The 72,089-nt window shown below is 43.0% G+C and overlaps 1 protein-coding gene across 1 annotated transcript; it reads right to left on the bottom strand.

Moving 5' to 3' along the window:
- Positions 1-26,548: 26,548 nt before the first annotated feature.
- Positions 26,549-58,809, bottom strand: SDHAF3 (succinate dehydrogenase complex assembly factor 3). Its single transcript, XM_079948208.1, has 3 exons — positions 58,672-58,809; positions 55,785-56,042; positions 26,549-26,878 (listed from the first exon to the last, which is right to left on the bottom strand). Exons 2-3 carry the CDS (start codon positions 55,965-55,967, stop codon positions 26,675-26,677), a joined length of 387 nt encoding a protein of 128 aa, XP_079804334.1. The 5' UTR covers positions 55,968-56,042; positions 58,672-58,809; the 3' UTR covers positions 26,549-26,674.
- Positions 58,810-72,089: the final 13,280 nt, after the last annotated feature.

Genomic DNA, 72,089 nt, shown 5'->3' with positions numbered 1-72,089 from the left:
TTTTTGACTTGCCTTAAAAACTTTGCTTGGAGTAATTAAAATACCTATTTGTATTTAAATGTTCAATTGGTTTATCATCATAGAGCAGACAGTCCTTTGTTCACCATTATTCTTAGTGGCAACTGTAAATAAGAACCGGGTTTAAAAGAATGCCTCAATATACAATATACTAGGGTTTTGCCATATTTCAAACAGTGAAAATCAGTGAGCTTTTCTTTTTTGGCCAAAGTTGTTGAGCTTTTTGGGCAAAATCGCAAAAAATGATGTTTTTGAGCTATTTTTTATGGGGAAATGGCACTGCCCACATGGGCTGCCATACATCCAGATTTTCCCTTATATTTTTACCGATTTCTACCCAGACACAGCTGCTGACTGCAGTATTCCGGATTTATCCGGGAAAATCCAGACGTATGGCAACTCTACAATATACACACTATGGGCTCAGGTGAGCCTCAGCCTCAGCCTCAGAATGCCCCCCTCCCCACTCCTCCAGCACAGCTATGAGGAGATTAGAATTTCAGTTAACTGCAATTAAGAGTTATGCTTCAATTCTGACAAACTGTTGTTAGTGTTAATCAGGGGTCAGCAAACTTTTTCAGCAGGGGGCTGGTCCACTGCCCCTCAGACCTTGTGGGGGGCTGGACTATATTTTTTTTTGGGGGGGGGGGAATGAACGAATTCCTATGCCCCATAAATAACCCAGAGATGCATTTTAAATAAAAGCACACATTCTACTCATGTAAAAACACCAGGCAGTCCCCACAAATAACCTAGAGATGCATTTTAAATAAAAGGACGCATTCTACTCATGTAAAAACACACTGATTCCCAGATCGTCCACGGGCCGGATTTAGAAGGCAATTGATCCGCATCCGGCCCCCGGGCCTTAGTTTGCCTACCCATGGTCTTAATGAAGGTATCCTGAAACAAACCTACTCCAGATCTTGGCTTATGAAGCTGGATTGTTTTAATAAACCATATATTGTTTTAATAAGCCACTATCTTAATCATTCTCTGCTGTTTATTGTTTGGATGTAATGCAATATTGGGATTAACTGAAAATGTTGAAAGCTTCTGATATGTATTTCATAGCTGTGCTTGAGGAGAAGTGGGGGGGGGGGTGCAGAAGCCTGAGACTTGGTTATGTAATGATAAACCATAGGTTATAGTGAAAGCCAAATACAGTGTAAAAGTGCAATCCTATATACATACATACATACATACATACATACATACATACCTGGGAATAAGTCCCACTGACTGCAGTGGAGTTTACAACAGTTTACAGGGTCTTTGAAAAGCCATCCTTTGTTGTATATGCTGCAAGAGACTTACCTAACGTACCCCTCTGGGAGTTATCATTACTTCAGAAATCGGATAAGGGAAGTATTTTAATATCTATCTGCTGCTCAAGACATAGGAATGAAATAATTTATTCTCTTCAACTTTATTAAATATGTCCCCAGTACTCCCATCCTGCAGGTTACTTAATTGTCTTCGTGCAATTAAGTTAAAACAAAATATGATCCAAGTATGCATTTTCAAGGATGCCAAAGTCATTGTAATTGTAGCATTTTAGAAGTGGCTTCACATAATCTCTTTTAACGGGGGGGGGGGGGAGTCGAAGAGCAACCTTATATATTCACAGAATTGGTTATATGAGTGGACCTGTAGCAGAATATTCCTTAGGCGTTCTTAAAGAAACCACCTAGTCTATGGGAACTAGCACTGGATTTTAAAATAAAATAGTAGGAGGTGCAATTTGAAAGTGCTGGATAGCAGCTTCTCCCTGGGAATAGTAGGAATAAAGTACACAAGCTGTTGGCTACATTAGGATTCCAGACAGGTCTGCAAAGCTTCCTTGACTTAACTGATAGATTGATCAGATATATAATCTAAACATTTTTCCCACTTTAAATTGCTTAGGATAGCAGAATGAAATCATTTTTAAAGAGGAGAGGTTCAGTGCCACTGGAATTTCTCTTTGCTTGAAATTTGTACCTTGCATTTTGCAGAAACATCTCAACATTTCACTATACGATAGAAGTTCCAATGCATCAGCCTGGCTATCAGTGATTTCCCATGTGTTTGTGTGTGGTTCGTACGTGGGTGTCTTTGTGTTCCTGCATTACACACACACACACACACACACACACACACACACAGCAGTCACAGATGTCTCCTACAGAGATTCTTCTGCGCTCCCTGTAACAATAAACTCATCTATACATATCAGCCAGCATGCCTCTATGCATTTTGCAATAGCTTCTCGTGTATTTTTCTATGCACTTAATCACAAAAAGTCATAAAAAGCAGGGAAGAAAACAAGGGAGATGGAAATGAAGGGGAGATATTCTATCAGCCAATTAACTAAATTTTAAAAATATCCAGTTTTGGAAACAGAAAGGGGGTTTAATTTTCCCAACTCATTTCTTATCAGACCAGAAAAAAGAGTCATTTCATTATAGGACTTATCCAAAGCTTATCAATGGCAGCCTTCCAGATTGACATGGTTTTTCACAAGATGAAAAACCACTGCTCACATTCTCTACCAGCTCATGATTTTCTCTACATTTAACATGCCTCTCATTTTCTTTTGTAAGGCTCTGTTTGCATTTACTTTGCTCCTTTGCTCCGCTGCACCCTAGCCTACAAAAACAGAAGCTCTTTCTTTTGAAGGCAACTTTTGTTTGGCTTAATCTCAGAAGTGAATTACTGACAATCCCATGCAGATCTGACAAGAAAAATGTCAGAGGTTTATAACAAGATATGTAGGTAGCCCGTCAGTTTTGCCATAGATAAGGATCAATAACAGAGATCCATAGCAACCTCTTCACTCTAGGATTTCCAGGTCACGAGCATCCCAGACCCTGAGATTTCAGGGCCCAAACTTGGGAAGGTCACCTGAGGCAGCCCCTGGAGATGGAGGTTAATTGGGAGAGAGGAGTGGATGGCGGCAGTCCCCACCACCTCAGAGTGCCTGTGCTATAATTTGCAGCCAGCTCTTCCTGGGCTGTAGCTTGCAAGCTACATGGGACTCAGCTACACAGCTGCAAATAAAACGTTTTAAATGTGCTGTAAAGTACAATATACAAATGTGACACTAGATGGCGAAAGTGAGTTATGCAAAATTCAATGCATTTTTCAAAACGTTTTAAAATAAAGCATTTTCACAGCTTTTTAAAATATGTGTGTAGATTCCAGCTATCATGCCCCCCCCATACACACACACACACCCCTGGAGATTCAAGCTCTCCACCTGCCACCTGGAGTCTTCAGGTCACATTTGGAGGTTTGCCACCCCTACTTCCCTCACGAGGTTGAAAATAACACGTCTTGAGGCAAATATCAAGAGGTTGTATTAATCAAGAGGTTGCATTAATGGCAGAGCTTTATTAAGTTGCCTTGCTCAGAGCAAAATGTGACGCATTTTGTTAACTTGATTTAGCTTTACCTTTGGAAGGACAATTGCAATATTGTCACACATACTTTGGGGAGATGTAAAGGAAAAAAGAGAAGTCTGACCTTATTTGTGTATCTTCTTCGTAATCATTCTGTGTTTAGATGTTTCAGTGAGTTGTGACTTGTAAACAGCACTGGGTTATACCCACCTCATATCTACTCAAGGTAGACTAATTGAAATTAATGAGGCCTCCTTTAACAGTCATGGTTTGCCCCCCAAAATTCTGGGGCCTATAGTTTGCCAAAGGTGCTGAGAGTTGTTAGAAGACCCCTATTCCGCTCACAGAACTAGTTTCTAGAGGTCCCTGGGAAAAGGGATTGTTTGTTAAACAGCTCTGAGAATTATAGCTTAATGTGAGGAACAGGGGCCTCCGAACAGCTCTCAACTGCCATAAAAAAACTACAGTTCTCGGGATTCTTTTTTTAAAAAAAATAATAATTTTTATTAAGTTTCATATTACCAAATTAAACACATCAAACCAATTAATCCAAATTATATCAATACATATCATGTAATCCAATTGTTTTCCAAATTGTAATTTTTTGTGGGGGGTACCCATGCTTCTTGATCGGCAGGAGTCCAATCCTCGAATATTTGTGCTGCTTTCATCTTAAGAATGATATTTCCAGTCCCCTCTTCTCAATCCTTGTCGTTACTCATCTTCCTTTTCATTCACCTCCGAGTTGCTCCGCAAGTGGGTTGGAAAAAAAACAGTCTTTTTTGTGTTTCTGTGTGGGCTTTGTACTGCTCTCTCGTAAATCACTCTCATCCAATAGTCCAGGCATTTCCAATCGAGCAAGCAATCGCCATTTTGTCGTTCCGATGAAATACAATCTAAAAGCTCGCTCTTTAACTTTCCCAACCTGTTTCATCGTAAATTAGTCTTTTTCCAGGAGGGCTGCCCCTTCCAGATCACAATCTCCTCGAAAATAATAAATCTTCGGCTCGCCCTCCCCAAAACCAAACCTCCTGCAACACAGGTCTCGTATCACATCTCCATTCTAACTGCGTCACAAAGAGAGCCCTTCTTTCCAAATCCTTCACAAAGTAAAACCTTTAAGTTCATATTATTCCCACACAATTCATTTTTAATCCCATTTGCAATTAGTTGCTGTGACGGATCTTCTAAGAGGGAGGGTTATTAGTTAATCACATAGAGCAAAAAAATAAAAAGCCATTTCCCCCCCCCCCTTTCAGTTCCGTTGCTTTCCATTCCACATACCATGTCTGTAGTACTTTGATGTAATCTTCCGTCTCAGTCTTCTTCATTTCAGTGGTAAAATTGTTAGCAGATAAAAACCTCCTGCCTCTCTTGAAGCATGTGCGTTATCTTTCACCAATTTTTTTTTCCTTTTAAGTAACGCAACTAGTTTCGCACCTGGAAGCAGCTTCGGAGGAGTTCCGAGGCCCGCCGAGGGTTGTGCACCCAGTGCCTCACCCCTTCCTTCTTCCAAACTCGGGGTTGATTTATGGCAACAGTGGGTGAAAACTGCATCTCTCCCCCCTGGAGAGATGAAGGGAGACTGATTTACTCCCCATAATCAGCCTCTAATTACCTCTTGCGGGCTGGATAGATGTTAATATCCGCTATCTTCCAAGGCGCCCCCTAGCGGCCCCTCCCCAGTTCTCGGGATTCTTTGTGGGTAAACTATGATCATTTAAAGTGATATAATATGCTTTGCATGCACAGTACAGATGAAGTCTTTTGTCATGTCCATCACTTTCAATGGGTCTACTCTGAGTATGAGTAACATTGGCTGCAACCCACTAACTAAAATGTGCATGCATATTTGATAAAGATGATGTTTGGGATGGTGGAAAAGTGTGTTTGGTCTGCATTTTGAAGCAAACCAACCTAATTAATGAGTCCCCTACTAGAACACACCTAACTGATTGAATTACACATTTCTCCAAATCTTGAGCTGAAATTCAGTTTTAGAAATGCACACAAAAATGCATTTCTTCAAATCAAAGAAAATCATACAATATTTTATGCATCGAAAATCATACAATATTTTAGAGGGGAAAGGTATACAATGTTTACAAATGCATGCAAGATCGTGCTTTTTGTTTTAAAACGTGCAACAACAACAACAAAAACAGCCCTGGATGGAACAAGTCTATGATTCAGTGCATCCCAAACTGGCATGGAACAGAAATAGGCTAATCTATCCATCATATATGCATGTGTATGTAAGAAAAAAGAATGAGATGAAAAAGGACTATTAGTTGCAAATGCAGAAGCTACTATAATTCCTTCTTGCCTGGGAGAGTAATTTGCTTGCAAATCAAAACTAGTGTGAAAGGTACCTGGCAACAAAGGTGGTTGATTAAATTAGATTAACCTAAGATTATTTTAGATACATTCCTGTTATTTGCATGCAAATCACTATGTACACCTGCTCAGTCATGCTGTGTTTAATTGCCTGTGAAATAGTTTTATATTGCTTCAGAGAAAAGCAATGAAATGAAAAGAAGATGGTGATTTTGAAAATACCGTTAAGCAGTGGAAGATTTGGGGAAAAGAGAGTATAACTGTAGTTTCTAGAATTAATTCCTGCATCAAACACAACATATCCTATTTGTTCCTGTCCAGTGAGCACTGATCAAAAGTTGATATCTTAACTCTTTTCCTGGGGGTAACAAATTAGAGCTTGTCTATCACCATTTGATTTTGTAGATTAAATCAGTACATTATGTGCAAGTTCTACAGTTCTTGGTCACTGTATGACTTGCACTAGAGAATTTCCCAGTAGATTGTGTCCACCTACTATCACCATTTAAGTTCCTCCATCTTCAGGTAGGCTTTGATGGGTTGAACACTGACATAAGTGCTATTGGGGGGAAAGTTGCCAATGTAGAGGTAGTTTATAGTTTAGAGACCTTCCCTGATATGGGATACTAGTCAACCCTTTCTTAGAAACTAATCATCTGTGGACATGCCCCATGGGTGGATCACCAACTTTATTTATTTACTTAGCCCTTCATCCAAAGGCCCAGGGCCCAGTTCAAAACAACTTACAATCACGGAAATAAGGTGGGTCCTATATATATGCCCCTCGGTTGTCAAAAGTCAGGGCAAAGAAATGTGTCTTCAGCAATTGATGGAAGCTCTTTGTTTAAGATGCCAAAAGTACCTCTGTGGGGAGGGAGTTCCACAAATTAGGGGCTGCCACAGAGAATGTCTTCTCCCATCCCTCCCCCCAAGCTCCTGAACTACCAAGAGGGCTCTCTATGCTGGACTCCCATTCAAACCTTGTGAATGTGTTTTCCAGTAGTCCAGGATAGCTAGATATGCATCAGTCTCTGCTTTTCTGGCTTTGGTCAAACCTTTTTGACGACTGATTCAATTTTCCCACTGCCCTGGGGATAGGCAGGTGAATCAAATTCCTGCTGCTTTTGGAATATTCTGAGACAAATTGTGGTCCATTATCATAGAATACAATGTCTGCTATTCCATAGCAGGCAAAATGCATCTCTAGCCTCTTTATGATCTCATATCTAGCAGTAGGTCTATCTTCCTAAAGTTGGAGTAGCAGTCTACTGTAATGAGATAAGCTTTCTCTTCTCATGTGAAAAAAATCTACCCCCACTTTCTTCCAGGGTCAGCTTGGCACCTCAGGTAGGTGGAAAGTCTCTTTTGTCTCCATGTGAGTCACATGGATGCTTTCAGCTGGGCATTCATTCCAGACCAGTATACACATTCCCTTCCTCTTCAGAGACAACTCTCAATTCCTGTCAAAACAAAAAAATTCCTTCCAGTAGCACCTTAAAGACCAACTAAGTCAGTTCTTGGTATGAGCTTTCGTGTGCATGCACACTTCTTCAGTTACACAGTGTATCTGAAGAAGTGTGCATGCACACGAAAGCTCATACCAAGAACTGACTTAGTTGGTCTTTAAGGTGCTACTGGAAGGAATTTTTTTGTTTTGACTATGGCAGACCAACACGGCTACCTATCTGTAACTGAATCTCAATTCCTGTGTGAGGAGTGTGCTCTTTTCATTATGTCTAAGTGCAATGCTGCAGAAATGATAGCTCTGTTGCCTCTGAAAATAACCCTGTCTTGTACACTGAGCTCCTCCCTCGTTGAAAAATAGGGGGCAGCTTCCACTCAGAGTCTGGCCAGCCTTCAGGGATAATACATTTGGCTCTCTGTAGACTCCTGCCCTGAGCTGTACTTTCCTGTGTTGTTTGTAGTCAGGGCCAAGAAGTTGGTGGCTACTGCCACATATTTATTGATTCTTTTCTACTGAGCTCTCTTCATGGGGTTTGGTGAAGTAAGCTCTGCTTAAGATAGACACCTTAAGCAGAGCTTACCTCACCAAACCTCATGAAGAGGGGAGTAGGAGATCTTTGCCAAACATCATGCTGTCTCCTGTAATAGGCCACAGCCACAATGTCTATGGTAAAAGGTAAAGGTAAAAGGTAAGGGACACCTGGAAGGTTAAGTCCAGTCAAAGGCGACTATGGGGTTGCAGCCCTCATCTCGCTTTCAGTCCAAGGGAGCCGGCGTTTGTCCACAGACAGCTTTCTGGGTCATGTGGCCAGCATGACTAAACCGCTTCCGGCACAACGAGACACCGTGTCGGAAACCAGAGCACATGGAAACACCGTTTACCTTACCGTCGCAGCAGGACCTATTTATCTACTTGCACTGGTGTGCTTTCAAACTACTAGGTTGGCAGGTGCTGGGACAGAGCGAGGGGAACTCACTCCGTCACAGGGATTCGAACCTCCAACCTTCTGACTGGCAAACCCAAGAGGCTCAGTGGTTTAGACCACAGTGCCACCCGCGTCACTGTAATGTCTGTGGTGAAGCAAGGGGGGCTGAAGTGAGAGGTAAACAGCCATGCTGCACAATGTAGGGGGCTGTGTTTGGTGGCTGGGGCAGCAGAGGTGTCACTGACATTGGGGGGGCTGGCTCATGGTGGTGCCAGACTGGGACCCATCTATAACCTCATGCCAAAAGTCTGGTGCCGGGGGTGTCAACTTGAATAAAATAGGAGGGGCAAGTAAGCCGCGCCCCACATAATCAATAACATGATGCTGCACACACACACCATATGAATGGCAATACCCACCAATTTTTTTTTGGGGGGGGAAGGGCTGGTCTGTTCAAATATTTTATTGGAGGAGCTGAAGGGACCTCAGCCCCTAGGAGTTGGCTCCTATGACCGCTGCTGACCCTGTTAATAAACTTTGTTCAGAGGCCTGCAATTTCATGAGAAGAAAAGGATGAAAACATGAGGGATGTGGAAAGATTAGTACCAGGAAAGAGGGAAGCAAAACTAAAATTTCATGAGAAGGAATGGCACCGGTGTGGACGCGTGTCCTTTGTGTGATCACACACTGAAACATTTTCTGTGTGAGGAAAGTCATTTTATGGTTCAGCTGTTACAACAAATGCAGCTCATTTGAATGGGTCTTGGGCTTAATTTGAAGGTCTTGGATAACAACAGTGGCTTCAGAAGTTGCTCCTTGTGGGGGCTATTTGAATGCTAATAGTTATTCTGTTGCACTCTCAAGTAATTCATAAGCATGGGCCTCACATTTCACAGATGAAAGTATGTATGGTAGCTTGTTAAGGCTGGGGATTCAGGAAAGAATAGGGTAACTAGCTGAATGATACCATCCACAGAGAATGTAGCCTTGGAATTCCAGAAGCAGTCTGCTCAAGAAAGAACTATCCCATCTTATTCGGAAACAACAATGGAATATTAACACTTCTCTTTTGTAGATAAATAGGATATGTGTGTGTTTATGTTGATTCAAGGATAATTGCTACTTCTGGGTGATTAATTCACATTCAGCAAGAGCGAGAAGCAATCCTGAGGTGCATTAATTGCAGCAAAGGGGCCCCAGTTGCTCTGGTGATGGGTCAGAATAAAAATATCTGCATGCTGGTGATTATTTTGTTTCCTTGACAGCTTTCAGCTCCCAATAGCACCATCCCTTCTTCTGTTTACTTCACTTCACATTTATAGGTAAGTCTATTAATTTTGCACCTTCCAGTACAATATGTGAACTGAAACATATTTCAAAATGTGTGTGTATCCAAATTTTGCAACCCAGTGTTTACCAAAATGCATGTATTAGTATAGGCATAAAAATGAGTATATCAGTGAAAATAACAAAAAAAAGAAAGAAAAACTGTTAGGGGGAAATGCTTGCAAAAATATGTACATTAGTTACTAAGTTACATAAGCATGTGTTTGGGAGAAGTTCACACTAAAATGCTGATGAATTATGGGGATTTTTAAAAAATGGCAAATTCATGTGTAAACACAGAAAACAGAATCTAAGACTGGAAAAATGAGAGAAACGAAATTGACCATTGACCATCAATTGACAATTGATCTTGTCTTCCATTGGGCCCACCTGACTGCTGCCACAAGAATGAAAATTCTGCTTTATTACAGCCCTACAGGATGTCCCCACCACCACCAAATTCCCTCAAAAAATCTTTTTATACACCATCATAGCCTGGATACTCAGAAATATGCACATATTAGAACAGACTGTTGGAAGGCACAGCCCTTGGATCGTTGGAATATATCAAATTTCATATTTTAATAGCATGCTTTTGTAGTGAGCATGATACTGCTGCACTTAAATACCTTTAAGTTCCATTTATTTCAGAGGGTGAGTGTTAGACATATGTTAAGAAGCATATGTTTGTTTGCCAGTGAATTATATATCTGCTACTAATTATAAACTGCCCTGGGAAGTCTGTCGTCTTGAAAGGCAGTGTGATGGGATGATGAGCTGCTTGTGCGTAAAAGCTTAGTCCCTCAGAGTTTGCTCAGCTCAGCAAGACTCTGTCTTTAGCGGAGCCCTTAAGCGTGGCTCCCTCAATCGCTGGCAGAATCCGACAGTGGGCGTTTGCGGAATCTACTCCAGCATAAAAGCTCCTTGACGGAAACGCGTCGTCTGGATTCTCGGCACGACAGTTTCCGGCGAGGAGTGGGTGTACCTATGGGAGGACCTGAGACTTCTCCGCTGTTATCGCTGGAAGACTCCCTGAGCCATTCCTTCATCTCTCTCTCTCTCTCTGATCTCCCACTCTCCCCCTGCTGGTGCCTTCCTCCGCTGCTGAGTCTCTCCTTGCTTCTGAGAGCCCCTCCACCTCCTGCCTTTCCGATGGCAGTTCCCTGACAGGCAGCTTAGAAATAACTGAAATATATACATTATTGAAGGAGCAACACAAGGATCTAATGGTGTTGCAGCAATGTATATTGAGTCCTGAAATTTGCAATAGGAGGCAATCCATCAGTGCTCTTGGGGTGTAATTTTAGCCCTCAGATACTGACGGCCAGTGGGGGACTTAGGGTGGCATACAGAACATTATCTGCCAGCTTCTGGGAAGGGTGCCCTCTGCCATGGCAGGCAGGAATCTATCACCAGTGGTTCTGCTGCCAGTAGTAGCCAGTGGGAAACCCCAAATTGGGGCAGTTTGGGGAGGATCACAAGAGATTCTTCAAGGGGCCCCAAACCCCCTCTTGTAAGGGACTGGGCAGAGGAGGAATGGTGGAGAGCTCCTCCCCAGCCTGACCCTTCCAGAGAAGAGGAAGACAGTTCAGAATTACAACAGGAGTTTGAGGGAGATCACAGCTCAGAGGCAGATGAGGGGGAAAGTTGGGAAATAATGGGAGGGGAGGCGGAGGAAGAAGAAGAAGCACCAGGAGGACGACAGCTGACGGACACAGTTTCTTTAAAAAGCATTCAAGACACACACACACCCCAAGAACCTGGCGAGCCTTGAAAGTAGGAGAGCAAAGAGCTTGGAGACAAATGGCCCTAAGCGGCAAATGTAGAGGGGGTGATGATGATGATGATGACGAATGAGGAAGTGGGAGAGAAGGAGGTGGAGATTCACTCCGGACAACGCCATTACCCAAGAGGCTGTTCCAAAGACTCTCTCTGTGAATATTGAATAAAAACAGGATGGTAAGAAACATTCCTTGTCTTTGTGCTTTCCTGGGCAACCGGCTGTGGGAGTTGCTGGCATCTGCCTGACACTTCTGTTTGCCCACCCAGGAGCTGGTGCAGCAAAAAAGGATAAACAACAGCCACCGTCTGCTGAATTTGCCAGGGCATCAGATGCAGCAGAGTATTCACCACCCTGTGCCATCCCCAACCCCTATTAGAATTGATACGTTGTTGTGTTTGCTTGTTTTTAAAAAAAGAATTTATGAGGCCACCATCTTTCTTTTTCATTCCTTTCTACTTCCTGTAGCATTCTGTTAAAAGGGAGAACAAGCAAAAATTGTCAGTGGTTTGTTTTGTGTGTGTGTGTTTTTAAGGCCAAGGACTTGCCCACCCCCACAAACTGCCATAAAAATAAAATAAAATAAAATGAGGTGACAGAGTTCGCTTGATCTAATTCCCAGCACAAGCACAGCGCCAGTCACAAATTGCTTTGGACAGCGAAACTGAAGAGAATAATGGAAAAGGGGTCAGACTCCTCTCACAGAAATGAGCACTGAATTCAAATCGGTTGCAGCAACTCAGCACACCTGGCTGCCGCAGCTGCTCTCTTTAAAGGGGAAGAATTAATGGTTTGCTAAAAAGTGGTCCAAAGTCTCTTTGATCCAACAGAGATTGGCGCTACCTCTGTGTGGGCCACAGGTGTCGAGGTCAAACACTGATTTGGTATGCCTGACACTCATACGGCCCTCTGTTTGGAAGAGCCTCCGAATTAAATGTCATAGATGTTCCATTTCACTTCCTTGGAGGTACACTCTGGGCATGAGCTCGTATTGTTCAGAATAGTTTTATTGTCCATCTGCGTTCATGGTGGTTAGTGCAAAAGTAGACAAATGACAAAACTCTTCTGAGCAGCAGAACTTGGTTTCCAGACTTCCCATAGATTCATATCTTCACTGGACTGCTGTTACTCAGTTATTTTAAGACGATCTAACCATGGCTTGAAGTAAAAAGTGTAAGGCAGGGGTAGCCAATCTGGTGCCCTCTGACTTGTTGTATTACAACTCCCATCATCCTTGACCATTGGCTGCCTGGGGCTGATGGGAGTTGTAGTCCAACAACATCTGGAAGGCACAAGGTTGACTCCCTGGAATTGGATATCAAAAGGATTTCCTAGAGAGTGGGCTTCTGTACAGCAGCTTGTTGCTCTGTCTTTGCGAATACGCACACACACAGAGAGAGAGAAGCTAAATATAGGCTGAAATCAGCTCAGGGCAGGGATTTATTCCCCCCCCCCCCCCTTACGCTGTGATAAGTGATAAGTAGACTGAGAAGCTATATAAATATAATAAATAACAACCATCATTCCCAATATCTATGCATTTTGCTTCACTCCAGGATGAGCCTTGCATTTAAGAACACAGCCAGAAGCTACTTTAAATGGCAGGAGCACTGAAATATTAAACTGGGGCATGAATTGTGAATGTCTGTGTGATATGCAAGGAGAGGGGGGTTCATTGTAGGAATGCCCAGCAGGGGCAACCTTAATCTGCAGATCACTCTCCTGTTAAAGTTACAGGATACGCGTGTGTGTGTATTTACTTTCACACTCATATATATACAGTGCTTTTGGTAAAGTCTCTCCTGGGGCATCACACCTAGTACAGTGGTACCTCTGGTTACGAACTTAATTCGTTCCAAAGGTCCATTCTTAACCTGAAACCGTTCTTAACCTGAGGTACCACTTTAGCTAATGGGGCCTCCCGCTGCCACTGCACCGTCGGCACATGATTTCTTTTCTCATCCTGAGGTAAAGTTCTTAACCCAGGGTACCACTTCTGGGTTAGCGGAGTCTGTAACCCGAAGTGTTTGTAACCTGAGGTGTTTGTAACCCAAGGTACCACTGTAATCTACCTTTATTTCAAGTTGAGCAGCAGCAAAAGGCACAAGTAACTCTCTGCTCTCAGATTGCTGCTGGCAACTGAATCATGCAGCTTGCCTAATAACAATATGCCCAAGAGTCACAAAGAAAATCAAAGCCTATTCTCCAGCATCGAGGAGGAACTCCCTGAGCATTAATATTTGTATAATCCCCACCCCACCCCAAACACACACTTCTGTTCTGACCTTTCTGAATAGTAGCTAATAGAGGATGCTTGAGGCATTCATTTTTTGTGAATTTCACTATTCTGTACATTACTTGCAGATGAATGTATTTTAGAATTGCTTAATTTTATGAATTTTCTGATGCAGTTCTTGGCTCATACTCCCACCACCACCAATTAAACATGGGTATTTTGAGCGAAAACACATTCAGCTGTACATATTTAAAACTGTATTTAAATGCAAATTTTCATTTACTTGTTTTTAAATGCAGCTCAACGGAGAAATGGGACAGAACAAATATGTGTGAATGAATGAGGCATGGACTGGAAAGAAACTGGTCCATTCATCCCTATTTTCTCCTAAGGATACAGTCCCTCTCATTTCATTGGCACATGCTCAGCCACATCTGATTTGATGGTAAGCAAATCTAGACAAGTATAATTTCAAATACCCCGGATACTGAAAGCAGATGGTTTTGTTATATAGTATTTTACTATGTGGGCCAGTGGTGAAGAATAGTGATGAATTTACTGCTTGAGTAAATGAAATGAAAGGCCAAAGGGGACATACGAAGTGGGAAATAGAGATGGAAATGAGAAAGTGCATGGGAGAATATCCTTTGGATCTAGCGTAGTATCATGTAATATTTGTATTTATGTTGATGTTTGCATGCGTGTGTGTTTTAATGCATTAATAGAATTCCACATTTGAGTGTAGCTTTATTATGTTTAATGAACTACCTAGAGCAGGCACAGGCAAACTCCGGCCCTCCAGATGTTTGGGACTACAATTCCCATCATCCCTAGCTAACAGGACCAGTGGTCAGGGATGATAGGAATTGTAGTCCCAAACATCTGGAGGGCTGGCGTTTGCCTATGCCTGACCTAGAGGACTCTGTTGAATGGACACAAATAAATAAATCCTAATTGTATGGGCCAGTGAATCTACTAGACTATATAGCATGGGTAGGCAAACTATGGACCGGGGGCCAGATCTGGCCCAATCAACTTCTAAATCCGGCCCACAGACGGTCTGTGAATCAGCATGTTTTTACATGAGTAGAATGTGTCCTTTTATTTAAAATGCATCTCTGGGTTATTTGTGGGGCATAGGAATTTGTGTGGTTTTTTTCTCTCTCCAAAATATAGTCCAGCCCCCCACAAGGTCTGAGGAACGGTGGACCGGCCTCCTGCTGAAAAAGTTTGCTGACCCCTGCTATATAGTGTATGTACATGTCTTCAGCATCAGGATGGGTAACTACATCAAGTTCATTTTTTTAATTTTTCCTATCTTAAATTCATTTTGCCAGATTGGCACATCCATTTGCATTTTTAAATAATAATAATAAATCCTTGTGAAAATTCACCAGCGTTTAATATTAATTTCTCCTAATATGCCGTTTGTATGCTTACACATTTTTTGAACCCCCCCCCCCAATATAACGCACTCCAATAATATGTGTGTTTATATGCCCATTTCACCCAATAATGTGCATTTCTGAACACATTACTTTGCTGGAGAACTTCATTGCAAAATTCAGAGAAATACAACTTGCAAAGGAGGACTGTATTTCGGGTTTGCATATTGTTTTGGAAAGAGCAAATTAGTTAAGTTCACAATTAACGTGAACGGAATCAGATCCTTCCCCCATCCCTATGCCAGCATGCCTACATAGGATGGAGAATGTCTCACCTCTCCAGCCATCTCTCAACGCTGATACTCCTGAGAAGAGATCTTTTGCCCCTCTTTAGCCCTCCTTGCATACAGTGCTTTCTTTCAGAGGAGCATCTCTGAATCATCCATGCAGATGGTTTCAGCTTCTCCAGGCAAGAAATTATGACTCAAGTCTAAACTTAGCAAAACTGGTGATTAACCAGTAAAACAATAACTCCAACACTGTTTTTAATACATTTTTGTCTTTCACCAGAGAGGCAAGTGAAACTTGCTATTATCAGATCACAGCAGAGAACAGAGATTGTTCAGAAGAGACAAATAATTTCATGTTACTTCTCCATAAAATGGCAAAATGAGCTGCCTCTGATCATTAACTGACTTTCTCGTCCATAAGAGTGCTCTGAATAATCATTACTTATCTTCATGTACGTACATTGAGTAATAAAATAATTGCAGGCTTTATGTGAGCGGATTTGAAAAGACTTCACTCCGTACAATCCTGAGTTTCTGATGAGAAGGTTGGCATGAATGCAGCATGACATTTCATCAGCATGTCACCTCCATGCTGAATTGATTGATTTTGGTACAGATGGTGAACAATACACATATATTATTGACTGCACTCAGAAATTAAACTCTGGAATTAGCGAAGACAGCTTTTCAATTCCCCCCACCCCAATGTTCTATGTGAAGAAGGAAGATGAAGCAGTGAATCTCCCCAATAATTTTTATCTCATCTTCTCTTATCTTGGTCTATATATTGTTGTTAGTTTGGGGCGGGGGTAGGCCGTATGCCTGAGTCCTTTTTAATTCCTGGCTCCAGCAAGGATTTGAGTGCTGGAATAGCCATGCAGGTTTCCTGGTTATAGCCTAAATGTGAATCATGTGAATCATTAAGTATGGGGCGGGGGTAGGCCGTATGCCTGAGTCCTTTTTAATTCCTGGCTCCAGCAAGGATTTGAGTGCTGGAATAGCCATGCAGGTTTCCTGGTTATAGCCTAAATGTGAATCATTAAGGTCGCTTTTTCTTGGGAGAAAAGCAATGGCAAACCTAGACAGCATCTTAAAAAGCAAAGACATCACCTTGCCAACAAAGGTCTGTATAGTTGGCAAGGTGTATGGTTTTCCCAGTAGTGATGTATGGAAATGAGAGCTGGACCATAAAGAAGGCCAATCGCCGAAGAATTGATACTTTTGAATTATGGTGCTGGAGGAGACTCTTGAGAGTCCCATGGACTGCAAGAAGATCAAACCTATCCATTCTGAAGGAAATCAGCCCTGAGTGCTCACTGGAAGGACAGATCCTGAAGCTGAGGCTCCAGTACTTTGGCCACCTCACGAAAAGAGAAGACTCCCTGGAAAAGACCCTGGTGTTGGGAAAGATGGAGGGCACAAGGAGAAGGGGACGAGAGAGGACGAGATGGTTGGACAGTGTTCTCGAAGCTACCAGCATGAGTTTGACCAAACTGCGGGAGGCAGTGGAAGACAGGAGTGCCTGGAGTGCTCTGGTCCATGGGGTCACAAAGACTTGGACACGACTAAATGACTAAACAACAAGGTAACAAAGGAAGTGGCTCTGTGAAAGAGAGAAAATGGGTGGAGCTAATGGGACCTCCCTCCTTCAACTGTCTGTTAGATAGAGAGACAAATTCTAGAGCAGAGTTGAGGTTTGTGTGAATTAGAAGGTAGAAGCAGGTTGGGCAGATGAGAGAGCCTCTCCGTTGCAAGTTCAACTTGTATACGTGTGTGAATGAATCACATATCATAAAGACTCTCTGCACCTTGGAACATCCATGTTTGTAAGGAAGTACTGGAGTTCAGCAAATGCACTTATGAGCTTATGAGCATTTCTGAATTTCACTGAATTGCAGCATGACCAAAAGTCCTTCAGGGAGGGAAAACACCATGTGATCTTTCATGTGATATGACAATATTTCTCTAACAATCCTATTTTACAGGGCAGATGGTTGCCCAGGGCAGATGGTTGCTCACAGATCCTGTGAGTTGAATGTACAGTGGTACCTCGGCTTACAGACGCTTCAGGTTACAGACTCCACTGACCCAGAAATACAGTGGTACCTCGGGTTACAGACTCTTCAGGTTACAGACCCTTCAGGTTACAGACTCCGCTAACCCCAAAATAGTACCTTGGGTTAAGAACTTTGCTTCAGGATGAGAACAGAAATCGTGTGGCAGCAGGGGGAGGCCCCATTAGCTAAAGTGATACCTCAGCTTAAGAACAGTTTCAGGTTAAGAACAGACCTCCAGAACGAATTAAGTTCTTAACCCGAGGCACCACTGTACATCTGAAACAGGGCCAACTTGTAGTAAAAATGTGTATTAGGTGTTTATGAGGAATGAATACTTTAATTGCTCTGTCTTGTCATCTTCAGTTGATTAGCTGGTGGAAGTCACTTTTAATTGGCTGTGTTGATTGTTAAAGGCGCTTGTAAACACTTGGAGGCTATTCTTGTTCTGGTATGTTGCTGTAATGTGGAATGCAAATGTGAAAGAGCATAACAAGTGTGGTATTTTTCGCTAAGAATGGGTGGTAGTTTTGTTTTATTAAAGTCTAAGTTATCTCATACGTTCTTCAGTACATCAGAAAAGGGGACTTGTATTACAATTGTGTTGTTTACTAGTTAAAAGGCCATTATTTAATCTATCAAAAGTCTTTAATCAGTTGAGAGTCTCTGTTATATCTCCATTTAGATATTTAGCCTGCAGCAATGCTAGTTGTGTTTCCTGGCCTTACACACAAAATATAAGTACAGTATACTTTGATTTGTCCCTTGGCTCTACTTTCAGACTAAAGTAGAAAAAAATGAAATAGAACAAGAGGTTATGTGGAAGATGTAACCTTATACTTTATGTTCTTTCCTCCACCAGAGTCCTTGGAACAGTTGATGGTCTTTATTACTCAGCAGTTCCTATTGACTCAATAGGAAAATTCAAAATGAGTGAACTTCAGCTGAGCTTCCTTTAATGGGCATCTGGATACTTCTGTACAATAGCAGGGCCAACCCAAGGCATTTTGTTCCCTGAAGCAAAATTGCAAATGGTGCCCCTCTCCCTCAAGATGGGTCAAGATATGATGGCATCCAAGACAGAAAATCTCATAAGCGTTACTCACTGAGAGTAAAACTACAGCAATAAAACTAGCTAACTAAACAAATTGCTGTTCTTTAATGGCACTCAATATTATCAGCCTGAGGCAGCCAGCTCACTCTGCCTAATAGTAGGAATGGCCCCCTTCCTGTAAGAAGGTATAGTCTGTCATATGCAAACTTTTATCTAATGCATCAAATGAGTTTAGAATCCAAATAAAGTGACGCAAACATCATCTTATTTGGGTGAATGAAGAGGAACTGTTTCCCCTCAGTATTACCTAGCAATTCCAGACAATTCAAAAACAAAATGACAATCGAATGGTAGCATATGAGATACTCATACTCAAAATGAGAGATACTCGTTTTGCCATGTGGTGAGCTGTGAAGCTAATTAGTTTACATAATTTCATTACAGTGTTGCCAAAGTAAATAACCTCTGGCCCACCAGAAAATGACTCAAGTTGATTAAAAAAAAAACCTTGGACCATGTGCAGATGCAGTCTTGATTTGTGGAAGGAGTGCGATAACGGCTATGAATTGAAATAGGTACTTTTGAATACTGGTTTCCTGTAAATAAAGAAAAATTGAGGGGGTCAGAATACTGCTTCAATAAAGTGATTTAATTTATAGCCCACAATCAAAGAATGGTTTTGCTTCCTCCATTAAAGCTAATGGAATGAAGTCTAGACAGAAGTCCAGTTATCTAAATGACGGTTTAAAAAGTGTTGTTGTTTTTTAACCTTAAACCATGGCTGTGGTCCTAAGGAGATTTTCTTAGATATAATGGCCGCTCCACATGGGACTGAATGTCCAAATGAAATCCAGACCGCGAAATCCTGAAAGAGCAAGTTGCCTTCCATTGCCACAGCTGACACCTATCCCTAGCAGCCCTTGTAGGCAGACAGGAGAAATTGAATTGAATTAATTCATTGTCTACCTCCTCTGTTTCGTCATCTGCCTCCTTCAGTTTTTATTTTTAATTTGCCTGTTATATTTATTAAGTGCTTATAAAATAATTTATATTCTGCCCTCACACAAAATGTCAGGGTGGTGTACAGTGATCTAAAAGACATTAAAAGCAATACAAAACTATAATCAAAATGGCTGGCTACTCAAGAAAATTATAAACAGCTACATGGGCCTGCCAGCATTAAAAATATGATTTTATTGTTGTTGGATTTTATACTAGGGTTGCTATGTATTGAAGAGCAAAAAAGAGCGCTGGCTGTGGCCGTGGTGTGGAAAGCAGCCCGAGCCCCCAAAATCCCCCCAAACCCAGACAATTCCTTTAAAATGAAAAAATCCGCCCAGACTGGCACGTTGGTCTGCCAAAAGAGGACATGTCCTAGTTTTCCGGGACATATGGCAACCGAATTTTATACTGTAATCCACCCTGGGAACATTACTTCGAAGAAAGACGGGTTTGAAATCAAAACGCACCCGCAGAAACCTGTTGATGTTTATTTCTGCTATTAAGATTTTGCCTGCTCACTTCTTAAAGGCAACAAATTAAACATGTGAAGACACTTTTTCAAATATTGATGCTCTGGAATCTTGGGGAAAGAGAAGGGAAAGAAACTGTAAATAAAATATGAGACATTTAAAACAAAACTCAGTAATAGGAAAGAATAAACCATAAATAAATCAACCATTGCAACAGGGCCTGTGTCACAGGCTTCATACCAAGGTTTTGGCAGAGTGGAGTTAGCACTCAAACCCAGAGGAGGCAGTGATGGTTGGTGCCCTTTGGGACTGGTGGGGCAGAGCAATGGTGTTCCTGTTTGTGCTCACCACAAACAAGTTTTCTCTTCAAATTAGACACTGTTTTCATTCCGTTTCGTCAGTAAAGTGTTATTTTTTCTCTGGACATTTGCACTATTTAAGTGACTTTGCTAACAGCGATTACCTTAGGACCATATCTTATTAAGCAAATCGACCCACTGGGCACCTGCAAGATAATTACTTAGTTTCTTACACCTTTTTCTGTCAAAGGACCCAAGTACAACCCCAGACCTGCAGCAAGATTCTGGGCTCCTATGCCTTTAGATTTAGATAGTTGTGCTGACATGTGCGATAATTTTGGCCAACCAGATTACTTTTACCGAGAGAGACTATATATCCAAATGAGGTGCCAGAATTTGCAAGTCTTTGAATTGGATCCAGACAAAGTTAGTCGTTCTTTAGTAACATCAAAATCAGTAGGATTTCAATTAATCATGACTAATATGTCCCATTGATTTCAGTGTGACTAAGCTGCAGTCCTAATCCTATTTGCCTGGGAGTAAAACCCATTGATCTCAGCGGGATTTACATTTAAGTAGACATATTTAGGATTGCACTCTTAAGTCAGGATCCTATCTTTAGTTTTCCATAATAAAAGGAAAGACTAGGTATTCTTTGAAACATTGCTGGTTTCAGATTCTGTCCTCTGGAAAGACTGGGTGGGGTTGGGGTGTCACTAACAATTGTAATGGATGAAAAACATAAATATCCTACCAGAGGTATCTTACAGATTATTTAACCTTAGTTAATTGCACTGTATTCAATTTACTATCAGTGTTGCTGTAGGTGGATTCATCAGGTGTGTGTAAACATGTATGCTAGCAAATCAGGTCAAGCTGACCTGAGCCGCAAGCAAATATGCCCTCAGAAATTCTAATCCTATAATGTCTCACAAGAAATGAAAAAGAAATGAAGCTGATCTGTAGAAAACACAACTTGAAAAAAGGACAATGCACATATTTTTGTAAACTAAGAAATCTTTAATAGAAATATACTTTAAAAAGAAAAAAAAATGTGCAATAAACAGATCTTTTGCATGTCATTCTGAACTTGTGGCAATATAAGGTAAGGAATGTCCTAATGATGACAGAGCATTCCCTGATCACTTCTGCCTGGTAGTCATGGAGGAGTCTATATTCCTTGGATTTGTATAATATTGGTATAGACTTATAGGCATGACTAGTTCAGTGCCCTTGGGAGGACTTTTGGACACTTCAAACAATAACAATACAACAAGTATTCACAAGCCCTTGAGAATACCTGATGTACTTTTGCCAGCCTTTGAGGTGGCAATGAGGAGCCGGATGAATTTTCTTTATACATAGGCCTTGGTTGTGGGTGCAGAAATATGCCTATTTCACTTAAAGGTAAAAAGAAAAGAAATACTAACACTACTAATAATTTCATATTAAAAGCACCTAAAATTTGGGGCCTGCAAGCTTACAACCTACTAGGCACAACACAAAATCAAAAGGAAGCGGCAGGGGGACAAGAAGTAAACATAGGCAAATAAATGTAAGAAAATATTAGGGTTACATAATTGTTTGTATAATGACCAGCTGGAATGGAGACAGCTCTGTCTGTTGGTCTAAATACACAATATTTTATTTGAGGCACTGATGTGTCCAATAAAATAATGTGTAGCTGGGCCAACAGACAGAGCTGTCTCCATTCCAGCTGGTCATTATTATTATTTTCCCTGTCAATGCCTCAAAATTGCTTTTGGTTAGACTTTTTTTTCTTGCCGCCTCTTCCTTATCTCAATATTTTGCTGCATATCATAGTAATACAACTGCTGTTTCAGATCATGTGCCCTGGTTTCTCTTGTGATGCAGATGCCTAATGTGGTTAAATCCTCTGGCACATGGTGCTTGAACGTTCCCCTGTTGAAAGATAAGACTTTCAAAATGCAGATGAGCTCTGAACTTCATTGTTTTCAAAATATTCCTGAAGTCTGAACCATGGGCCGGTCTCAAAGGCTATATAAAATATTACTCCAGCAGGACATGGGTGCAGCTAATGGGCTGTGACTTATCCGGTAGTCGGGCTGGCAATCTTCTACCCAAGAGGCAGACTGGGCTGCCATGTGGGGCAAGTTTCCCTTCAAATCAGTGTCAGCCTCGATGAAAGAGAGGGCATGGAAAATTCTGCAGAAGGGGCACCTCACTCCGTCTGGCCCACTCACCCTGCAATTTCATGGAGTGGGTGCATGTGGTGGACCTGTGAAAAGGTAGCCACATTCAGGGAGGCAGCATTCAGAGAAATTAGAGAGATAGATACCTGGATAAAATATAACAAAAGGCTCGGAGTTGGCTTTACCTTACTCTTTACTTATGGACAATATGACCCTGCATTTTCAGCATTTTGCCAGCTTTTATTAGCAACCAGGTTATAATAGTTAGAAAACTGGAAATCCTTAAGAGGGTGTAATATGGACCACATTATTAAAAAGTCTGGTACTGATACAAATAATGTGCTCAGGGCCCTATGTGGAAATAGCGGGCATTGGACCTGGTCCTTCTGTGTGCAAATCAGAAGTTCTACCACTGAGTTACAGCTTTCTGCTAATATCTGCTTTGCTATTATTGCTTCTAGGATATTATGCCAGTGTCTGTTTTTATGGGTACCTGCAGCTGACAAGTGTCATGTGAGCCTCATATATGTCTATAGTTTGGACAGATAACATTATACAGTCTAGATGTTTTAGACCACAATTTCCACACCATCATCCCTGGTTGTTGGTCATGCCAGTTGGGGCTGATGAGAGTTGTAGTCAGTGCTATTTTTCTAGAAAAAGATATGCCAGAACTCACCATGAATACTTCCCTTGTTCTCTTACGGCGCCCACCTGAGAGGTGCCAAAACTGAGTTCCGGTGAGTTCTGGCTGGAAAAAAAAGCCCTAGTTGTAGTCTACCAGAGGGTAGAAGGTTGGCTACACCAGTATAGACTTAATATGAAAAATATAAGGTACTTTCTGTACAGTGAACACTCAAAATATACCATGAAGACCTTGGTTAAATCTTCACACAGTTGGGCTCACCATGGGGCTATCAGGGAAGTAAAGGACAATTGGAAGGTGGAGAAGTACAATTTGTGGAGCTCTCAAAATAAAATAAAGGCATCCACGCAGCAAAGTTGCAGTCATCATGACCGAAAATGCGCCAGCCCACACCTGCTATTCATTTTCAGCACAGTGAGTGGGAGAGTTCAACTTGCCTCATCTGTCAATCTTAAAAACGTTCGATGGGGACCTTGATCTGTTCACGCCTGATGCCAAAGACTGTCATCAAAATAATAGAGATGCTGTATTTACGCACCTTTAAAGTCATTGTCGTCTATGCTCTTTAACAAAGAACGCGACTGCAGGCAAAGGTTTGAAGAATGATTAACAAAGAAACATCTTTCTTATTCATAATGGCAAATAAATGCTGTAGTCTGGATCCAGTCTGAGTACCTGCTGTTGGGCTCTAAGTTATCCTACAGAACATACTGACTGACTCACTCGTTTGCCTGAGAAGGAACTGGGGCAACAGCAACAATAGAAGGACTTGGGGAAGCATCACATTATCCAAATATTAGTCATCCTCAGAGTAGCCCCACTGAAATAAATGGAGATGACTAACTTAAGTCCATTAAGTTTGATGGGTTATGAGTTAAGTTCAATGAGTAGAACTTAGTTGGATACAACCTTCTGTTCTGGGAAGACGCAATACTTTATGACAGAAGTGGGGATCTTGAGGGAAGGCACATTTACTGCAAAACATTGTAGCAGATATATCATCCATATATCATGTGTGTCCAGTCTACTAGGCCTCCCTGCATGGGGCTGGGAACCCAGATTGACTCGGTTTCCCATCCTGATATATGTATGTATGTATGTAGATCCCCTTCAGACTGGAGCCAATCACACACCTCCTAGACAAGGCTAATCCAAGAGTATTAAAAGAACTGGCAGATGTGATCTCAGAACCACTGGCAGTCATCTTTGAGAATTCCTGGAGAACAGGTGAAATCCCGGCAGACTGGAGGAGGGCAAATGTTGTCCCTATTTTCAAAAAGGGGAAAAGAGAGGACCCAAATAATTACCGCCCAGTCAGTCTGACATCAATACCAGGGAAGATTCTGGAGATCATTAAGCAAACAGTCTGTGAGCACCTAGAAAGGAATACTGTGATCACCAATAGTCAGCATGGATTTCTGAAAAATAAGTCATGTCAGACTAACCTGATCTCGTTTTTTGACAGAATTACAAGCCTGGTAGATGAAGGGAACACAGTGGATGTAGCCTACCTTGATTTCAGCAAGGCATTTGACAAGGTGCCCCATGATATTCTTGTAAAGAAGCTGGTAAAATGCAGACTTGACTATGCTACCACTCAGTGGATTTGTAACTGGCTGTCTGACCGAACCCAAAGGGTGCTCATCAATGGTTCCTCTTCATCCTGGAGAAGAGTGACTAGTGGGGTGCCACAGGGTTCTGTCTTGGGCCCGGTCTTATTCAACATCTTTATCAACGACTTGGATGATGGACTCAAGGGCATCCTGATCAAATTTGCAGATGACACCAAACTGGGAGGGGTGGCTAACACCCCAGAGGACAGGATCACACTTCAAAACGACCTTGACAGATTAGAGAACTGGGCCAAAACAAACAAGATGAATTTTAATAGGGAGAAATGTAAAGTATTGCACTTGGGCAAAAAAAATGAGAGGCACAAATACAAGATGGGTGACACCTGGCTTGAGAGCAGTACATGTGAAAAGGATCTAGGAGTCTTGGTTGACCACAAACTTGACATGAGCCAACAGTGTGACACGGCAGCTAAAAAAGCCAATGCAATTCTGGGCTGCATCAATAGGAGTATTGCATCTAGCTCAAGGGAAGTAATAGTGCCACTGTATTCTGCTCTGGTCAGACCTCACCTGGAGTACTGTGTCCAGTTCTGGGCACCACAGTTCAAGAAGGACACTGACAAACTGGAACGTGTCCAGAGGAGGGCAACCAAAATGGTCAAAGGCCTGGAAACGATGCCTCATGAAGAACGGCTAAGGGAGCTGGGCATGTTTAGCCTGGAGAAGAGGAGGTTAAGGGGTGATATGATAGCCATGTTCAAATATATAAAAGGATGTCACATAGAGGAGGGAGAAAGGTTGTTTTCTGCTGCTCCAGAGAAGCGGACACGGAGCAATGGTTCCAAACTACAAGAAAAAAGATTCCACTTAAACATTAGGAAGAACTTCCTGACAGTAAGAGCTGTTCGACAGTGGAATTTGCTGCCAAGGAGTGTGGTGGAGTCTCCTTCTTTGGAGGTCTTTAAGCAGAGGCTTGACAACCATATGTCAGGAGTGCTCTGATGGTGTTTCCTGCTTGGCAGGGGGTTGGACTCGATGGCCCTTGTGGTCTCTTCCAACTCTATGATTCTATGATTCTATGAGGCACAGGCCTCTGGGGCTCATTCTCACTGGCTACTTCATGCATTCGGTACCTGCACATGTGGAATGCCTGAAAGGGGCTCATGTTCTGCTGCACTACAAATTTAGGAGGCAGAAAGTGTAGCCAAACTGAACATAAATAAAAAAAAATGTCGTTTGCCGCCATCCAAAAAAGGCATTAACAGCAGTCAATGGCATGTGAAAGTAATTAGTACAAAAATATGAGGCTAATTAAGTACAGATGTAATGATTTTTGTAATTAGGAAAGAGAGAAAAATTAATACCAACATTAGCTGCCATGACATAAAACTTCGACATAATAATGACAACCCAAAGATTCTTCCTTCCAAACATTGATATTGGAGTCTTAGCTACTCCAGAAGATGAAGATTTAAAATGCCGTAGAATCAAAGAATTGTAGAGTTGGAATTTCATTTTTAACTTCAGTATTAGAGCAGAACTCCTGTGTAAGGAACTGTGCAGTCATGGATTCAATGATATAACTGCTATTTTTTGTCCATGGACTGTTGATCAATGGAGTGAAAAAGCAGATAAGAGATCAAAAAAATAATTCTATATATACAAACATACGTATTTTTATAATTAATGCAGCTTTCTGACAAACTGACATACTTCTGAATAAGATCATTCAAAACAAATCACTGATCATTTCTGCTACATCCATTGCTGAAGTCATCTTCACCAAAGAATTCCGGGAGTTGCAGTTTGTTAAATGTTCTGAGAGATGATAGGAGACCCCTATTCCCCTCCCAGAGCAACAATTCCCAGAGTTCCCTGGGAAGGGCTGTTCAACTATTTGGGGACTATATACTAATGGGATCTTCGCCGAGAAAATCCAGTCTTAGCACAAAGACATTAGTTTTAATCCCTGCACTATTACCACCGCCCCAGGATCTGACAAATTTAACACAACCAAAATGTTCCTTTATTCTAAATACTAGCTAGGCTGTAATTAATATAAATGGGGCCATGTGTATTTCTAAATATTTGTCATACGTATCCCTGGAGGCTGAAATAAAACAGAAAGGGTGAACATCAGTTTCATTTATTCTTCGGGCGGAAAATCTCTTCCAAAACAGAGCTAAAGAGGCACCAAAAACAAAACAAAAACAAAAGACCCCACCACCCTACTTAAAGCATATCCAAAGTAATACGTCAATTTTTGTGATCTGTGTCATCCAAAATATTAAACTGTCTTTTGGGTTTGGTAGCTTCTTGCATCAGTTCCTGGAGCTGCCCAACTTGTTCATCTCGTAGGGCATGAAGTTTATCTTCTGGGAGGTGGGACCCAAAACGAGGATGACTTGTAGAGTTCTGTGCCTTTGGGTTAGTTTGTTGCAACAGCATCGCTGCATAGTTCTAAAAAGAAAGAAAAAAGAGGAAAAACTTCGGTGATTGTGGATTGGACCCACGTTAAGGAAGTTCACTAAGAATGAAAGCTCTTTGCTCTTCTCTTCCTTCAGCCCCCCTAAAAAAAAACACTCTCTTAAAGGGCAGGGACTCTTTTGAACAACCTGGGAGCTGCTGGAAGGAGGAGGTGATGGGAATTCTTTTCCCTTTTATTTGTAAAGAATTTTTTATTTCATTTTAGAATATATACAAAGCTGAGGGAACAATTTTAATAACCAGTGAAAATTAAAACATAAAAAAGCAGAACTATAAAACAGGCACATAAAATAAATACAGTTGCATATGGGTTAGGTAACAAAGTGCCGGTCGTGAAAGAAAGCAAGAAAAGCAAGGATAAGTGTTAAATAAATAATGTTAGTGTTATCTGGTTGCCAAGTATAGTTCCAGATTTGTCAGGCTTGTGCTGATGGTTGTCTTGAAAATGATGGTTCTGGTGCATACATAACTAAAGGAATTCCAAATCATGTAAAACGTGTCTGAGGGCTCTAAAGGTAAAGGTAAAGGTACCCCTGCCCGTACGGGCCAGTCTTGACAGACTCTGGGGTTGTGCGCCCATCTCACTTAAGAGGCCAGGGGCCAGCGCTGTCCGAAGACACTTCCGGGTCACGTGGCCAGCGTGACATCGCTGCTCTGGCGAGCCAGAGCCGCACACGGAAACGCCGTTTACCTTCCCGCTGGTAAGCGGTCCCTATTTATCTACTTGCACCCGGAGGTGCTTTCGAACTGCTAGGTTGGCAGGCGCTGGGACCGAGCAGCGGGAGCGCACCCCGCCGCAGGGATTCGAACCGCCGACCTTTCGATCGGCAAGTCCTAGGCGCTGAGGCTTTAACCCACAGCGCCACCTGCGTCCCATCTGAGGGCTCTAGTCCATGTCAAAATATCAGATTCTGTGTAAATTTCTCCATCACGGCTATATTCCAGAGGGAATAGAACCAAGAGTCAAGTGTAAGATTTGGGACTGTTTTTCATTGAGTTGTGATAACTAGTCATGCTGTCAAGACCATATATAATGGCAGGAAAATGGGTTTCAGAATCCATAAACCAGATCAACAGGACCCCAAAACACTGTAAGAAACAGTAAATATTGATGGTGAAAATAACAATGTAGAGCAATAATATTTTTTTAAAAGAATATGAAATGAACTCATACTGTAGTCAAATAGCACTGTAGAGATGAAAAGCAATAATTCCCCCTTGAAGCTGAACCTAGAATGAAGGTGTTATAGCAACACTGACGAAATCTGTGGATTGTTTCATTACTTTGCCAAAGCCAAAGTAGAAATGAAACTTCTCGTGAGTGGAAAATGGGGCCTTAAAGATACAGGGCTCAAGCAAGCCATTGTGGTCCTGCAATTCAGAAATAGCTTTTCAATTTAGCACTGGAAATCCAAGAACATGCATGACGTTAGGTTTTTTGTTTTGTTTTGTTTTAAATGGCTCTATGCATTTAACATCCTTTCCACACATACAACCTATAGCGTTGCGGTGGTACCAGTCCTTCGTGGATTGTCATTCCCAGAGGGTGTTTCTTGGGGAATGTTTTTCAGCACCATCAAACCTTCAATGTGGGGTTCCGCAGGGCTCAATCCTATCCCCCACGTTGTTTAACACCCCGCTGGGTGGGGTTATCCGGAGGTGTTGTCAGCAGTATGCTCTGTTTTTCCCTTACATCTGCACATGAGGCAGTGGACGCGCTGGACCAGTGTCTTGCCTCGGTAATGGACTAGATAAGAGCCAACAAACTGAAGCTCAATCCAGGTAAGACTCAGGCACTGTTAGTGGGTGGTTCCCTAGACCAGATGGGTGGGAGATTGCCTGCTCTTGATGGGGTTACACTTCCTCTGAAGGAGGAGGTTCGTAACTTGGGGGTACTCCTGGATCCTTTGCTGCCGCTCGAGGCTCAGGTGGCCTCAGTGGCCCAGAGTGCCTTCCATCAGCTACGTCCCTATCTGGACAGGGAGAGCCTAGCTACTGTTGTCTATGCTCTGGTAACCTCAAGGTTAGATTACTGCAAAGTGTTATATGCAGGGCTGCCTCTGAATATGGTTTGGAAACTTCAGCTATTGCAGAATTCAGCAGCCAGGATGCTCACCAGAGCAAGACATTTTGAGCATATTACACTGATCCTGGTCCAACTGCACTGGCTACCAATTAGTTTCTGGGCCCAATTCAAAGTGCTGGTTTTGACCTATAAAAAGGCTCAGGACCGCAATACCTCAAGGACCGCCTCTTTCCATATGAACCTACCTGGACCCTGAGATCATCTTCTGAGGCCCTCCTTCATGTGCCTCCTCCTCGAGAGATCCAGAGGGTGGCAACACGAGAACGGGCCTTCTCTGCAATGGCTCCCCATCTGTGGAATGCTCTCCCCAGGAAAGTTCGCCTGGAACCTTCATTATACACCTTTAGGCACCAGGCAAAAATGCTCCTTTTTAACCAGGCCTTTGGTTGATTTGATTGACATCCTATGCGCTTTTTAAATGTGGTGGGTTGTGGGGGATTATTGGGTTGTTTTATTTTGATTACATATTTTGTGGTTTTATATTTTGATTTTGTTCTGTGACCCAAGTGTTCTGGGCCCTGAGGGTGGTATATAATTCAATAAAAAAACAAATAGCTGGCTTTTAAAAAATATAAATAAACCCTTTAGGTTCCCAAACTGTGGTCCATGGACCTCTGCTTTATTTAAATGATCTGCAATGTGTCTATGGATTTGTGGACAAAGACGGGAGATGGCATTCCTTCCATTAAATATTCATATTGATATTTAATTGCACTTTTATTGGTTCTTTTATTTGTTTTATTGCATTTTATTGTACTATAATTTGAAGTCTGAGGAATTCAAATGGTAATACAATAAAGTACAATATACAATCAATAAAAGAAGCAATATAAATACAATTGAAAGTCTTGCAGGCTCTTGCCCAGCACATTACAATTGCTACAACAGACAGAAAAATCATTTAAGTAGTCCTTCAAGTCCCTCAGCAATTTTTCAAGTGCTCCATGAAGGAGAAGAAAGTCTTAACAAGCACTACTTTTGTACTCATGTTTGATGGTCACGATGCCAGCCAATTAAGTTTATTTATAAGTGTGGGAGAGTGTTACATCTTTTGCATTACCTGATATTCTGTTCTCCTATCTTGAGGTCAATTAGGCAAGATCTGGCCTTTGTCCGTATTATTCTTTATTTCCTTGGTGATAATTGTGTCCTATACACAAAAGCAGTAGTGTATTTTGCTCCAGCAGCTTCTAATATTAGAGCAGAATTTATTAAGGGGGGTATGTAATGGTGGCATTGAACAGACATGGCGTTATAATTGCAGTATGGCAGGGTCTTCTGTTTATATTCCTGTTTGTTGCCATGGTAGCCATGAAGTGGTTGAGATAACGAGGGACTTGTTTTATTTAAAAAGCAGGAACTATTGACTATTTTCACAGATAATTTATCGAAAGTTTGTAATGGTCCCTCCCCCTTATATATTTATTTATCTGCTGCTGTTTCCCATGTTGAAAACAGCTTCACACTTCAGGTAGTTAAAACATGATGGGTGGTAGAGAAGCATCAATGTTTATAGAAACCTGTAGTTGGCCATCGGCTGCCAACTACATTTTGGTATGTTCAGTTTGATTCCCGAAGTATTCTATCCAAATCCATTCTGGATCAGTCTTAAATCCCTAGTCATGATGTACCTATTTTTCGCTCTATAAGATGCACCAGACCACAAGACGCACCTAGTTTTTGGAGGAGGAAAGCAAGAAAAAAAATATTCTGAATCTCAGAAGCCAGAACAGCAAGAGGGATCGTTGCTCAGTGAAAGCAGCAATCCCTCTTGCTGTTCTGGCTTCTGGGATAGCTGCACAGCCTGCATTCGCTCCATAAGATGCACACACGTTTCCCCTTACTTTTTAGGAGGGAAACAGTGAGTCTTATATTTATTTATTTTTATAAAATTTTTATTAGGTTTTCACATTTTATAAAACAAAAACAAAAACAAAACATATATATTTTTGAACTCTTATTTTCATTACCCCCTTTCCCTGACTTCCCCCCACCCCCTCTTCATACATCCCAATTCCAATAATTAGTTCAGCAAGTTCTTATCTCACATCTTTAACATATTATTGTTATTTTTAAACTTAATCCTTTTTACTTATCCAAATTTAATTTATCCAATTCTCTTTTAAACATTAAATCTTTTTTTTCCCCCTAAGGTCGACCTAATTACCTTCCACGAATTTCTCCCTTTGTATTTTTGTTAATTATATGTCATGATGGCCGAATACAAAAATCATAAAATTTTGAAATTCTGTTCTCCCCTCCCTCCCTACCCCAGTTTCCATCCCTTCCCAAGCAATTATCCTAGCCCGGATTCCTCACATCAGAGGCCTTCAAGTCTCTGTCAGTCTCTCTCTGCCGATTTTGTTGGTAGCCCTTTTTGTTGGTCCTCAAGTCTCGAAGGAATTCTATCACAGTCACATCATATTTTCTTCCATCCAAGATACTTAATAGCAGTTGCTGCAAAAAGTCAGTTGATCTCCCATACTCAAGGAGGAAGTCCCAATCATATTTCTTTACTCTTTTGAATTCCAATATTCCAAGTGCTCCCGGGACTTCCTCATTCATCTTTCTCATCTTTCGCAGATTTGTAATCCAAAGATCTTCTTCTTTATTTCCTGACAATATGGGCTTCTGATTGATATTTTCCTGCACTTTTTCCATTCCTTCTTTTCTCTCCACCAGTTCCAAAAAAGTCTTTTCTGGTTCAGCTGCAGATTCCTTATCAGACCAATCCTTTATGCATTCAGCAGAGTCGTTTGTTTTGGAATTCAAGGTCATAAGTTCTTTGTTCATAGCCGTACTCTGCTCTTGCAGGATTCCCACGAGAAAAAACATTCTTTCTATCTCTGCCAGTAATTTTCCCTCTGCAGCCATTGTAATGTCTCTAGTTCCCCCTAGGGGGATTACAGTTGCTTGATAGTCCTTTTCCAACAGCCCGTTACTTTGTTGTTTATAACTACGTTGTTTCCAGCCACCTCAGTTCAAAAGCAACACTTTTAGTTCAGAGAGTTATTAAATAACAAAGTTCTTAAATTTTAGCCGCCCGTTTGACAGCTCCTTTGACAGCTGTCAAACTCCTTGTTCTTTTTCCTCCGGCTCGCACACAGGACGCTCCCGGGTTCGGGAGGGGGGGGGTTTACACAAAAGCTTCCAAAACTCCTCACTTTCTCTCCAGCACAAAGACTTCTTCTGTCAAACTCATGGAAATATTTTTTATCTAACACCAAAAACAATATTCTCCACCTTAGTCCACCGATCCTTGCTTTAGATCGTTTGTAGATAGGGGGGGTGCGGATTTCCCTTTAGCACATCCCCCGGTTGTACCGAATTCAAAGGTATAGATTTTAAAGTCCAAATTCCATTCTACTCACGGGTTATTTGTTTCCAGTCCGAATTTTGGGGAAAAAGTCAGCGCTGTCCAGCCATGGCACGCGGCTTCACTCCACTGAAGTAGCGGTCTACTCTCAGCACCACGCCGCTCCCTGTACCCTCTCCGTAGCCTTTAAAAAGGCTCTTCGTGGGTCAGGGAGGGCGCTTAAAGGTGCCCACCGAGTCACCAAGTCCGCAGGCTTCCACGCCTGCAGTTTCTGAGGGTCCCCGCGTTGCCGGCGTGGTAGGACCCGTCTTCAGCAGAGCCGATTCCCTCCGGAGCTCGGAGGGAATCCGCCATTAGCCGATCGCGCTAACCCGGAAGTCCCGAAACAGTGAGTCTTATAGAGCAAAAAATACGGTATATTTTTTACCAATAAACCCCATTAACTCACACGCAGTTATGCACACTTACGTCCCTTTGCTTCTTTATTTTCTATTCTGTGCATGTGTGCATAACTAACTGTGGTCTGAATTTTGGCTAACTTACTTATACAGCAGTACCTCAGGTTACATACACTTCAGGTTACATACGCTTCAGGTTACAGCCTCCGCTAACCCAAAAATAGTACCTCGGGTTAAGAACTTTGCTTCAGGATGAGAACAGAAATCGTGCTCCGGTGGCGCAGCGGCTGCAGTAGGCCCCATTAGCTAAAGTGGTGCTTCAGGTTAAGAACAGTTTCAGTAACTTAAGTATGTGAAGTGGAAGAAGGTGATAAAGATACATCCTTCCTATCAACGCAAATAAAAAATACCAGCATACAGACTACAGCAGAGGTCGGGAACCTCAGGCCTGGGGCCAAATGTGGCCATCCAGTTCTTTTTTAGCTGGTCTATGTGACTCTCTCATGGCCGCACCATTTCCCAGCCCTCCTCCACTCCCTTATCAAATGGTTTTGCCTGGCTCTGACCTTGAACAATGATAATGCCTCCTGTTTGTCTGGACAGAGATTTGAGGTTGGAGTGGATAATGGTCCTATTCATTGCCCCACATTAATTTTGCCAGTGCTATCATCCACCATGGTCATGTGGTTCTTAGTGTTATTCTAAAGCAGCAATGCTGCAGCAAGCAAAGGCTCTAGCAGCTCAGTCAGCTGCTTGTGGCTGCAAAGCCAGACAGGATGTATGTGACTGTTGCCATGGAAACAAAGGGGCAGTCCATTCTCCTTATTGAGCACAGGATGTGAGCTCAGTGTGTGTCATATGACCTGTACAGGATGTACATGGGTGGAGTTTGGAGTTTCTCTCTGTTTGTTGAAGAGAGCGGACATCTTTCACTGTATTCACTGCTGAAGACAGGAATAAAAGCAATGTAGATACATTTCTGTCTGAGTCTGATTCCCCTCCCTGGGGATATGCAGGGAGCAGGGAGGAGGAGAAGCAGTTGGTGTTTTTTCCTCACAGCCTGAGGAAAATCGCCGGAACGGACCTCGTGTGTTTTTCCTGCCGGGAGTCGCCGGAGGGAGGTCAAAAGAATTCAGCCGGTGCCTGGAGAGATAGGCACATACCTCAGACCGAGCCTGAATTCTAACAGTGGTAGCAGAGGATGGTTGCTACGATCCATGGGAGTCTGCATCAAGGAGTAGCAGAGCTACTGTATTCATCCCTCTCCATGGAAGCCTGAGATGGAGGCTGATTCTCTGCAGCCAGGAGCTCACCAGAAGAAGCTGAAAGCCAAGCTACGGAGCCCAGGTATGAGATTTTCGGGCTTAAGAGTGTGAATGCAGATGGATTAATTCTCTGCTTCATGGGAGCAACGTTTGGGAAAAACAGCTCCGAGAGAGAAGAGTCTGCATTCCAAACATTCCTGTGGTTTTTCCTGTCCAAGGAAAGGAATGTGGTTGCTTAGCAACGCAGGCCAGTTTCAAGATAAGGGCTGGATGTCAGGCTATGCCCAGAGAGGCAAAAACAGCTCGTGTTTAGACTAGGCCCTTACAAAGGAACTGTTGAAAGGGGACTTTCCAAGCGGCCAGTGTTAGAGCTGCCAGGTGCACAGAGTGTAAACAAGCCAGCTATTGGATTTTAGAGGCTTGTGTTTGAGAGTCAATGCAAGGACTCAAAATGGATGTCAAGAAGGGAAGCCTGCCTTCTCCACCCCTCTTGACCAGTGACAATTATGCATCTTGGTCTATTAAGATGAAGGCCTTGCTGCAGAATCAGAGACTGTTTGGGGTGATTGAGAACCCCATCCCTGCAGCACCAACGCGTGCTTGGGAGTCACAGGATGTGAAGGCCAGAACCGCTATAATTCTGTGCGTGTCAGACTCTCAGCTTATTCATATACAAGATTTACAGCACGCGAAAGATGTTTGGGACACGCTGAGAAGGACACATCAGAGAGATGCAGGTTCTTCAGCGTTGCTGTATTTTGAAAAGCTGACTAACCTGAGGCTTGCACCTGATGGAGATGTTCAAGCGCACCTGACGGAAATGAAATTTCTGCGTCAGCAGATGGTGGAACGCAATTTCCGTCTGCAGGAGGAAGTGTTTTGCTTCATGGTGATCAACAGCCTGAATCGGACTTACAAAACGGTTGCCAGTCAGCTGGGGTCTCTCCCAGCAGCTGATCTAACGTCGGACAGGGTCTTTGCCGTGGTTCTTTGTGAACATGACAGACTTGCCGCCCTGGAAGTGAAGGACAGGGGGAGACAAGAACGGGGTTCAGACACCCCCACTGCTGATGCTACTGGAGGAAATGCTGTAGCTTTGAACGTTGTCCAATGTTTCAATTGTGGGCAGACTGGGCATCTTCAGCGGTACTGCAAGAAGCCACGTCAGAACAAAGGAGCCAAGGGAAGCTCCACGAAGTCTGAGGCGTCAGGCAGAAGTCATGCCAAGTCACAGGCGAAGCCTGCAAAGGCTTTGATGTCGAAAGGAACCAAGCCAGATGTGGAGAACGCTTTTGTCATTGACACTGGCTGCACATTTCACATGACCCATCGTAGGGATTTGTTTTCGTCGTTTAAGAAGCAAAGCTTCGTTGTGCAACAAGCCAACGGTCAAGAGCTGGAAGCCACCGGAATTGGGACTGTGTATCTTAAAAGTCTGAACTTGACTATAAACGATGTTTATTTGGTTCCAGAGTTGAAGTACAATCTGCTCAGCGTTTCGCAGATTGCCAAGAAGGGACTAAAACTGTCCTATGATGATCAACACTGCGATATCTACAAAGATGGAGAGTTGTATCTTTCTGCCAAAGAGAAAGATGGACTGTATTTGTTGACTTTTGATCAAAGTGATTACATGGAATGTAATTCTTGTGATTCTAACATGATTTCTTTTGCAGGTGTAGCCAAGAAGAACGCCAAGCAGGTCACCTCAAGGGTCGACAGGGCATTTCAGCGGGTGTATGCTGATGTGATTGGTCCTTTAGCACCATCTAGAGGCAATGCAAAGTATTACCTAATATGTGTTGATTCTTTTACAGGTTTTGTCTGGATTTATCTTTTGGAGAGACCGAAAGAAGCCTTAGAAAGGTTTAAAGAGTTTTGTGACAAGGTTAAAAATATGCATGATGCTGACATAAATTGTCTTTGCACAGAAGCCAATTTTTCTCTTACAGGATTTCCAGAGGTTCCTGAAGAAGAAAGGGATAAGACACAAAATTGCAGCTTCCGAAGAAGCTTGGAACAGATGTGTCTGTGTTAGAGTGAACAAAGAATTGCAAAAGGGAATGCATGCGCAATTGCTTAGTTCACATCTGCCACATGAGTACTGGGCTGAGTCGCTAATGTCATATTGTTACACGTGGTTGAGAAAGGTTTCAAAAGACTTGGGATGTTCTCCTTTTGAGAAACTGTTCCACAGAAAACCTTCTGTTGCCCATTTCAAGGTTTTTGGGTCTCATGTGAGAACAGAAGCTCCAGGTGGAGTAAAGAATGCCAGAAGCATTTTTGTGGGTTATGAAAAGGGTCTCTACAGAGTAATTTTGTCTGAATCTGGTCAGGTGATTCTCACAAAATTTCTAGAGAGTGCTCCTGAACAGGAGCGAGTGATTGTTCACACATTTCCCACAGGTGATGATGATGATTCTGATGATGATGATGTTGATTTTATTGAGTTCAGTAGTACTGATGATGACAGCGATAGCTCAGACAGCTCAGTTGTCACAGTCATTGAGAAGAAATCTCACACAATGACTAGACCCTCAGAAGAGGAGGATGAACCACTGATTAAGCTTAGTACTGGTTCTTCAGAGAGTTCAGAGGCTGAACCAGAAAGCAAGGGAGAGCAGCACCTCTTACGTAGGTCTGAGAGAGCAACGAAGGGTGTACCACCCAAGAGGTATTCAAAAGAGTTTGCCAACCAAGCTATTGCATGTGTGGCTGTTGTAAACGACCAAGGTCAAATTGAAGCTGTGTCTGAGTCAGAGACAAAGGCACAACAGAGAGTTGCTAACCAAGGTAATGCAGAAGCACTCATTCCTTGGAAGTCACACAACCAGAGAGGTACATTGGTAAAACCAGTGGCGTGTAGTTCCAAGGGTGGAACTGAAACAACAGGGGAGTGTTATAAGTATAACAACTGTTTGTTTTCTTCTCTGGATGATGCTTTGCTCGCAGCACGCATTGATGCTTTAGGGGGAGTATGTTATTCTAAAGCAGCAATGCTGCAGCAAGCAAAGGCTCTAGCAGCTCAGTCAGCTGCTTGTGGCTGCAAAGCCAGACAGGATGTATGTGACTGTTGCCATGGAAACAAAGGGGCAGTCCATTCTCCTTATTGAGCACAGGATGTGAGCTCAGTGTGTGTCATATGACCTGTACAGGATGTACATGGGTGGAGTTTGGAGTTTCTCACTGTTTGTTGAAGAGAGCGGACATCTTTCACTGTATTCACTGCTGAAGACAGGAATAAAAGCAATGTAGATACATTTCTGTCTGAGTCTGATTCCCCTCCCTGGGGATATGCAGGGAGCAGGGAGGAGGAGAAGCAGTTGGTGTGTTTTCCTCACAGCCTGAGGAAAATCGCCGGAACGGACCTCGTGTGTTTTTCCTGCCGGGAGTCGCCGGAGGGAGGTCAAAAGAATTCAGCCGGTGCCTGGAGAGATAGGCACATACCTCTGACCGAGCCTGAATTCTAACACTTAGAAGCTTGTCCTCAGCCTGAAAACCTGAAAATTCTTCCCCATCCCAGTCTAATAATAATAATAATTTTATTATTTATACCCTGCCCATCTGGCTGGGTTTCCCCAGCCACTCTGAGACACCAGAAATTTTAAGAATACATTCATCATATCCTTTATATAATTGCATGCTTGGCTAATACTTTCTTAAGATGCACCTTTAAGAAATTTTATTAGCAGCTTTCTGTTGATTCTCTTATCTTTTTAACCTAATCATATATCCTGTCAATAGATGCATTCTGAAGCAATTGTTTCAAACAAAGTTATCCCACTGTAATCTTCATAAGCCTCATTGCCCTTCATCTTACTGATGTATTTTGATAACAGTAAACGCTAGAAACATTACCAGCCCGTCGGGTTAACTTGCTATATTTTCTTTTCACTTTTGCAATGGCTACAACTTCACAGCAGCCCACACTCCGTAAGCAATTTAAGAGGATGTATTAAGATTTCAAAAGAAACACTTAAGTAGATCAAATTATAGAATCAATTAATGAAGCTAATTTGAACTGACAGTTACTTTGCTTTTCAATTTGAACTCCTGTACCAAGTCACCAACAGCAATTTATCATCAGGTTATTTCAGGCTGCCTTTGTTAGTGAAATGAATCTATTAAACGTATCACGGGGTGAGTGTGCCCCCCCCCTTTGGCAAAGGATGGAATGCTTTTCTGTGTGTTTATTTCCTTTGCTTTTAAGTAAACAAGGACCACACTCCATCCACCCACTGTGGATACTTGCCAACCACATTGATTGTCTCGTCACATTTAGACCGTCTTTATCAAACCATGTCACAAGTGTCTTTGTTGATTCCTTGATCCTTAGCAGCATCAGTCAACACCGCATGGGAAAATACATGGACAAGATTTCTTATGAGAATCAGCAATGAGGCATGATGGGAAGGGGGAGCCTACTTAATACCACTTTCTCGTTCAACACAAATAAGAGTATGGAAGCAATCAGAGATGAGGTCCAGTCTCCCTCACTGCTCTTGCCCTGAGAAAATCAAATTACTGTATTGTTTGTGTTTGGATTTCTTAGTGGAAAGAAGTCTAGCTTCCTCCCAAGCTCATGTACTTCATCCTAGTTCCTCTTTGTCCAATGAGGATCATTTTGCTTCCAGTTTTGATTAAATGAGCCAAACAAGTTATGGTTAATCTGCATCATGAGTACAGATAAAATTCTCACAAGTGCCGCTATGCCACTTTTCTGGCAGATGGGTAGTTACTGCTTACTAGGAGAGAGATGGGGCATGGAAATGGCAGGAGGTGCAGTGCAAGTGAATTGGCAGGGACAAAAATAGATGGTCTCATGCCCAGCATCTTAGGCCTCCCGCTAAGTAACAGTGTTCTCCTCCAGTCAAGCCGCTTCTGAAAATTGTGAATAAAATCATAGATGATTTTGAAAATGAGCATTAACCCTGCAACCGCAAGCTGGTGTAAATTGAGGTGTTATTTCATTTTCTGGCACCTATGGATTCCATTACTTATGGGAGCCTTTCAGACAACCTAACTCCACCTGCCTGCTGCCCATAGGAAACTACAAAAATCAGTACGTATTGGGGAAGTGGGGAAGGTTGTCTGAATCCATCATTACCTCCAAGGAGTCAGGTGGAAAAAAATGTGTGGATCTGCCCAGAAATTCAAGTATCAAACAAATTCTTGTTCCACTGCTTGTAAAGGATTGCTGGTGGCTAGAAGGGTTATGATCAGCTTTCAGTCTTTGAGCAACTTAAGTCAATGACAACTATGTACTGAAGGAAATTTAGTTCTCAGTGTTCCATTGTCAAGAAGTAAACCGGCCAGGTATGAAGCTCTCCAATCTTAAACAGCAAGAATGGCATCCTTGTAGGCCTAGATGTTCAAAGAAGCCAAAAGGGAATCGGATGCTCCCAGTCCATTGAAAAAAAAATGAATCTAGTACTGTACTAATTTGGGGATCCTTTTAAAAATTCAATTGATAGAAAGGCTTGCGCAGTTCAAAGACATTTAGAGCTTTGAAAAACATCACTTCCGCACTCTGGGTATTTCAAAGTACTCCACATGCTAATGCCAAAGAACACACAGCAGCTGAGTTGTATCTCACCAGAATACTGAACAAGTCAGACAGAAAACCCTGTGGGAGAGTTCACCCAAAGAAATAAGCACATGTTTATTGGGTAAAAGAACTTTCCCAAATCATGTGAAAATATTTCCACTGTACAAATCCACAACAAGCCCTGGCGAAAAGAATAGGAGAGCTTCCTTTAAAACTTAACTTGGGATCTACTGAAACTGACCACCTTGTTTTGAGCTGAAGTCTAACTACACGTTTCATGCAAATATACATACTGTTTTAATATCGCGTGATGGTCTTTTGCTTGAGAAGGGGAGGAATGTAGAGCATCCCACAGCTTCCTGTGGTCAGGAAGACAATTTCTGCATCTCCTGTGTAAAATCTTGTTTTGCACTGAGTCTTCCTGTTGTTTGTTTGTTCATACCACACATTTCAATGGATTTCCCCATCACTTTCCTAACCGCAAAAAGATGGTTTCTTTTTTTTCAAGTAGGTTTCTTGCACTAGAATACCTGAACTGGGCAAACTTAAATTTATCAGTATGCACTTGGACCCCTCGCTCCTATTCCAGTATGTTTTTAAATGTGCCAAGAAAATACAGTTTCCAAGCCAACACCACTGGCTTCCCAGTTGCCAGATCCAAAATATAAACATTACTGATTCCAGATGGCACTTTCAACTCATATAATCCATACATTGCTTTGACTCGGTATTCAGTCTCGCTCTTGTCAAGAACAAATCTTTTATTTCCACAGAGAACTGCATTCTGCCTTTACTGTCACAAAGATTCATTGCAGGGAGAGGCCAGATGCATGAGAAATGATCGCAGGGAAGGATATCTAATCAAATTGCAACACTGACTTCTTTTTTTTAGGACAGTATGAAAAAAATAAATCCTACTGACTACAGAAACCCAGTAAGTGTGTTACATTTTTGTTGCAAAGTGCACATCCAAGGGATTGCCCCTAAGCAGAGCTTTCCAAATTCGGTGTCACGACACGTTAGTGTGTCAGCTGCATTAGGTGTGTCGCACAAACGCTCCCTGTGCTCCTCCCGGGGCTGGAAAGGAGTTAAGTTTAACCTCTGGTTTGCTAGTAAAACTGAATTACTGTGTTGCAAAATGATGCATGTGGAAAAAGTGTGTCACCACCATGAACGACTTGCAAAGCTTTGGACTAAAGTATTCTTAAAGCATTGTATTAAATAAAAATAGGACTGCCAAATATTTTGAGCTTTGTATAGCATGCCTACCTAGGCACCTGTAGATGTCTGATGCTGGAGGATACGAGCTGCTGTAGCAACTCCTATGTACTCCCTCTTTGGGCTTGCTACCTATCTGCCTAACTTGCCAAGAGGCACAAAGTAGATGAAGATGAAATAGACAGATGAATGGACCAGGGAGGGGCCGGGTGGAAGCAGGTGCAGCTATCTCATCTACTGCATCACTGGCTGTATGTCCAGCACCCTGGTTGTTATGTGGCAACCCTACTTATATACCCCAAGGATGGGGAATATGTGACCGTCCAGCTACTGTTGAATGCCAACTCCCGTTAGTCCCCCATCCAATGTAGGCAATGGGCAGGGATGATGGGAGTTGTCATCCAACATCTGGAGAGATTATCCATCTCTGCTATACACCCAGAAATAGCAATTCAAAACATCATTTGCTTTTCCAAGCATCCTGCACTTTCCCAATAGATTTCCCCTTGGGGAAGCAAAGCAGCATTCTTCTCCATGTGTTATTTATTTATTATTAGATTTATAGCCCACTTTCCCTGCAAGGAGCCCCACTGAACATTTCCAAGTGAAACACACACAAATTATACTGTTAAATATTGAATATTTCTAATTTCCAACTTAATATACAGGAAACACAATAATGACTACTCGTTAGGAAGAAGCACAGAAGAGCTCAAAAGAGATAAAATGTTATGCAAATGTTAATTCATTTATATGCAGGAGGCCATTCGTCACGCCTGGATTTCAATACAAAGTTGTAAGGTTAAGCCTGCCCCCCCTCTCTTTAAGTTTCGAAAAAGGAAAAGCTTTCAAATACTCTTTAAGCTCTTGACAGCAATCAAACAATGTGCGAGCCCTGCCTCCTGAAAAACTATGTAGCTCTGGAAGCTGCACATAAAGGAGTGTTTAAGATGAATACACCTTCTTAGAAATAAAACAGAAATCTCAGCTTCTTCTCCTCTGCCTTAGCTGCCATAGCAACGTGACTTACTCTCATACAATTAAGCGTTCTCTACCTTTGCAGCCCTGAACTAAGAAAAGTTAAGCACAGTGTGTCATATTAATGAGTTTTGCTTCACTTAGATACACCAACATTTTGGTTATAGCCTATAGCAAGGGTAGGGGACCTCTGGTCTGCAACCTAGTTGGCCCAGCACATAAACCATGCCCACCTGCCCCACACACATCCCCACACCTGACATCAGGTGACACCGGGTGTGGGGCAGGTACAGACACAGCTACAGTTATAGGGAGCTCCTGGTTGTTCCTTTGAAAAGGGATTGGCTGCACTAAGAACTTCCCCATCGGGGAACGTGCTTCTTTCAGTACTTTAAACCACCTCCTATTACTTCAAAGTAAATGTACATAGGATTGATGGGGTGTTAGGGACTGACTCCAAGCACAGATCCTTGAAAGACTATATTCCACTGCGATCAATGGCACTTACTTCCAAGTAAACAAATTCTACATACCCCCTTGTGCAAATTAATTGAAACAATGTAGTTTATTGTACAAAACACACATATACATGTACAAAACTCACATATACATACATTATTAACCAGTATGACCTCTGCTATTTTTCAGCAGCATTTTAACACAGTTTGGCACAGAGTCTACTAGTTTCGAACAGTCACTGTTGGTTTTTGGATCCCTGTACCGCACTTGAATCAGTGCCTGAATGAGCTTCTCCATGGTCATACAGTCTACAGCACGGAGGTGATTTTTGCATATAGCCCACAAATTCTCAATGGGATTTACGTCTGGGGAATTCCCTGGCCAATCAAGTACCTGTATTTGCTGCTCTGTCATGAATTTCTTCACCACTTTTGATGTGTGACAGGGGGCTAGGTCCTGCTGCAATATCCCAGTACCATCAGGATACCTCTTTTCCAGCTCTGGAATAACTCTCTTTCGTAGAACCTCAATATATTGTGGCGAGCGCATCATTCCTTCTGTTGGCTGCAGGCTTCGGACACCATAATGCTCAACTGACTTTTCGTGTTTGTTTTGAGTACACAATTAGGAGTAAGATAGAAAACATGCTTTGTTTCAATTAATTTGCACAAGGGTGTGTGTGTGTGTGGGTGTGTGTGTGGGTGTGTGTTTAAAGTGCCTCAGAATGCTGCAGACCTAGTCCTTTGGGTTGCTCCTTTAGGCACAAGAAATTAGTTATTACTTTTGCTTTTTCTGTTTTATCTATCTATCTATCTAATCTACTCACACACAGTTGCAGGGAATTAATTTTAGTAATGTATTCACACATACACAAGCAGAAATATGACTACTGGTTTTTCTTGCGCAAAATATCTGCAAAACAATTTTATCTAAAAAGCCGAAGTGTCATCAATTTAGAATTTCATTATCTTCCTGGAGAAATGTTTACCACTACCGCTCTCAGAATTACCTCCTTCGTTCCAGTTTCTAAGGAACTGTTTCGATGCTATCTGGACAGAAATGCTAACAAATGCATACATGGGGGGGACGGGGACGTACCTGGTATGTTTATAGAGGCTGGCAGGCACTGCAAGGCATACTACACTCTGGAAAGCTTTAATTAACCAATGGGACAGACTAATTAGGAGAAGACCATGACGATGCCAACAATGGAGCAGACTCTGAACACATTTGATGGGGCAAAAGAACAAAGGCACTAAGCAGAGACCACAAACCAAATTCTAAGCACCTATTCACACAGCAATTAAAACCCATTACACGCTATTATCGGTTTTCCACCAATTAAGCTCACATGCAGTTCTTTGTTATTAATTCAGCTGCTAATGGATTCTATAAAGCAACATCTACAAAATATCTCCCCTGATAGATGCATGTCCAGATCCGAAGAGTTATGCACATAGGAAAATAGCAGCCATGAACCACTCAGAAATCTAACACGTGTATACATAGACTCAGATCAGAAGATGAGAAAAATGGCAATGGTCAGGATCAGGGAAAACAGGCACAGTTCTGGGCCTGGTACAGGAACAAGAGAAGTTCAGTTCACATTTAAAGACAAGCCTGCTTAGTTCTCACTTTATGAAACAATGCACTTCTCTGAATTTTGCAGTGCCCCTCTCCAACCATGTACAGTGGAACCTCGACTTACGTACGGCTCTACTTACGTACGATTCCAGTTATGAGCTTCAGTAGGTGCTTTGACTTATGAACTTTCCTCTAGATACTAAGAGGCCTTGCCAGCAACCTGGAGCTCACCCAGCCGGCTGCAGAGCAGCACTGAGGCTTCTGCTGCTGGGGAGAGGGCCCCCATCCCACCCCCAAAGCTGTGGAAGAGGCACAGCCGTGCGCACTGCAGCCCCAAACCCCGCCAAGGAACTAACCTGAGGAAGTCCAGAGAAGAACCTGGCCTGGCAAGAAAAAAAAGTGACCCTGGCCGAAGTGAATCAGCTCTTTACTGACCCTTGCCCCACCCCCAGCTTATAGCCAGGTAAACCCACCCACACTCAGGGCATGTAAGAATAAAATAAATGTTATTTCTTTTCATCTACAATACTGTCTTATTTATTTTATAGTACAGTACATTGATTATTGCCTTCATTTTATGGATCTATGGTCTCGTTGGACAGTAAAATCCGTGTTAAATTGCTGTTTTAGGGGGTGTTTTTCATCGTCTAGAACAGATCAATTCACTTTTCCATTACTTTCTATGGAAAAGTGCACCTCTACTTATGTACATTTCTAGTTATGTCTGGACCTCCAGAATGGATTGTGGTTGTAAGTAGAGGTTCCACTGTAATGGGTATAAAAATGCACATACTAAGGTAAAGTGTGCATAAAAATGCATATATTAGTGAAAAATAACAATGCAATTTTATTTGGGAAAAATAATGGTTCATAATAAGGAATACTGCATACAAAACAAGTATATATTAAAAATATATAATCACAAACTGATGTGGAAATGTTGAGATTGTGGCAATTTCTAACAAGGGTACCTATGACATATCAGTTTTCAGTTCATAGAGTCCTTTCTCCAGGTCAGTGTGAGACGCTGCTGTCACAGACATTGTGAGGTTGGCAGGGAGAAAATCAGGGGAGAGAGGTGGGGGAAGAAAGTGGTCTTTCATTCTTTTGCTTAGTGTACTTAGAGCCAGTGTGGTGTAGTGGCAATAGACTCGTAATCTGGTGAACCGGATTAGCATCTCCGCTCCTCCACTTGCAGCTGCTGGGTGACCTTGGCCTAGTCACACTTCTCTGAAGTCTCTCAGCCCCACTCACCTCACAGAGTGTTTGTTGTGGGGGAGGAAGGGAAAGGAGATTGTTAGCCGCTTTGAGACTCCTTGGGGTAGTGATAAAGCGGGATATCAAGTCCAAATTCTTCTTCTTCTTCTTCTTCTTCTGTGCGGAGTTTTTGCGTCAGTGTTGCGAGGATAGGTTCTTGAATGAAGACCTCATTCCCCCCCACCCCCCAAATCCCAGAGTGGAAAAGTGGGAGGGAACCGGCAGCCATTTAGATGCTGCCATCACTACAGAGCCCATCATCCCTGACCCTGGCCATGCTGTCAGTCGGAGTCCAAAAACACGGGTTGCCCTCCCCTGAACAAGTGTAGGCAATCAGTGTTGCGTAAACTGCATCAGATTGGGGGGGGGTGTTGTGTGGTGTTGCTGTGATCTTGCCTTTTGCTACTTACCTTTGTAGCACAGGCGACTCCTCACTTACAGGAGGGTTACGCTCCAGGTCTCTGCGTGCATGAGTGAAATGTGTGTAAGCGTGCAGCTTCCCGCCCAACAGCTGTTGAGCGGGGTAGTGTGGCAGCAACAAGAGCTCCTGCACACCATTGGGGAGGCCTTGTGAGTCTTTTTTGGCTCACTGGCATCGTCTTCGGGCTCTGGGGAGGGTCTCCTCACACGCCACAAGGACTTCCCAGCCCTCTCCCGCCATTTCAGCTCGGAATTTATGTATTTATTTCCCAGCGCCGCACGTATGCGCAAGTCAACCGCGCATAAGTCGGGGTGTGTGTGTGTGTGTGTGTGTGTGCCTGTACAAGCTATTTCTGTCAAACACGCAGCGATATAATGCTATTCTTTATCTTAAAAAAAATAAAATGCAAACACATTCAAACCTATGAATTAAACCCAAAATGAATAATATCCAACATGGCATCATCTATTTCGAAATGCCAAGCGAGAGAAAATGTGTTTAATTCTCTATCAAATTAAATATTTATTCTCTGCCAAGGGAACAATTAATGTGTCAATCCATTATGTCTTTCTCTAGTCTAATAAGCAATTGCCAAGTTTTTATATATGGGCTTTAAAAAAAAAAAAAAAGATTTATCTATTCCAGTTTGGCAAGAGACAAATTCAAGGACGATAAGGCGATCAATCAGTGCAAGTGGCTATTTTCTACCTTCCTCTTGGAAGCAGCATGCCTCTGCATACTAGGTGTTGGCCAACCTATGTGCTGTTACTTCCCATAGGCACCTGCTTGGCCATTGCGAGACCAGGCACCTTCATGTATTCATATGGAATAGATCGGACTTCCCGCAACTTTGGGTCCCTAAATGTTGTTGGGACTATAATCCCCAACCAGCATGACCAAGAGTGATGGGGGCTGAAGTCCAAAAACAACTGCAGAACTCTATGTTCTTCTCCCATGTTGCAGCCAATGATGGGGGAGTTTGGCTGGATGGACCACTGGTCTAATAATGTCTTCCTCGTCCAAATAATGTTCTTCTTCATCCAAAATATAATCTCGGCGTATACTAGGCTTCCTTTCCCATTGACCTCCCTGCCATGCAGTAGTACCATGTTGGGCGTCTGAATTTAATGCAACTGAAGTGAAACTCGATGGTTCAAATTAAATGCTCTCCCATTACATTTACTTGTCACCAGAAGCAATTGGGAAGGTTTCTGATGCTGCACAGAACACATGAATTCTCTTGAAAATTCAATCACAGTCCTTAATACGGTGGTGAGGAAGAGTGAGGAGCAGCTGTCTCTATGAAATAGTCAAGAGTTATTCTCTCTGTAATAGCTAGACTGCCCTGCTCGGAGATCTTCTAATTTTTTTATTTTTTTTTGCTAAGGTAATGGCTCGTAGGGCTACTTCTCTAATAGTCAGGAAACAGCCTGACACCAGAGGAAGTTCAGAAAGAGGTATCTATTAAAGCTTTTAGAACTGCGTTCAGATTCCACAGAGAGCACTCCCTAATCTGAAGACGGCTACGTAAAAGTGACAGCTCTTGAGAACTTGATAGCGCAAGGCAAGGAAGAGAATAGATAGGAGCATCTGAGAAAATGGGATACAGAGCCAACAACTAAATTCTTATACTATCACTGAAGCCTAGTTGTGACACTGATTGTGAGGAGGGGGGGAGTCCAATTTTGGCAGAGCGGTTGCCTTTGAATCAGAAGCCTTTTTCTTCCCTATGCGCTTGCATATTACTAAGACTCTGGTACAAACACATGAACTGCGGCATTCTCATAAACACATCAGAGGTGAAGGATTGAAGCAATTATCCTTTTAATGCTCAGATAAGAAAATAGTTCGTCTTTGGATCATAATATGTTTCGCCGGTAGTTTACACCAACTTGGACCCAGACCACTAAATCAGGATCATGCCCTTGCTTAGAGGAAGGATGTTGTGGGCCGGGTAGGGGAGGGGGTGATTTCTGACAATTCATCATCATTTATAATAATATCCCGCCCTTCCTTCTGAAGAGGGCACAGGAAAGCAAACACATAAGCATAAAAAGGATTCAATTAAAAATAAAATAACGTATTTATTTTATTTTTTAAAAAAACTTCAAGTTATGTCTTCTCTCTGAAAAGCTGCTTCAGAGGGTTGGGCAGGGGGCACCAAAGCAGTATTAGAGGTGCTGCAAGGGGGGCAGCTATAAGAGGAAGGAGAATCTGCAAAAAAAAAAATCTCCCTTCTACTTCCACAGATGGGGCACTCTGGATCCCACCTATAGACCACACACCCATGTCCCCAGCTTTGAGTTTTCAAGACCACTAGAATGACTTTTTGCAATAAAATATATTAGCTAGGTAGATAGCAATTGCTTTCTTCTAAAGTGCAAGACTTGTCCCATGTCCACATTCACCCCCTTACTGTCTTTATTTTGACCAAAGGCATGCGAATCCTTCAGCAATATATCAAGGAAAACTGTACTTAGTGTTCCATCATGCTCACGATGGGGCTGAGAGGAATCATTTTTGAGTTCTAGACTCTTAGTCAAATAGGTGCGTGTGTAAAGAAAAGAAAACCGAACCAAACATCTCTTTTCGTAAATGATAAAGTAACTGAACACTGACAGATTATTATTTTTTTTAAAAAAAAATGTAATTGGCTAAATTATTTAATTGCATTCATTTTCTCTCTCCCTCTCTCTCTGAAACTGAAAATTAAGCAATATAGGTCTGATCCTAAATAAATAAAAAGTTTTCTTCCATGAAGTGTAATGATATAAGCCCAGCTCAAAACTAATTTAAATCAAGAGACTAATTAGCTTGGATCATTATTTGAAGAATGGCAAAATCAGAAAATGGGAGAAGCGATACAAAGGAAATAAATGATGAAAGTTACCACAGCAAAATGGAGCCCATGCTGCGTAAAGAAACTTATTGTATCCTAAATATATATTAGGCAACCGAATTTCCCACCACGTCAGTGAAATCACAATGAGACCTTTTCGTGATGCCTTGGAGCTTTGTATATCAGAAAGCTTTTTAAAAACATCTCCCAGAGGGAAAATCCTTTCACACACACACACACACACACACACAAACAACGTGGTAAAGCTATGGTGGCTAGCCTCCAAAGTGCTTAGGAAAAGCCGTATGTTGAAACCCTAGTTTCGTTGCTTCCATCCTAATTCCTATTATAACGAACTGTATTCAAATGAAAAGACTGTTGCAGTTACAGTGGTACCTTGGGTTACAGACGCTTCAGGTTACAGACTCCACTAACCCAGAAATATTACCTCGGGTTAAGAACTTTGCTTCAGGATGAGAACAGACATCGTGCGGCGGCGGCGTAGGGGCACCGGGAGGCCCCATTAGCTAAAGTGGTGCTTCAGGTTAAGAACAGTTTCAGGTTAAGAACGGACCTCCGGAACGAATTAAGTTCTTAACCCGAGGCACCACTGTACAAGGGAAAGAACTATAGTTCAGAGGAAGAACACATGCTTGCATACAGAAGCCTATACTAAGAGCCAACTCATTTATTTATTAATTTTTAAAGGGCATCAAAAAAATCACAGAAACCAAGAAATGTTGAGTTGGAAGGGACCCAAAGAGTCATCTAGTTCGACTCCCTATAATGCAGAAATCACAGCTAAAAGGGATGGGGATGGACCATAGCTCAGTAGCAGAGCATATGCCTGGCATGCAGAAGGTCTCAGGTTCAATCCCCAGCGTCTTCTGTTAAAAGGATTGAGTATCACAGAGGTGAGGAACTACAACTCCCATCATCCTTGACCACTGGCCATGTTGGCTGGGGCGGATGGGAGTTGGAGTCCACAAGCATTTGGATTGCTGTGGGTTCCTCACTCAGCTCTGTGCTACCTGTCAATGCAACAGGTTCTCTGCTCCTGGCACCCTAGATAATGGGAAAGGCTGTCTGCCTGAGAGAGAGTCCCTGGCGATCAGAGGAGACAACACTGGGCTAGACAGACAGGAAATCTGATCTGGTCGAAGGCAGATCCCAGAGTTTATGGAAGCCTTTAGGTGATGCAGGAACAACAAAGCATCTGGCGATGCTTGCTTTGCAGGTCAAAAGCAGCACTAATCAACCCCACCGTGCTACGGATCATGATGACAGGCCAGAGCAGCTGTTGCCGTGACCCACCTTGGCCACATCTGTCCCAGCAACTCATGAGTGCTGTGAAACGCCTGGCAAAGGCCGTTGGTGCCCCCGTGTGGAAAGCTCCAGGAACTGCACATTGATAGAACAACATCACCACAAAAGACCCATCATTTCATTAGCAGAAATCGGTCAATTGGTTGTGGTGGCATAGCTGCCATTTTAAAAAGCCCACTCTCCTGTTGCTCTGGAGCTGGGGTTGTCATCTCCCAGGGCCGGTCCTAAAGGCCCTACCTAATCTAAGTCCTTTTCTTTAACCTCTAGGGACCTCGGAACACCCACTGCCTTGGGAACAGACCGTAATTCAGTGGTAAAGCATCTGCCTGGCAAGCAGAAGGTCTCGGGTTCAATCCCCAGTGACATCTGCAGGTAAATCTGGGTGCTTGAAACCCTGGAAAGCCACTGTCAGTGTAGGCACTACTGAGCAAGATAGACCAATAGTATGACTCATTATAAGGCAGCTTCCTATGTTTGTCTAAGGCAGGGCTTCCCAAACTTGGGTCTCCAGCTGTTTTTGGACTAGCTGGAGACCTAAGTTTGGGAAACCCTGGTCTAAGGAAACAGAAAGTGGTCACTCCCAGAACAAGACTACAAGAAAAATTACTCCCATACCTTTCCAGTGTTTTGCTCCCTTGCTTTGACCCCCTGTGCTCTTCAACCTTGGGACCTCAGATGTTATTCGACTACAACTCCCATAATCCCCAACCAGATTAGCTAATGGTCAGGGGTGTTGGGGTTTGCAGCGCAGCAAACACTGACCTTCAACAGGTGGGTCAGGATCTGCTTACTTGGGTGTCACAGCCTGATTGCTACAGTAGCACTACAACAAAGGTAAAGGGACCCCTGACCATTAGGTCCAGTCATGGCCGACTCTGGGGTTGCGGTGCTCATCTCGCTTTATTGGCCGAGGGAGCCGGCGTACAGCTTCCGGGTCATGTGGCCAGCATGACTAAGCCGCTTCTGGCGAACCAGAGCAGTGCACAGAAACGCCGTTTACCTTCCCGCTGGAGCGTTTACCTTCCCGCTGGACCTTCCCACCGGAGCAGTACCTATTTATCTACTTGCACTTTGATGGGCTTTTGAACTGCTAGGTTGGCAGGAGCAGGGACCGAACAACGGGAGCTCACCCCGTCATGGAGATTCGAACCACCGACCTTCTGATCGGCAAGCCCAAGGCTCTGTGGTTTAACCCACAGCGCCACTACAACTATTCATATATATATGGTAAAAATAATAATTAAGCAGTGGCTTCCCAAATGCATCTTTGAGTCAAAGGCAAGTCCTGGATCTGAAAAAGTTGAAGACTACTGCAGTAAAGCATGATGACTGATAGCCTCAATGGCAGGGAAAGCCAATGTGATAAGGCACACAGATGTTGCTGGACTCCAACTCCCAACAGTCTCAGCTCGAATGGCCACTGGTCAAGGATGATGGGAGTTGGAGTCCACAACATTTGGAGGGTACCACAGTGGTTTCCCCCTGCTATCTTGTCAGATACTCCATCCGCCGATGTAACGCCTCCCTTTTTTCCCCCTTCAGGAGTCTCTCTTGGGCCTACCTATGATCCAGAAACAAATAAAGTGTTCTCATTTCCATTTCCACATTTTCAGCATTTAATGCTGAGTAAGAGAGCAAGGATAACATAATTGCTTGTAGGTGTACAATAAAGTGTCTAAAGATAGCCTCCACAACAAGAGATCTGAGACTATTTTAAAAGGTGGGGGTTGTATAACTTATTGTTTCATAGAAAACCACGGAAATATGTGTCCAGTTTCATAAAATTCTTAGAAACAAAAGGAAACCTGAGCAATGCTTCTTGTCTTTAGTGGGGCTGGTATTTCTTCACTCAGCACAAATCCTGGAGTATATTAAGTAACTCCCAGTTCCTTTTGCAAAGAAAATAATGCACAGAACTTATATGGATGCTCATGGACCAATGGATCAATCAGCATAATTTCTAAAAAAAACATGTAAGTTGAGGTTCTGGCTACAGAATCCCAGGCAGTACACTCACTTTTGCATCATGCCTACTTTAGCCAACTCTGTCTTACACAGTGTCCTTTTTCTGAAAAACAATTGAATTTTCAGCTTGGAGTGGTAAGAATCAAAAGTATGCAAGCAAAAAAAGCAATCTACTTTCTTACCCTGTAAAGCAGTGATGGCCAAACTTAGCCCTCCAGCTGTTTGGGGACTGCAATTCCCATCATCCCTGACCACTGGTCCTGTTAGCTAGGGGTGATGGGAGTTGTAGTCCCAAAGCAGCTGGAGGGCCGAGTTTGGCCATCTCTGCTGTAAAGGCTTGCACAGATGAAGAAATGTTGACTCAGAAATCAATCCAGGGCAGATCACTATGGCAACAACCGCACAATCTCCCCTTTGAACTTCAAAATGGTGGTGCACATTCAGCTGCTGTTTTAAGCATACTTACTAGGAAATAAAACCCATTGGCCTACATGGGACTTGCTTCTGAGTAGTAAACATACTTAGGATCACACCCTTCCCATTTTAACTAAATACCAGCTGCTGGGAATTGCAAGTCTGGAGACTGCTGTTGCCCTCAGGTCATGCCTGCAAGTTTCCTCCAGGCCTCTGGCAGGCCACTGCGTTAAACAGGAACCTGGACTAGGTGGGCCTGATCTAGCAGGCATTCCTCTCTCTCTCTCTTTCTCATACACCATTAATTTTTTATTGATTTCATTTCTAACACTTACACACAGCCCACTGCAATTTACAATGGGTGTGAGGGGAACCTCTCAGTTTCTGCAGCTGGAAGGTTTTTGCCTAACACAAACAGCAGGCGCTGGAGGCCCTGTCTGGATCAGGACTCTGGTGGCAGCAGCTGTGTGTGTGTGTGTGTGTAATGAGGCATTAACTCCCCCCCCCCCCACACACACACAAAATATGCAGTGGTACTTCAGGTTAAGTACTTAATTCGTCCCGGAGGTCCGTACTTAACCTGAAACTGTTCTTAACATGAAGCACCACTTTAGCTAATGGGGCCTCCTGCTGCCGCTGCGCCACTGAAGCCCGATTTCTGTTCTCCTCCTGAAGCAAAGTTCTTAACCTGAAGCACTATTTCTGGGTTAGCGAAGTCTGTAACCTGGGTAACCTGAAGCGTCTGTAACCTGAGGTACCACTGTACTACCAATCTGGATCACATGACCCACACCTGCAATTTGCATTGTCATATAAATACCAATGGGTCAACCTGGTTCAGGACCGCAGCAGGAGGGGAGAATTCTTATCATTTATTTATTAAATTTGTATACTACCACACTTCATCTGTAGATCTCAGCCGTGGGACAAGCACAAAAATACAAAATAGAAACAAAAAATACATAAGGGGGGGGGGGGGACCAATGACCCAGGAGCTGCAATTTGCTACCTTTCCTTGCTGCCTAAGGAGAGGCCAAGGGAGAGTACAGTAGTACCTTGGAAGTCAAATGGAATCCGTTCCGGAAGTCTGCTCGAGTTCCAAAACATCTGAAAACCCAATCACGGCTTCTGATTGGCTGCAGGAAGCTCCTGCAGCCAATCGGAAGCCACGGAAGCCCTGTCGGATGTTCAGTTTCCAAAAGAACGTTCGCAAACTGGAACAATCACTTCTGGGTTTGCAGCGTTCGGGAGCCAAAACGCCTGAGTTCCAGAGCATTCAGGATCCAAGGTACGACTGTACCTGGAAACTGAACAAGAAGCTTTGAAGGGCCACATCTGCCTTCAGAAGAGAGGTTCCCCACACCTGGGTTTGGTTCCCCCTCTCTCCATGTGATGGGAGTGAGCCTTGGGTTCAAATGCTCCCCCTTCCCCTCCTCCAGGATGGCCCCTTCCACTTGCACTCTTTTTATTAACCACGGTTAGCCATATCTTTCAAATCTGCCAAGCTATGGTTCATCAACCACAGTTAACAACCAACCACAATCTAGGGATCAAAAGCAATGCTAAACCGTGGCTGGTCAAAAATGGAAGCAAAAGTGGCCATGCCAGAAAAATGGGAAGAAGGGGAAGCGCACAAGTCCAAATCTTGCCTGTGCTCATCTCTGTCAGGATAAACCAGAGCCATAGAGAATTAAGTATTACCTTTAATCATTATCATTAATTTCTGAACAAAACGCAGTTATCACACACAGGGCTTGCATGACTTATGGGCTGCATGACTTATCAACGTTAATTCAATAACACTCTTGGGTAATAGCCACGATCAAGTCACGCATGCCAACTGCCTCTTTGTAAAGAGTGCCAATTATTTTAATTAAAAAGTAAGCATGTATTATATCGGAAGAAGGATGTGCTAATAATAGATGCTGCTGATTGGATCTACCTGAAGAGCAGTATTTCCTCATAAACAAATAATACTTTGTTTGTACACCTCCCTCTGGCATGAATACTTCCCTGTGGCTTTCAAGATAGGACCCATTAATCTGAAAGCAAGCCTGAAAGCATAAAAAATAAGCCTGCTAACCAAGACTCCTGGCTATTTCAAAGTTAAAAACAACCACACACCAAAAAAAAATCAAGGCTGGGAGGAAGGGTATGCAATGCTTTGTGCCCTCTGCAAGTGTTTTTGCCTAGCCAGAATGTGTCTTTGAACTATAAAAATGTCCTTTGCTTGCCTGGCTAGAGAGCAGTGTTCGAAACTCCCACTGTTCTAGGCGTATTTTGCGACAGGGAATTTCATTAGCGCGAGCAGTTTCTGAGCTCTGGGAACAGCACTGCACCTAAGATTTCAGATTAAAACTGCAGAGTGGAAGGAAAAGAGGGCCTTTTTCTGCCTCCCCACTTCCAGCTACACTCTGAAGACTGGAGAAGAGACCCTCTTAAGAATATTAGTGCGGTGGGAAGGGGAAGGACTAGACAATGTGAAAAATGAACATAATATTTTAGCTGCAGTTCATTCCTTTTCAGCTTTGTATTCTCATTATAAAAAAGCACACCTAGACATTCCGTTGTTGCACCCATAACCTGGGTTTAAGGTGCCATTTAGCTCCTAGCTTTCATATCTGTTTCCAACACTGCTAGAGAGAGGCATAGAAACCTCTAACATTCATATGGCAAAGCCGAAGGAAACAAAGCACTGGGCTTGGAGATCCGAGTTCAAATCTCACCCATCACCATAAGCTCCCTAGTTGGCCCTGGATAAGTTGAACAGGATAAGCAGTGACTAAAAATGAGAAGGAGAAATTGGGGGGGGGGACTAGTTTTCCCTTATTTTTCTGGGTTTCTTTCCAGGACTTTGCATCTTTATTAGTGACGTATCTGAAAATGAATAGTGGTTCTATAGCTTTCTGCACACCTGTAGTGGAAAACGCAGAAGGAAAAATGTGATGTGTAGGTTTGGCCTTACGCAACCAACCCTTCCTGTGAGTCCTTGCAGGAGCACTCCTACCCTTGAGGGTGGCCCAGCTGGGGTTTGACTGCCCAGATTAGGAGCCCTAATCAACACAGGTAGCGGCTGTGGAGACATCCAGCCCCACCTGGTTGAGGCAGGTACAAATAGTGCAGGACAATGTGGTCAAGTAGGAAGAAGATGATGGATCAAATGCTATTGAGGCTGTCTATGGCTGGGTCTGGTGTTGTATGTGGGTGAAGGTCTGGTGGGGGAAACAGTTTATTTGGAATTGTTCCTTTGGGGTTATTTCTCATTGTAAGGTGGTTTACTGTTTGAGAGTTTTTTGTTGTTGCTGCTGTTGGATTAGGTTTTCCTAGTCCGTTCAAATAAAAAAATATTCCCCCTCCTATATTGACTACCAAATATTCTTTAAGGAACCTACAGTTCATTGGCAAAACAACAACTAAGGTGTAGATAAATAATAATGTCAGCAGATGCACTTCTAACACAGGAGTATTCAAAAGGCCAGCAGACACTGGCCTGGTTCACATGACACGGTAAGCTTTGTCTACAGCTCGTGGTTAAAGAGGAGTCTGTGTCCAGATGATGAACTAAGCTGGGCCTTGGCTTAGCTGCAACATCATAGTTTGCTAAAAGGACTGCCGGGGTAGCAAAACAATTGCGACCTCCTCTGTGGGAGCCTGCATATTTAAGCATTCACACTAAACCATGGTTTGGCTTAACTTTATGTGTGGAAAAAAGGCTGATAAGATATACATGTACAGTGAGTAAGACAGACCCTAATCACATCCCCATAAACTGAAGCAGGGCAGCAGAAGATGAAAAGATACTTGCCTCCCATTCCTGCAGGAAGCACTGAGCCTCTTCCGGACCAACAGATCTGTGTCTCCTGAACTCATCTTTCACATACTGGTCTCCCAGGGTCTTCAACTCCAGTGGCAACGCTCGGTGCAACTGCAGGATCTTCTTGTACAAAGTCCTTACCCGGGAGACATGATGGTTTAGGCTGCCTGGCATAACCGCTGAGAAATGCCACCAGGCTAAACAGGACTATGGGGGGTGTTGCTGGTTGCGTCTGGGCCAATGTTCGCCCTGGGGAAATAATTTCAAAGACCGGTAAGTTGGATGAAGGAGAGAGAAGGGGCAGCTTTGTTAAATGCCCGCTGCTGAACTTGGGGGTGAAAGTGTTAAAGGTACAATTAGGGATGGTAGGGAGAAATTAGATTTGAGTTTGCATTTAAAAGGTAAATCTAAGTTGCATTTTCTGAAACAACATACAAAATGAAACGCAGCCATCCTTTTGAAAAACTCTCTGGGCTTTCAGACAGGGATTTTTCCCCCAGCTCTAACTGGAGATGTGGAAGATTGAACCTGGAAAAAAGCAAATGCTCTCTCACTAAGCCAGGGACCTTTCCACTACTCTGGGAAATGGCTTGACTATTGAACCATTCTGGGAATTGCAGCTCTGTAAGGGGAATAGGGGGACACGGGTGGCACTGTGGGTTAAACCACGGAGCCTAGGACTTGCCGATCAGAAGGTAGGTGGTTTGAATCCCCGCGACGGAGTGAGCTCCCATTGCTTTGTCCCTGCTCCTGCCAACCTAGCAGTTTGGAAGCACATCAAAGTGCAAGTAGATAAATAGGTACCGCTCCGGCGGGAAGGTAAACGGCGTTTCCATGCGTTGCTCTGGCTTAGTCCTGCTGGCCACATGACCTAGAAGCTGTACGCCAGCTCCCTTGGCCAATAAAGCGAAATGAGCGCCGCAACCCCAGAGTCGGTCATGACTGGACCTTTACCTTTACCTTTAAGGGGAACAGGAGTCTCCTGACAACTCTCAGCACCTTTAACAAACTACAGTCCCCAGGATTATTTTTTGGGGGGGTCATGGCTGCTTAAAGTGATAGGATACTGCTATCTACTTTCTCTCCAAAATGCTCAGGGAGTCCCCCAGATGCAAGAGGGTCCCCACTTCAGAATGTGATTAAAATGGTGGAAGCGGAGTTCCTGCCCATAGCTGCATTGTCCTCGCATGGTTATTCCCCCACATTCCTAATGGTTGGAGAGGCCTAGGGATGACGTGGAAACCTGTGTCCGGACTGGAGCACTTCAGGCTGTCAGTGGGGTGGAGAGAGAGAAAGAAGGGGGATGAAGTGTTTGACTGCTTGTCTCTGCACAAAATTAAAACAAAATCCCTGTACACAGAAAGCTAGCATGTTAGGGAGAAGCATCAGGCTGGTTCACTGTGTATAGGAGGTGGTTTGGCTTTGTTTTTAAGTGAAGGGTTTTTCCAGCCGCAGTTTGTTGAAAGATGTGGAGTGTTGTTGGGGGACCCCTATTCCCCTCTCAGAGCTACAATTCCCAGAACTCCCTGTGCAGTGGGATGGCTTGTTAAACTAGACTGAGAAATATAGCTGAGGGGAATAGAGGCTTCCTAACAACTGTCAGCGCCCTTAACAATCCACATTCCCCAGAATTCTTTGAGGGAGGCCAAGACTGTTTCAAATGGCACCATAGGACTTTAAAAGTATGGTGTGAATATGGCCTAGTACAGAGAAGATGCACACATTTTGCTAGTCAAACCTCGGTTGTCAAAATTATCGGTTCCTGCACTCAAGCGGAAGCTGCGACGGACGTTCGGCTTCTGAAAAACGTTTGAAAACCAGAGCATTTACTTCTGGGTTTTCAGCGTTCAGGAGCTGAAACGTTCCAAAACGGAGCAGTTCAGGAACCAAGGTTTGACTGTACTCAACTTGTTGTTCCTGAGAACTAGGTTTTCGTGTGGTCTGAACAGTTTCTCACAAAACCCTGTGAAATAAGTGCCTTGGTTTGCTGTGTGCCAACCCAGTCACATTTGAGAGGTTTCAGGGTGGCAATGCTATATATGTCTCCTCAGAAGTAAGCCCCAATTTTATTCAAGGGAACTTACTCAGCATAGTCGGTACCAAGTTTGTTCCTGCCAATCATCTGGCTCCATATAAGGCAGTTTCCTATGTATAGAATGGGAACTCTAACCACACTTTCGTATATATAATCTTTAAGCAGAGTTTGATCAAACAGTGGTGGAAGCATGTCCTTTGCTCAGTTTTAACTGTAGCTTGGATGAATTAAATCACAATTTAATACCACCCCTAGTGGAAGGACAGGAGACCTGCAGCTTTCCAGATGTTGCTGGACTACAACTCCCAGCATCCCACACCACTGGCCACGCTGGGAGGGGCTAATGGGACTTAGAGTCCAACATCACCTGGAGGCTCTTCAGAGAAACCCATTCTTCCCTCTCACTCTACCTGCTGACACCCGGGTCAATGGAAGGCTGTGATCCTGCACACCCCCAGTGGGACTTTCTCCCAAGCAAGCGTGCGGCAGAGGGCTGCGTAACGAGGGGCGGCCGATTCGGGAGTGAGCCCTACGGATCACGGTGGGGCTTACTCCCGAGCAAACGTATCGAAAACCACAAGTGGACTGCGGGAGAGCGTGTTTCCAAGGAGCCCCTGGAGCAGCAGACTGAACTGTGGGGCGCTTACTCCGGATCAGACGCCGCTATGGACACCAAACGGCGGGGATCCAGAAGAGATCGGAAGGCGTGCAGCCGGGAGGGGGAAACAATCCTAAAACGCGCGCAAGGAAAGGGCGGGCGTCGCAGACTCGCAGCCCCAGATCCTGAGGCCGCCGGGTCTGGGAAGGCGACGTCGGGGGGATCCCGGGCCGCGAGTTCGTTACCCGCAAGGCGCTTCCCAAGGACAGGCCGGAGAAGTAGCAGCCGGGTCGGGTGGCTCGGAGCCGGCGCAGTGAGGCTGGAGCACCGGGGGGCGGCATCGCGCCTTAGCTCCGCCTCGGAGGAGGGCAGGGCTGAGCAGGACGTCTCCGCCCCTGCGTTGCGCTTTGAGGGACAGACGTGGTGGGGAGACCGAGGGAGTTGCGATTAAGTTTCTTTTTTTAAAGAGAGAAGGACCCGTCCTAAAGCTCTGTGCCCCGCTGGGTATCAGGACGCTCGCGCTTGCTCCTTATTGCGTTCCCCAAAGGGCACCATCCGCTCACGCCTGCAAGAGGGAGGTGCCAGGCTTTTTTGCGCCCTAGGCAAGGCTAACTACTTGCTCTCATGTTGTTGTTTAGTCGTTTAGTCGTGTCCAACTCTTCGTGACCCCATGGACCAGAGCACGCCAGGCACTCCTCTCTTCCACTGCCTCCCGCAGTTTGGTCAAACTCATGTTAGTAGCTTCGAGAACACTGTCCAACCATCTCGTCCTGTGCCGTCCCCTTCTCCTTGTGCCCTCCATCTTTCCCAACATCAGGGTCTTTTCCAGGGAGTCTTCTCTTCTCATGAGGTGGCCAAAGTACTGGAGCCTCAGCTTCACGATCTGTCTTTCCAGTGAGCACTCAGGGCTGATTTCCTTAAGAATGGAGAGGTTTGATCTTCTTGCAGTCCGTGGGACTCTCAAGAGTCTCCTTCAGCACCATAATTCAAAAGCATCAATCCTTCGGCGATCAGCCTTCTTTATGGTCCAGCTCTCACTTCCATACATCACTACTGGGAAAACCATAGCTTTCATAAGCTCTCGCACACACTCCCAAAATTGCTATTCATTTAAACAACCTTAAATCAATGATCTTCTCTTTCCGTGGTTCATTCTGCATACCATACATCCCTGCATATTTTACATGAACTAAACCATTCAGTAATCCATTGTTAACGCCATCAAAACTTATTTACACTGTTGAATTTATCTTAATGCTAGCTTCAGTTTTCGAGATCGGATGTAGAAAAAAATGAAGAGCATAAAACTTGGAACTGCTAAATTTATTTTAAATGGCAAGAGCAAGTAATATAACCCTCTTTGATTATCTTTCTCAAATACAAAAGAAAACATTTTTAGCACCCAAAATGATTTTGGATAACCTTGTGAATTCTGGTGTTCAAATAAAAGTCTCTTAAAAGTTTCAAGTTTAGGCACATCAAAATCTCACTTAATGTGTGTTTTCCATTGCAAATTTTGTCACTAATCCCTTCAGGTCAAGTGTCGATGCTTGGGGATGTTCAGTTGATAAGAGTTGATAAGCCAACTGGTCTCTTTTGCAGCATTGTTGAGCTTATGTAAATTTTTATAAGCCTAAGCTTTGAGAAGCTGTGTTCAAAATATGAAACAAAAGTAAAATATCAGAAATTTATAAATATAACAAAAACGAATATGTATAAAGCTGCCCCTCAAATGTCACTATTTACATCCCTCTGAGGTTTCCAGCCTGGTGAGGACCTGGTATGCTAGCTGACAGGCGGGGGAATGGAGTGCCATTAAGGGGCATGGCCGGCTGAACAGAAGCAAGCCACACTGCAGGTGCATGCCTTTTAAATGAACAACTTCCTCCAAATAATCCTAGGAACTCTCATTTACCCCTCACAGAACTACAGTTCCCAGCACCTACACTTCCCAGGATTCTTTGGGGGAAAGACATGTGCTTTAAATATGTTGCAGGTCCAATTTGTAAATCTTTTAAGAACAAAAACTTTGGCTGCAATGCTGTATCAGTTTGCCTGGAAATAAGTACCAATGAAAGCAAGACCGTATCAGCCTGTCCCTGTATTAAGATAAGCAGGGGAGACCCTACATGCAATCCTACCACCAAATGAAGTTTGGGGTTGGGGGGGGCACATGACAGGGCCTTCTCTGTGGCTGCCCCCCAGTCTATGGAATGTTCTCCCTGCCAAGGTGTGCCTCACACTGACATTTTATGCTTTTTTGTCAGCAGATAAAAACACACATTTTTGCCCTGCGAGGAAAGATGGGGTTGTGGCAATGCATGTTCCTTCTGCACAATGTTGTTCTGGTTACATTTCCATTTATCTAGATTATTTAGATTCAGACATCCCAAATGAAAAAGGAGAATATTCTTATATGCTACAACTGCAGCAAGAATGTTAATAGCTAGAAACTGGAAAAGTGAATTAGTACCAACAAAAAAGGAATGGAAGGGTAAATTATTTGAATATCTCAAATTGGCAAAAAAAAAAAAAAGACAGAGAAAATTAGGAGACAGCCTAACCAAAAGTTCCAAAAGTAATGGGAAATTTATAGAGATTACTTTTAAAAAAGTGCCCCCAAGTCAAAACCTGGATTTGCTTTGATTAATTTTCGCAAACCGTAATATGGATTATAAGTATAGTATGTGGAAAACAGTGGAAATGATGAAATGCTAAAAGAAGCAGTTTAACAAATAGACAAAACAGACCTGCTTTGAGGAAGACGGAAGTCTATCAGAGAAGAAAAGGAATTTGGGATAAAGATTATGGTGACATATTGCTGTGTGTAAGAATTTATAGATTTATGGTTCTATGTATTTTTTTGTTTTTGTTGTTTTTGTTGTCATGTTATTATTTTGGTTACTTTATTTTATGTATTTGTTTATCAAGTAAGAAAACTAATAAAAAGCATGAAAAAAACCACATCTCCAGTTATCTAACTTGCATATTACTTTTATATTTCAATAGAAATCACTCATAACGTTTTACAATGCTGTGTATTTTAGATCTGATATGAAATTGTTTTATTTATGGATGTACTTCCACCCTGTTTGGGGAAAAGAGGATTTTAAATGTTGCAAGGAAATTTAATAGCTATCAATTGCCACATCTTGAGGCAGTGAGTTCCACAAATTAATGAGGCAATGTATGAAGTATTCCTGCATCTGCCCCCCCACATCATTTCATAGATTCTCTTCCCTTCACAAACACACACACACACACACACTTTTTTTAACCAAAGAAAACTGAATTCTGCACTTAGTTATTTGAATTCTGTGTGTTCCACTTACTCCAGCAATGCAACACTCATCTCCACTGAGTGGAGAGATGCAAGATAATAATTTTGTCCATTTCACTTTGCATCTTTTGAAATGGACAGAAATGAGCAAGAGAATATCCTCTCCTCCCTAAAAGCTCTACCTTCCCTCTGCCTGGCATATGGGACTGGATATGTAAGAAGGGATGATGAAACATTTGCACAAAGCAGCAGGGTAAAGTTGGGTACACTACATAAGCTTAAAACCACCATCATCAGACATTTGGTCATTTATGGTGCCAGCAGTATACTTCTATTCTACCTGCACAATTCAGTTCAGTTTCAGTTTGATTTATTACGGCCATTGGCCCATATCGAAAACAATACATCAAAATTTATCCATAAACAATACAATTTAAACAGTTAAAATCCAAGTTAAAACACCCATATAAAACCAATTTTACTTCAATTAAGTAAACACTATACACAATAAGCTCCCTCTATGTAAACCGAAATTCAAATCCCTCGGATTTTGGGAGATATGCATCTTAGTTCTGGCACTTATTGATGGTTCTTAAGTTTAGCTAAGCTGTCAGAGTCATATAGTGATCCATTTCTCCTCTTTTGAAATAAGACATTAATCAGGTATCTAGCGACTGCAAGGGATCTATTTGTGTCTTTGTCGTTTAATAAGTATATTATTTGGGCTTCCTGAGGTCTGTCAGCAATTCTCGATAAATATGGGGCCAGAAACTTGGACCGTGAAGCCGAATGTAATGGACAACAGAAGATTATATGATATAACGATTCTATAGATCCACTTTTACAGTCACAGAGGAGTGAGATCTGTCCGTTGGAGAGTCTGTTACCCAACACATTTGATGGGAAAACATTGAATCTAGCCTTTATAAAGGCGTACCTGTGCATCACCACAGATAAGGTAGTTAAATAAGATGGAAGTTTCGTTGGAGGTGTTAAGCCAAGGACCTGCACAATTCATTTCCCATTTTGACATGTGACTTTTAATCACATGCTAACTAGGTAATGTTTTGCAAGAGCACGGGAGCACTGTGTGTTTAGTATAAACATGGTGTTTTATCTGGCAACATCAGAGGGCGTAACCTGAATTTGAAGTTTCTCTGCATCAGATTCTCGCTCTAAGCCCTTTGTATGGATCAGTGTGACAATGTTGGCTACACAAAAGGAGGCCTGATAGATAGATAGATAGATGTTAGATAGATAGATAGATAGATAGATAGATAGATAGATAGATAGATAGATAATAGATTAGATAGATGATAGATGATAGATAGATAGATGATAGATAGATAGATAGATAGATAGATAGATAGATAGATAGATAGATAGATAATAGATTAGATAGATGATAGATGATAGATAGATAGATGATAGATAGATAGATAGATAGATAGATAGATAGATAGATAGATAGATAGATAGATAGATGATAGATGATAGATAGATAGATAGATAGATAGAGATAGAATGAGATCTCTTGGCACACCAAGATTACGTCCTGCTGTCACTTGGGGGCAGCAGAATGTCTTGACCCAGATTTGCGAAGAATGTGACACATGAAAAACCCTCTTCTGTTATTTTGAAGACTAACCAGTCGCCCTCTCTCTTTCCCCCCTCAGACTCTTCACGTCCAGCTTCTGTACAAGGTTTGCACTGTATAGTACTGTATTGGCCTGAATATAAGCCTCACCCCCCCCCCCAATTCTGACAGTGAAAATTTAAAATGTGGCTTACATTCATGACCTTACAGTGTGCAGCCAGGAGCACGGCATAGCGGCGCCCGCCCCACGCATAGTCCCCCAACCTCTCTCCTCCAAGACTGGGAAGGGAGAGAGCGAAGACTGGGAATGGCTGCTGGCAACACAGCATGCCTCCCTTCCCATCCCAACCCCACCCCCCAGTATGCAGCCAGGAGCAGCAAGGAATGGAGCGGCTTATATTTGGGTATTTTTTCTCTCACCCACCCCCCCCAATTTTACAGGTGCTGTTTATATTCACATGCGGCTTATATTCGGGCCAATACGGTAAATATCAGAAGTTACTGTTACGGTTTGATTTTAATTATTTTACTGCCAGTAGCCAGAAGAGTGCCTGTACTGTGACACCAGGGAACAATGTGGAATGCTGGCTTTGCATTTTCACGCAGCTGACACTTCTATATTTACATTTCATTTATTTACCTTTCGGGGCAGATGGAAACTGGATCTGGCTTGTTTTGCCCACCGCATTGCCCTTGCATTCGGCTGGCCTCCCACACGCCGCCCTCAGCTGAACTCTGCTCCACCAAATACAATTTGCTTCAGTGATCAAACTGCACATCCAGCCTGCACACATTTTCAAAGGCCATGGATGCGAACCTGAAAATTTACCCTGCTCCGTTTGTAAACAAGAGTCATGCTTAACATCCACCTATTCTCAGCACACGCACCAATGTTCAATTCAAAGCGAACCCTGCGTTTGCCCAGCAATTTGTCACCCTGTGCCAAAAATTCATCACAACCATCCTAAAACTATTTTCAGCTGTTTTTATTATATGTTTGCAGATCGCGTTGACACGTATGGAGAAGACGCCTCGCATATTCATAAAGAATAAAATATAATATTGCATACCCTCCGTTTCTCCTCTGATGAAAATAGGGATGTCCCATTCCATAATGATAATTTTACTATTTATAACCCTGCACGTCTTACTGGGTTGCCTCAGCCACTCTGAGCAGCTTCCAACATATATGCAAACATAATAAAGCATTAAACATTTTTTTAAAAACTTCTCTAAACAGGATTGCCTTCAGACAGCTTGGGAGTCAGATAATTCCATACTTTCCAACATTTCTCCAGTGAAAATAGGTACATCCTAAGGAAATGTGGGACATTCCGGGATCACATCAGAAACCAGGACGGCTTCTCTAAATCAGGGACGTCCCTGGAAAATAGGAACACTTTGATGGTCTGATATTATACATTTTATCATTTGGCAAAATGTTGGGTTGAGGCTATAAAAGGCCTCACCCCACACCTTCTGGCCATCTTAAAGCATAATATAGAGGTAGCCAATGTGGGGCCCTCTTGATGTTGGACTACAATTCCCATCATCCCTTATGCTGTCGGGAGTGATGGGATTTTGAGATGCAAGCATCGTCAGTGGAAAGAGGGAGGACATAAAAACAGGCTAACCTCTCCTTTGCACAGCCAACTATGAGACATTTAGGTTCCCTTGGTTTCTATATTTGCTCACCCATTTAGTGCATTGCCTCAAATTTTAGCAGAGCCTTAGCCTCTCTCGTTAGTACAGTATGAGTTAGGCCAGTACAATTTCAGGTGGTCCCTGCACCAATCCTCAATAGAGTTTTCTCAAGATCAGTAGCACCTTAAGGGCTTAACAGGCTTAGCCATTGCAACTTATGACAGTGGAATCCAATCCATGAAAGCTGATGCAGGGATAAATCTTGTTATTCTTTAACTTGCCACAAAACTCTTGGTTGAGTTTAAAGATCAGCCGTGAGATGGATCAAAAGTCAACTTAGCATCTTCCTATCATCAGGATACATTTCCAGTGCAGACAAGTGCCGATGTTTATATAACAACAAAAGCATTCAAAAGACATTTCCTGGGAAGAAAGCCATTCTTTCTCTGCAGAACCACTTTTGCCCCCTAGTGGACATTCTTTATTATATCAGCAAAAGAGTATTTTGTTGATTTTTAACTGGAACTTGTCAATGTTCCTCATAATTCTGGGTGTTTGGATGGACAGCCTTACATGGAAGGGCCTCCTGGAGCATGCAGTGTGCTTTTTTTGTTTTTTTGGTGCTGGCCATAGTGCCATAGTGCAGTGCCTTTAGAACAACATTTACAAAACCTGGTGATCCTATTGTCAAGAAAGAGTTCCGTTTTGCTTCCTTTCAGTTCATCCCAGATTGCAGCCTGCATATAGCTCTGTCTTAAACAACATTTCTTGGCCACCCTAGAGCAGGGATAGGGAAACTCAGACTTGGAGGCCAACTGCAGCCCTCCAGACCGGCTCTCCCCCTCTGACATCATAGCTCTCCCAGTGACATCAGTGCTTCAAGATATAGTGCAGGATTGGTACTGTTCATGCATGTACATTATACAGTGGTACCTTGGGTTAAGAACTTAATTCATTCTGGAGGTCCGTTCTTAACCTGAAACTGTTCTTAACCTGAGGTACCACTTTAGCTAATGGGGCCTCCCACTGCCGCCACACCACCGCCACGCGATTTCTGTTCTCATCCTGAAGCAAAGTTCTTAACCTGAGGTACTATTTCTGGGTTAGCAGAGTCTGTAACCTGAAGCGTCTGTAACCCGAGGTACCACTGTACTTTTGCGCCAGACACACAACGTCACTGGCATCAAACTGCCATTCCATGTCCCTGCCCCCCACATTATCCAGATTTATCCTTTCTGGAGGAAACCCAATAATTTTTTAGAAATCTGTAACCGGAAGAACAGAGATACGATTCGCCTTAAATCAATGGCTTGACATCATGACAACACTGGCAACATATGAACGGACAACTTATAGATCCAGGCTTTCTTTGGGTAAAGACAGTGCTATCTGGAATGACTTGGCCCAGAATATATTAGGATAATAGGAATATGTGTATCTGTATATTAAGTAAGGTAAAAGTATTGGGGGTTTTTCTTTCTCATTCACCCTTTTCTTTCTTTCTTCTCACTCTACTTATAAATGAAACTTTCTTAATAAAATATTAATTAAAAATGGTAATTTTAAAAAAAAATCTGTGGCCAAAAACTCTTTTGTGATATCTGAACTACGCATTGATAGTATTAAGCCTCCATCTGGAAGCCCAGCTGATCATTCTTCCTTATGATCCTGGAACCTTAGGGTTTTTTTAACCACTCAAATGTCTTTTTAGCTGGAGTGTCTTTAGTTGCATGCTGTATTGTGAGGGCTATGTAGCTGCAGTAACACACCAGAAGCAGCATAACCTCAAAAAATGAGGTTGCCCTCAAATGTGCCTTTATCTTCTCTTCCCCACAGATTAAAATTGACCCTTTGAAATCATCTCGACCTTTGCAGCACATCTAATGCACATTTCCCTGAAAGTAAATCTCCACTTAGTGTGGAATGTATTTAGAAAGGGGTGGGCAGGGCCGGATTTAGGTTTGATGAGGCCCTAAGCAGGCATCCCCAAACTCGGCCCTCCAGCTGTTTTGGGACTACAACTCCCATCATCCCTGACCACTGGTCCTGTTAGCTAGGGATGATGGGAGTTGTAGTCCCAAAACAGCTGGAGGGCCAAGTTTGGGTACACCTGCTCTAAGCTACTGAAGGTAATGGGGCCCTTTATATGTCCAGCTGTCCTTTGTCAACAACAAATTGTCACTTTTTTGTGTTGAATATATGCTATATGGTAATGTATGGACCTAATGGGTATCTAAAGACATTTGCACATGCAGAATGCAGGCGTTCTATACTGTATATAGAGATGAGCAAACCAGTGATATTTTAGGGAGTAGGCTAGCAGGCGGGGCCCATTACTTACATCATAGGAGCCTACACAACACAAAACACTGTTGCTGTAGGTAAAGGTAAAGGGACCCCTGACCATTAGGTCCAGTCGTGGCTGACTCTGGGGTTGCGGCGCTCATCTCGCTTTATTGGCCGAGGGAGCCGGCGTACAGCTTCCGGATCATGTGGCGAACCAGAGCAGCGCACGGAAACGCCGTTTACCTTCCCGCCAGAGCGGTACCTATTTATCTACTTGCACTTTGGCATGCTTTCAAACTGCCAGGTTGGCAGGAGCAGGGACTGAGCAACGGGAGCTCACCCCGTTGCTGGGATTCAAACCACCGACCTTCTGATCGGCAAGTCCTAGGCTCTGTGGTTTAACCCACAGCGCCACCCGCATCACTTCTTGCTGTAGGTAGGTTTTATTTTATTTGTTTTTTATCTTATATTTTGGAAATGTATATCCAGTTGTTTTTTTCTTTACATTTTTTGGGGGGGCTCAAGAAAGTGGGATCCTAAGCTATGGCTTGTTTAGCTTATATGTAAATCTGGCACTGGGGGTGGAGAGGCAGGAAGGGCCAGTTCAGTAAGAGAGCATATGCTTGGCACACAGAAGGTTTCAGGTTCAATTCCTCACGTCTCTAGGAAAGACTCCTGACCTGAAACATTGGAGAGTCACCGCTAGTCAGTATTTGACAGTACTGAGCCAGCTGGATCAGTGATCTGACTTGGGATAAGGCAGCTTCCTCTGTTCCTATGAATGCAGCCTTATGGCATTGTCCTGTGCATTTTTACTCAGAAGTAAGTCCCGCTGTGTTAAATGGGACTTCCTCCCAGCTCAGCATCCTCAGAATTGCAGCTGTGGTTGGTTAATCTCCCTATGCAACCAATTACAGCTTGCATCCCTAGCTTTAAGCTTAAAGATCAACTTTATGTTACTCCAGAGGGAAATTGAACAAAACAGTTACATGCATTTAAAGTAAAATTAAAAGAAAGCTCGCTGCCCGGCTTCTCGTTTTAATTAAACTTCTACTCATACAAGACATGCATAAGTGCAAGTTGTGTGGTTTCCTTGGCATGGTCACTGCTCTGAGTAAATACACCGTAATATTATTTTGTTTACTTTCCCCTCCTTTCCAGATTTTTGTATTTTCCTTACCACTCTGTGTGGCTTGCTTCAGTTTTGGCAACTAGACAAATGACACGAAGGTTGAAGAAGTTCAGGATATATATATATATATATATATATATATATATATATATAACAGATAAGTCATAATGGTTCAACTTTTAGCAACCAGGAAACACACACAAATGTGAGAGCCACTGAAATAAATACCGTCAAGGCCTTATTGTACTGCTGCTGACGCCTTCACCTACCAGGCGAGTAACATCGTGTTACAAAAGTTGGGTGCCACCCCCCATTCACTGCCAAGCAATAGCAAGATCTCAGGGAGATCCAGGCACTCGCCCAGGTTCCGTGTTCCTTTGGAGAATTGAGGCACGATGGAGACTGTCATAACTTGAAGAACTATGGTTTATTCCCTTATTTACACCTTCAGTCTGCATGGAGGGAGATTTTGTTTATTTATTTATAACCCACATTTTCCCCTGACAGGGACTCAATGTGGCTTACAAATTAAAAATAAGGAAAACATAGGAAAAGCCATCATTTAAGAAAAGACACCAATTAAACATGGATAGAATTAAAAGATGCAAGACTACTTATAGAAACAGGTTCCTGAAACTGGGATTATATACCATTACATTCTGCTACATGTTTTCTGCATAAAGGGGGGGGGGGCTTATACCTACCCTTTTACCCTAGGAATGCTTCCAGTATCCATTCATTTATGGTAGGTCATTATCTGGGGGGGGGGGGGGAATGAATAGAAATTTATAAAAGCAAAATTTTCATAGAGCTCTTTTGTGTGGTCTTGTAAGTTCTTTGTAGCACTAGAACTGTAGAATATTGCACTCATTTATCACGATTACTACAATAAAAGGGAAATTTCTCAGGATACAGGCAAGGAAGTTACAAAGATATACATACTGTCAGGTAGGGTGGTTAACTTTAAGATGTCTCAAGTATTTTGTTTTAAAAGTCTGCACGAAAGACAATGCAGATTGTAACATATCTGCATTGTAAAAATAAAAAGGTAAAATACCCCTGGGTGGTTAAGTCCAGTCAAAGGCGACTATCGGGTTGCGGTGCTCATCTTGCTTTCAGGCCGAAGGAGCCGGCGTTTGTCCACAGACAGCTTTCCAGGTCATGTGGCCAGCATGACTAAACCACTTCTAGCGCAACGGAACACTATGATGGAAGCCAGAGCGCATGGAAACGCCGTTTACCTTCTTACCACAGTGGTACCTATTTATCTACTCACGCTGGTAGGCTTTCAAACAGCTAGGTTGGCAGAAGCTGGGACAGAGCAACGGGAGCTCACCCCGTCAAGGGGATTCGAACCACTGACCTTCTCATCGGCAAGCCCAAGAGGCTCAGTGGTTTAGACCACAGTGCCACCCGCACCTGCATTATAACACATGCAGAGATCACATCTTACAACAAGAGGGGCTTGTCTGTGACTGCGCTGAGCCCTCTGCTGCCTCTCTTTACACCTCTCAGTAACCCCTACCACCCTGCCGGCAACAGAGTTTGCTGGATCAGGCCAATGACCCATCTAACCCAGCATCCTGCTCTCATGCTGGCCAACCAAATGCCACTAGGAAACCCGCAAGCAGAATGTGAGCACAGGAACACCATCTCCTCCTGTGGTTTTCCAGCAACTGCTATTCAGAAGCCTTTCTGCCTCCAGCCAAGAGGGAAAGCATAGCTATCAAGGCTAACCATTGAGAAAATAATTTCATTTTGACTGAGATTTGCTTAATGCTGCTGCTGCTGCTTCTTTGCTTTTTTAAAAAGTAATTAGAAAAAGACTTCTGGCCCTTTAATTCAAAGTTTGCATAGGGTCTGTTCTGAGTCACCAAGTCTCTGCAACAACCTCGCTGTAGCCTCTTTATTGGCATTTACTGACATGCCACCCACCTTGAACTCCAAATGTGGATCCAAAGATTGCTGAGCTGTGAACACAGTATTTGTGTAACTCTGCCAGTATTGTAACCGCCCATATAACCTCAGGAGAATCAAAGCAAAACCATGCTGAAACGTTCAAAAATAGCTTGAACACCACCATTGAATAAGAGGATGTTCACTGGCTTCTGAATCCAGACCTTTAGAAACACATTTCCTAGAAAAGCCAAGGAAACTTTTCTTGCTTGGCCTCTAGATGGAAGGTTTAGTACTTTTAAGAGGAAATTGTCGTTGTCATCGTCGATTAAATAGATATCGCTCTTCATCAGAAGGCCACAGGACAGTTTACAACAAACAACACAAATGTCATAATACCTCTGCATCATAGAAATCAAAACTATTATATAAATATAATAAGGAATACATAATAAAATAGAAATTCTTGTAACAGCAGCAGCATAAAAAGAGGAGAAAATTGTTGTTGTTGTTGTTTATTAAATCTGTTTACTGCCCTATACCCACAGGTCTCAGGGCAGTTCACAGGATAAAATCACAGCATAAAAACATGAAATACGCAATCAAAATAAAGACAAAAATCAGAAACCTGGTATCAAAAGACAGCACACAAATACAGTACAGTGGTACCTGGGGTTAAGTACTTAATTCGTTCCGGAGGTCCGTTCTTAACCTGAAACTGTTCTTAACCTGAAGCACCACTTTAGCTAATGGGGCCACCTGCTGCCGCCGCGCTGCAGGAGCACGATTTCTGTTCTTATCCTGAAGCAAAGTTCTTAACCTGAAGCACTATTTATGGGTTAGCGGAGTCTGTAACCTGAAGCGTATGTAACCTGAGGTACCACTGTATCTTCTCTCAAAGGTAGCTGGCTATCCTGGCCACCCACAGAAAATGGCAGACCCTCCCAGAACTCACCTGGGCTCTTTCCTTTTTTCTTCCTGTCCCTCACCCTGGGAGATCTTTGCTTCCCTGCCTCTCACTCAGGGTCCTTCGCTAAATTAAAGACTGTTGTGTTTGTCTTTGCTTCATCTCTCTGGAGCATATGTGTTTGCTTTTAAAGCTTGGGACAAATCTGGTTTACAAACTAGGCTTTAATTTCTCAGAGACGGAGAGGGCCCACTGTTTCTTGGTCCTAGAATCCTTTAATGTGTGGCCTGATATCCGCAGCATTTGGGAGGTCCTCAGTCAGCCTCCAATCTACAAAGTGTCCTTGCGGAATCAATAAAGGTATTTCCCAGCTGTGGATTCTGTAATTTGGCTACAATTGTGCCATGTTTCTTTTGCATTCTTCAGTGCACGGAGTGACCCTTCGGATTTTACCATTGGAACCTGCAACAAAATGTTACATTGAGGAGTGTTCCCTGCCCTAGACTCCATCCCATTCACACACACCATTCTGTGGCCACTGCACACACTCAGCCGTTATTGTGCTGTGCTGTTTTCTTCGCCACTCCTTTTACAGTTACCCCCCAATGCTATTTTTGTACTTCTGCAAACATCAGAGGCCCTACTCACCCAAGCCTCCCTTCTCTGAGTGGGCGGTACTGTGGTGGTGCCATAGAAGAATGGCACTCACAGCCAGAACACCAGAAAGAGATTATTTCTTTCTCCACTGCATTGGCTGTCGCCATCTGAAAGGTCAGGCTAAGAGCAACATATTTTTCCAAGGCCACCGAGTGAGTTTCCTGGCTGAAAGGGGACTTAGCCTTGAGTCTTCCACATTCCACACTGGATGGCCCATGTCCTGCCACAGTACATCATGTCAGATGAATGTCATTGTCCTCCAGA

The sequence above is a fragment of the Podarcis cretensis genome (assembly GCF_951804945.1).
Source record: "Podarcis cretensis genome assembly, chromosome: 12".
Taxonomy (NCBI): Eukaryota; Metazoa; Chordata; class Lepidosauria; order Squamata; family Lacertidae; genus Podarcis; species Podarcis cretensis.
The sequence above is the reverse complement of the archived record's forward strand: the minus strand, read 5'-3'. Positions and strand labels throughout refer to the sequence as shown.

Bases quoted from the DNA above. Each gene is read 5' to 3' on its own strand.
- SDHAF3 (XM_079948208.1), bottom strand. From the start codon at position 55,967: ATGCCAGGCAGCCTAAACCATCATGTCTCCCGGGTAAGGACTTTGTAC. The intron at 26,879-55,784 runs GCAAGTATCTTT...CTTTCTTTTTAG, and splicing joins GCTTCCTGCAGGAATGGGAG to AACTATGCAGCGATGCTGTT.